Source organism: Guyanagaster necrorhizus, assembly GCF_019112545.1.
Source record: "Guyanagaster necrorhizus MCA 3950 unplaced genomic scaffold BT62scaffold_20, whole genome shotgun sequence".
Taxonomy (NCBI): Eukaryota; Fungi; Basidiomycota; class Agaricomycetes; order Agaricales; family Physalacriaceae; genus Guyanagaster; species Guyanagaster necrorhizus.
Genome location: NW_025064899.1, coordinates 61087 through 121541, shown reverse-complemented (window position 1 = coordinate 121541; position 60455 = coordinate 61087). Strand labels below are relative to the sequence as shown.

At 41.6% G+C, this 60455-nt stretch overlaps 7 protein-coding genes across 7 annotated transcripts; 2 read left to right on the top strand and 5 right to left on the bottom strand.

The window, feature by feature from the left end:
* Window positions 1-11606: 11606 nt before the first annotated feature.
* On the top strand, window positions 11607-11905 carry BT62DRAFT_1008506 (uncharacterized protein; the record flags this gene model as incomplete). The annotated part of the gene is made up of 2 exons (XM_043177450.1): window positions 11607-11829; window positions 11880-11905. 2 exons carry the CDS (start codon window positions 11607-11609, stop codon window positions 11903-11905), a joined length of 249 nt encoding a protein of 82 aa, XP_043037349.1.
* Window positions 11906-19658: 7753 nt separating this feature from the next.
* On the bottom strand, window positions 19659-23370 carry BT62DRAFT_921514 (uncharacterized protein; the record flags this gene model as incomplete). Its single annotated transcript, XM_043184310.1, has 19 exons — window positions 19659-20050; window positions 20101-20199; window positions 20293-20401; window positions 20459-20527; window positions 20587-20705; window positions 20865-20913; window positions 20996-21045; window positions 21092-21107; window positions 21150-21238; window positions 21341-21512; window positions 21576-21671; window positions 21901-21983; window positions 22044-22133; window positions 22207-22243; window positions 22307-22541; window positions 22620-22775; window positions 22854-22902; window positions 22986-23069; window positions 23259-23370. 19 exons carry the CDS (start codon window positions 23368-23370, stop codon window positions 19659-19661), a joined length of 2106 nt encoding a protein of 701 aa, XP_043037348.1.
* Window positions 23371-33544: 10174 nt separating this feature from the next.
* On the bottom strand, window positions 33545-33700 carry BT62DRAFT_901562 (uncharacterized protein; the record flags this gene model as incomplete). The annotated part of the gene is made up of 1 exon (XM_043183461.1): window positions 33545-33700. A coding segment is annotated over one exon (156 nt), but the record flags the coding sequence as incomplete, so codon positions are not given.
* A 612-nt stretch (window positions 33701-34312) lies between these two features.
* On the bottom strand, window positions 34313-34564 carry BT62DRAFT_901566 (uncharacterized protein; the record flags this gene model as incomplete). Its single annotated transcript, XM_043183462.1, has 1 exon — window positions 34313-34564. A coding segment is annotated over one exon (252 nt), but the record flags the coding sequence as incomplete, so codon positions are not given.
* A 1105-nt stretch (window positions 34565-35669) lies between these two features.
* On the top strand, window positions 35670-37398 carry BT62DRAFT_921513 (uncharacterized protein; the record flags this gene model as incomplete). Its single annotated transcript, XM_043184309.1, has 7 exons — window positions 35670-35701; window positions 35761-35823; window positions 35908-35916; window positions 36080-36116; window positions 36409-36424; window positions 36622-36692; window positions 37246-37398. 7 exons carry the CDS (start codon window positions 35670-35672, stop codon window positions 37396-37398), a joined length of 381 nt encoding a protein of 126 aa, XP_043037345.1.
* A 2480-nt stretch (window positions 37399-39878) lies between these two features.
* BT62DRAFT_1078051 (PAZ domain-containing protein) lies at window positions 39879-42131 on the bottom strand. Its single transcript, XM_043179352.1, has 8 exons — window positions 41777-42131; window positions 41594-41713; window positions 41327-41487; window positions 41198-41277; window positions 41086-41149; window positions 40522-41034; window positions 40131-40472; window positions 39879-40072 (listed from the first exon to the last, which is right to left on the bottom strand). Exons 1-7 carry the CDS (start codon window positions 41922-41924, stop codon window positions 40296-40298), a joined length of 1263 nt encoding a protein of 420 aa, XP_043037344.1. The 5' UTR covers window positions 41925-42131; the 3' UTR covers window positions 39879-40072; window positions 40131-40295.
* Window positions 42132-42939: 808 nt separating this feature from the next.
* BT62DRAFT_1078050 (uncharacterized protein) lies at window positions 42940-43987 on the bottom strand (the record flags this gene model as incomplete). The annotated part of the gene is made up of 5 exons (XM_043179351.1): window positions 42940-43336; window positions 43393-43567; window positions 43638-43717; window positions 43768-43865; window positions 43927-43987. The coding sequence occupies 5 exons, from the start codon at window positions 43985-43987 to the stop codon at window positions 43115-43117; spliced, it is 636 nt and encodes a 211-aa protein (XP_043037343.1). The 3' UTR covers window positions 42940-43114.
* Between the last annotated feature and the right edge of the window lie 16468 nt (window positions 43988-60455).

Below are 60455 nucleotides of genomic sequence, written 5' to 3'. Positions count from 1 at the left end.
TCTCCCTCTGACCATGAAGATGAGGACCTCTCAGAAGACTTCTTCTGACAGTCTCTCTCCTCTTCTTCTGCCTCCCAAACCCATGGGATTGCTGACCATGCCAGGGACTCTCTCGATGCCTCTTGAATGGCTCGGCAAACCAGCCACCGAACTTCTTGAAGCCAGTCTCACAGCCTTTGTCCCCCCACCAGAACCAGCTTGAGGGTGGGGAGAACCCCTCCAAATGATGAAGAGCAATGATGACAAGTATGGAAAGAGACTATCCATCGGTACTTCCTGACCTGAGACTTTACTGTCCCCTTCAACTATGATGACACTGTTCAACAGGAGGAGTGCAGGTGGCAGAATGAGCCGCAGCCAGTACATAATGAGCCAGAAGACCAGTCCACAGTTAAGGAGCAGCAGAGACAGGAGGCTGCACAGTATGACAAGTACCACAGAAACCAGCAGTGAGAAGTGGAGAGGGCCCAACTGGCAAGGGCTATGGCCTGAGGTTGCCAGTGTTCTTGCACCCATACAAGCTGACCTCTCACTCCCCACCCCCATCTTTAGGGAGCTCAGCACTCTGAGCAGCAGAATCCCAGAGCACTGGGCTGATGGCACCTGGACCAGATGATATAGGAGGCCTCTGACTCCCCAATATCCCCCTTCCTCATGAACCTCCAGTGCTGACTCCACTTTTGGAAGCAACGAGTCTGTCCTCAGATATTATGGATTATGAGTCCCCAGAACTGCTCACATCCCCATCTGCACTCTCTGAGGTTTTTTTGGAAGTAGGATTGTCAGGCAGCTTATCAATGATGACTACCAACACAACATCTGCCTCTATCATAAGCAAGTGGAGGTGGCAAGAGCAACTGGGGGAAACTGGTACGATTCCAGTATCAGAAGTTGACCCATCACCACCTATGAGGATGCCTCAGGCCCCACAGCCACTGGTCTGAGTATTCAGCCAAGGGAGCGAAGCAATGATACACCAAGAGGTCATAGAGAGTATTTATGACTGGCCCATCAGTTCCCTCCTTGAGGAGGACAATGAGGATGAGGAAGAAGAAATGGAGAGCAGTGAACCACTCAAGGGGCCACCATATGACTTGCAGGAGGAAACAGACCACAAAGAAGTGGAAAGGTTGACTCAGAAAGAAAGGATGCAGGAGTACCAGGAGTACTACCTGTGAGGAGTAAATTTCTTGTGGCATGATGCTGCTTGGGCAGTATCACATATGAGACAATTATACTTGCATTCAACTACTGATAAATAAACAGAAATTCTGAGGTGGGCAGCAACAGACTATGCTGCCCAACAGTATAACTGGAGACATCTGGAGTACCCAGTCAGCCAACCACTGGCCTACCAAGCAACACTCACTATACAATCAATGCCACAAACTCCCCCCCCCCCCATTACACTGAGACAGGCTGAGTACCAGGCCTCATCAGTATGAAGCACCTTTTCAACCTCTGACTACTCTACCCAGACTATGGCAGCCTGGCTAGCCAAATCCTGGCCACAGCCAATGGCAGGATTCCAAAACCCATGGACTGGCAGAGGTAGCCAACTCCTAGGGGGACAACTGCCTCCTGATCAGGCCAGAACTAGTGGATCAGAAAAGGAACCTATATGAGATAACTCCAAAGCCACCTGCCTTGGGTTCACTATTCAAGACAGGGTCATCATCCAAATCAATACCCCAAAAGGAAGCCTGGTTGCCAATGACCACTCTCTTCATTCATTCTCAGGGCCACTGGGGGAGTGGCATCAGCCACCCTTCTTGGAATGGCCCAACCCAATGGGTGCACTACCAGAAAATGCTAATGTTCTTCAGTGCTGCCCTGATCTCCTCTGGAAGCCCTGCCCTTTCAAGGGAGCATCCAATGACATAGACAGGTTCTTGGTAGACTGTGAACAATACTTTGAAGTCTACATCAGTTACCTAGGAAGCAATATAAACAAAGTAGTATTCGCTGCCTCCTATCTTGAGAAAAAAGCCAAAACATGGTGAATCCTCATTTCCCTGAATTTCCACTCCAAGATGTGAGAACACTACCGCTACCCCTCTTGGCTGGTGTTCAAACAAATGCTCAATGACAAGTTCATTGATCCAGCAGTCCAGAAAGTTCATAAGCAATGGATCAAGGAGTATAAGATGGCCAATAAGGTGGCCACTGATTACTTTGATGAGCCAGAATGACTTGCCAAACTTGCTGGCATTCAGGATGACACAGCCAACGATGGGCAAATGGTTGAAGCCCTCAAAAGGGGGGTCCCCTCTTCATACATCACAATGATATCTGCAATTGGGGTCAGGATGCTGATGCCAAATGGATATGATGAATGGAAGGAATGAATCATCAAGATGTACTGAGAGCAACAAAGGCAGAAAGCGGAAGCCACAACACTGCAGGATTACTCCAAAAGGTTGACTCCATCAACCTCAAACAAGTCAGGGCAAACTGCCAGGAAATCATCGGAAACTCCCATGGCCCCTGCATACAGCATGCAGAAAACCAGCACAGGCACTATGTACATCAGAGGAGGCAAACCAATGAACATTGACTGACTAAAGAAGGAAGAAAAGTGTTTCAACTGTGGACAGAAGGGTCACATGGTGAAGGATTGCCCAAAGAAGAAGAGGATGAGGGAGGATATTCAAGCCCAGATCACTGAATTACAAAAGGAAGATGAAGAACTCAGCAAGAAGACAAAAGTGGAGGAGGTAAAAGAAGAGGCCAGCCAGTGAGCAATTCCACTGCCCCAGCCAAAACCTCTGATGATGTGCACTCCATAGCTGCTGGATGGACTGACAGTACTTCTGTAGTTACTTCTATATCTAAACCTATCATGCATTCAAATATACCACAAGTTTATGATATGCACATCAAAGAATCACAAAAAGAGACTCAATTGCCCTTGGGCCAAACAGAGGCAGAGAGCCCCAGAACCTGACTCAAGCCATTCGATACCAAATGGACTTGGAGGGCAATACAAGAAGCCAGGAACAAAGCCATGGCCAAGGCTGTGCTTAAAAACTGGATCTATAGAACCTGTGCCAAAGAAGCAACCAATGAAGTAGTAGAGAGAATAAAGAAGGCTGAATAGCACCAAGCATTGGAGTGGCTCGATGAGCTACAAGAGCCATGAAAATTCATTTGGAGATCCAAAACAACAGGACAGGATCTGCTTATAAAGGCTCAAATCAAGATGCTGACATCCTGAACCACCCATGCTGTGACCACATTAATAGACAGTGGATGCACTGGGAGTTCCATTAATCAAGCTTTCGTCAACAAGCATAACCTTCCAACACAAGCCACTGTGGCCTCCATACCAGTCTATAATGTCGATGGAATGAAGAACCAAGCCAGTTCAATCACCAAGTTTGTAGAGTTAAGGCTCACAATCAGAGATCATTCCAAATGAATTGACCTAGCCATCACAGACCTTGGGACCAAGGAGATCTTCCTCAGCCATGACTGGCTCATATGTCATAACCCACTAATCAATTAAAAGACTGGATGAATTACATTTGCCAGATGCTGTTGCTGAAAGATTCCATTTGAGCTTCCAGATGAAGATCTGAAAGACCAGTGGGACAAGGAAATGGAGGATGGTGAAACAATCCTTGCAGTGGATGTCCAGAGGGAGCTACACATCTGCACCATGCATCATGCCAATGAATTGGCCACTAGAGCCAATGAGCAGAAAGAAGAGAAGGTATTGGAAGAAATGATACCTGAATGGGCACGAGATTTCAGGGACCTGTTTGAGAAGGAAAGTTTTGATGAGCTACCTGAGCCAAAACCCTGGAATCATGCAATCGAACTAATCCCAAATGCTAATGCCAATCTGGACTGCAAAATGTATCCACTTAGTGTCAATGAGCAGCAGAAACTTGACAAATTCCTGGAGAAGAATCTGTCCAGTGGATGCATCCAGCCCTCAAAGTCCCCCATGGCATCCCTCTTCTTCTTCATTAAAAAGAAGGATGAAAAGCTTCAGCCTGTGCAGAACTATTGGAAATTAAATGAGATGACTATAAAAAACTGATATCCCCTCCTGCTGATCTCAGAACTGATGGACAAGCTCAGGGGGGCCAAGTACTACACCAAACTTGATGTACAGTGGGGATACAATAATGTTCACATAAAAAAAGGTGACAAGTGGAAAGCAGCATTCAGAACCAATCAAGGACTGTTCAAACCCACCATCATGTTCTTTGGACTCACCAATTCTCCAGTGATCTTCCAGTGGATGATGAATGACATTTTCAAAAACCTTATTGCCACCAGAAGGGTTACCATTTATCTTGATGACATCTTGATCATGTCCAAGACAAGGGAGGAACATCAGAAGCTGGTAAGACAGGTGTTGGCCCTCATGAGGAAGCACAAATTATTCCTCAAGGTGGAGAAGTGTGAATTTGAGGTACTAGAGACAGAGTACCTCAGAGTAATCATCTCAGAAGGAAGCATTCAGATGGATCCCATCAAAGTCACAGGCATAACAGAATGGCTGGAACCAATCAAGAAAAAGGAGTTACAATCATTTTTGGGATTCACAAATTTCTATCAATGCTTCATTCAGGATTACAGTAAGATCATCTGACCCATGACTCAACTGACTGGGAATGTCTCATAGACATGGGGACCCTCACAACAAACTGCATTCAATGACTTGAAAAGGTGACTCACTGAGGACATAGTCCTTGCCATCCCCATTCAGGAAGGGAAATACAGAGTAGAAGCCAACTCAAGTGAGAGGGCCATTGGAGCAGTACTATCTCAGGAGCAGGATGGGAAATGGTGACCAGTCACCTTTCTGTCTAAGGCCCTCATGACCACTGAGCAGAACTATGAAATTTATGATAAGGAGCTCCTTGCCATCATGCTCATGCTGGAAGAATGGCAGCATTACCTTATAGGGGCAATAGAGGTATTTGAAATCTGGACTGACCACCAGAACCTACAATACTTCCATCAACCCCAAAAACTAAATTGTTGACAAGCCCAATGGGTCACTGAGCTCAGTCAATACCAGTACATGCTTCATCACAAGGCCGGTATCACCAACAAGAAGGCCGACCTTCTGAGCTGAAGGGCTGACTATGATCAAGAAAGCATGGACAATAAAGGCATAACCTTATTGTGACCCAAGTATTTTCAGGCCATGATAATGCCCACAGAGGAGGAGATTCATGAGTGAATCAAAAGTGCTATGCAAGACAGCCACAAGTGGGATCAGCAGATCACTCCTTCCCTCAATCATGAGCAAGGAATAACAAAGGAAGGAGGGCTAATTTGCTATGACAGGTGCATTTATATCCCTCAGAACAAAGGGCTACATGGAGAAATCATTGCCATCTGCCATGACCATGCAACTGCAGGACACTCTGGCATTGCCAAAACCAAGGAGCTGGTACTACAGGAATACTGGTGGCCCAAAATGGGGAATGACATCACAACATATGTTAAAGCATGTGAAGTTTGCCAGTGTGGGAAATCATCAATCCAGGCATGACCCATGCCACTTCATCTGAATGAAACTCCATCATCACCCTGGACTCATATCTCTGTTGATATGATCACTGGGCTCCCAGATTGCAATGGTTATAATGCAATCATTGTCATTGTCAATCGCTTCTCTAAAGCAATCATTCCAATAGCTTGCTCAACAGAGTTAACCTCTGAAAGATGGGCCAAAATCCTACACAACAAGGTCTATGCAAAATATAGCATGCCACAAGTTGTCATCTCTGATCGAGGGCCACAATTTGTCTCCAAATTCCTAGATGATCTGTATCGTCTGCTCTATATCAAGAGGAACACATCAATCATGTACCATCCACAGACTGATGGGCAGACAGAACATGCAAACCAGGAGATCAAAAAATATCTCCATCTCTTCATTAATTATCACCAAGATGACTGGGTCAAATGGCTAGTGCTGGCTGCCTTCCAGCACAATAACTGGGTCCATTCCATGATGAGGAAGACACCATTCTTCATCAACTATGGTCGACACCCCCACATCACCTAAACAGAATGATAACATGCCTCAACTCTGGCATTCACAGATTTTGCCACCACCATGGCAAAAATCCACAATGAAACAAAGAAAGCCCTAGAAAAGGCAGCCACAACAATGAAGGTCCAATACAACAAGCATCAATGAACAGCTCACAATTACAACATCAATGACAAGGTGTGGCTAGACACCACAAACTTTCACCTCCCTTGCCCCAAATGAAAGCTGGCCAATAAATGTACTGGCTCCTTCCTCATCTTAGCAAAGATTGGTGCCAGCACATACAAGCTGCATTTACTGACAACCTGGAAGATTCACAACATCTTTAATGAGGCATTATTGATCCCCTATATCACACCTGCATTTCCCAGCTAGACATGTCCTCCCCTGCCACCTCCAGAGCTGATCGATGATGAAGAGCACTGAGATTGAACAAGTCCTATACCACAGACTATGAAAGGTCAAAGCAAAAGGCAGTAGAATGATGACTACAGTTGACTATCTTGTCAGCTGGAAAGGATATAGTCCCAAATCAAATCAGTGGGTAAATGAGAAACACATGAATGCCACTGAAGCAATATGCAACTATGAACTATCCCTTAATTAAACCATCAGGATGATGGTCTTAAGGAGGGGGTAATGTTATGATTTTTCCTTTTTTTTTTCCTTATTTTCTGTCCTTAACCCCTATTTATGCTTAGTCAGAGTGCTTAAGGAAGACTAGCACTTGGAAATGTGGGAAGGGCTTAGTCATCACAAATGAGCCATCCACTATTCTTCCTTCACAACACTGCCTGAGGACACACAGTCACTCTTTTATGTATGGTTGCAATGCTCAAGGACAAAGAGCACAACAAGCAGAGAAACACACAATTAGCATAGGATTATTATTAGCACACCATATACAGTATTTAAAGAGCATGCTCTCACTGGTAACAACCCAGCTTTGAGCTAAAGTTTATACATCCTCATTCTACTCTCAAGCTACTTCATAAAAAGCCTTGAAGCATGAACAACTACATTGTGAACCCTAATGGAAGGCTTGAACACAAAGCCACATTAGCTTATCATGTGCTAGTCTATCACATGCTGCTTGAGCCTAACAATCCTCATCACTAGAGGCTGGCCTGGGGATGCTTCAATGGGATGACTGATAAGCATCATCCTCTTCATCCCTTTGTTCTGGATGGCAATGACATCTCTGATGATGATCCTCCTCATCACTAGTGGTGAGCTCAGGGCACCAGCTTCAACAGAATGACTGATGAGCATCATCATCTTCATCTCTCTGTTCTGGATGGTGATGACATCTCCCATGATGATTATGAATATGGGTGGACTCAGAGTGCCTGCTTTGATGAGATCTCCAATGTCCAATGGCATGAACAGAAGGAGGGGTCAAAGATGCTAGATGCCTGATTAGACCAATGGCTACTTTCCAGTAATATGCATACCATCATGACATTGATCCTCATCATTGTCCTCATCCTCTTCTTTTTCTTCTGCTCCTGCTTCTTCTGCTCCTCCTGCTTCTTCCTGATCTTCATTGTCAGTGAACAAGCTACTTGTATATCCTGATCCCTGAAAGAAACTGTCATCATTCTGGTCAGAGTTCATGCTAAAGGGGAAAAGTAGTTGGGTGATATCACTTGTGTGCATCTCCTTTATACTAAGAAAGGTACCCAACACTGGCAACATATCAATGTATATAGATAATTGAGCACTATTGCTATTCATATGGGAAGATGCTCTGAGTTCAACTACACAATCTTAACAAATGAAATAGGCATGGATAGAAAAAAAGGATGTACACTCCACCATGTCACAATAGACTGATCCTCATTCAAGTGATCCTTCATGTTTATATACTCATTGAACTGTTCTCCCCATCTTTGAGAGATAGTCACTGGGGCTTTATCATAAGAGACTGAGAGAAGGTGCTTTATCTTTTCCCTCTTTTTTGACATCCTAGGCAATTTTAGAGGAGCCTCTGTGATTCCATACATTGCATCATAGTGAGCTTTGAACTATGTGATGTCAGTCACAATAAAAACAGAACTTCACTTGGACACATGTCTTATTCCAAACAAGATTCTAGGCTTTGCTGCATGTGGTCTCATCTCATTCACTGTTGAACCAAGATATCTTCTGAGATGGATCAAGAACTGATAAAAAATGACATAAGGATATATGATGAATGAATACAGAGTGCTTCACTGACCTGAACAAATGATATAGGCATCCGAGTTTTTGACACAAGAGTAATGGTGTTCAATAGTAGCTAGGCTGACCTGAATGGCCTCAGGAAACAGGGCATATTCCAGAGCATTGAGGCATTTTCTGAGATTGTGATAGAGTTGCTTGAGTGCAGGTATAACAAGGCAGAGGGTGGGATACCCTTCAGCAGAGAATTCTTGCTGAGCATCATCAAAAAGCTGTAATAGAAAGCCCATTAGCAAAGGCCCAGTGTACATGCCACTACTCCCTCAAACTTTTGAGGCAGTGAGTCTATACCCAGCTCATGGGCCACATGCACCAAAAGAAGTGTTGTGAAGGACTGCAGTCTGTTCCATTCATCTGTTGTTATCTTCAATGACTCTAACTTCTGTGTCTCAGCCTTATTTTTTTCATCATCAATCAACTCCTTCAAAAATTGTTTTACTGCCTGTAACTATGTTAGCAACTCAAAATTATCACAATCAGACTTGGTCATGCATCTCTTTCAATAGAACCCCATGATAACACATCAAGAACATCAATGACCAGTGCACAATCATGTCAAGCTTGAGATGCTTGAGCTGTTCTATCTCAGCCTGTGGATCTTTTGACAGTATCATTTGATTTCATGCTTATAGGTAGATGATGGTACATGAATTTCTCAGAAAAACCTCAGAAGCAACCCTAAGTTAGGGTTTAAAGCAGCAGCAGTACACAGAACAGCAGTGGTGGGACTGCAAAATGCAATAGATGCCTCACTCAGTGCATGGACCATGCACAGGCTGGTACTGCAAATGCACAGTGGTCTCTCTTGTGCATGATCCATGTGCTTGGATAGGGGGCATATCTGTTTCACAGTACATGAAGTCTATGCCCATTTGCATGTGACATAGACATGAGGAGCATAATTCTTTTACAGTACATGACCAAATCTTGAAATATGCCTATTATTGCAATTTAGAATTTGTGTAGGTAGCATGTACAGTCTATGGTACATTACCAAATCTCAAAATATGTCTATTCTTGTGTTTTGGAATCTTGTAAGGCTTGCATTCAGTCCACAGTACATTACTGATTCTTGAAATATGCTCATTTTTGTGTTTTAGAAACAGTGTAGGCCTTGTATCCAGTCTGTAGTACATGACTAATTCTCAAAATATATCCATTTTTGTGTTTTAGAAACAGCATAGGGCTTGCATCCAGTCCACAGTACATGACTGAATCTTGAAATATGTCCATTCTTGTCATTGAGAATCTTATAGTGAGTGCATCCACTCTGTGGTAAATCACCAATTTTCACATGGAGAGCAGAATATGGCTCTCATTAAGAAATCTTGAGTACAAAATAACATTCAGTATGCTACAGATTTATTTTACATTTTGAGAATGATTGTATGCTAGGTATAGCAATAACTATAGTATGGTATGGAAGTCTACATTGTCAAGATATATGGTTGGCAAGTATGCTACAGGAATGTAACAATGCTAAGTACAAAATATGTATGGCAATTATCAAGAAATGAACAGCTATGGTTGTGTCATCAAAATAAAGTGTTCTGTGCTCCTGCAAAACATCAGAGATAATTTTGGTCTATAGAATGATAAAACTCATATTACAGTGTCTCATCCTCCAGCCACTGAAGTTTATACTGGATACTTATTCTTCCAGTGTTGTCCTCCTATTGTGTTTTCCCACAGAGAGAATGGTCACCAGTACTGCTGACTGTGCAGTGGATCACCCAGACTCTAATTCCTGAACTTGATCCCTAGATCATCCAATGAAGATCAGACCTGTGATCTAACTTTCTGATCTAAAATTAATCAGATCATGACAGGTGCATATAGCACTTACAGAAGTAGCCAGTCCATCAGCATATACCTCAACTGCACTCTGATCTCCTGCTCTTGCACTCTTACATATTTCATCAGATCTGACTTAAATGTTGCCAATTGTGCATTGGTTTGTCTCTGAGCAATGCTGTGGTTCATCCAAAGGTCAATCTTCATGGCATGAATTCAGCATTAAGGTTGGAGATGGTGATTGGCTGGTGGAGTGGATGGAATGGGCATAGATCATGCTAGAGAGTGAGAATAGATGTTGAGTACAAGAGGCAGAGGAGTGAATGCAGAAGTAGAGAATCACAATCAAGTGATATTAGCACCCACAGCATGTTGACATTGATGCTGCTAGCTATCAATCCATGATGAAGTTCATTGATCAGATAAAAGATAATTAAGTGGCTGTATGATATGATTGAACATTTGGCAGGGTGCATAGCACAACAGCCAAAAAGTAATTTGTGCAATCAAAGCTATAATTGCATTAAATATAGGATGGTAAAATTCTGCTTCCACTGATGATGTATTGCAGCATACAATTATTTTTTTGAATATGTTCCACCTTGATAATCACTGAACATGTCTGAATCTTTTCCCTGAATATTTTTTCAAAAAACTGCAGCAACTGCAGTTATTGATTGATTGGATTCTTGAAAAAGAAGAAGCTGCATAAGAAGCTGCATATACCAAGTAGGGTTAATTACACTTCTTATCAAATATATTTTCAGATGTCTCAATGCTGATCTTTGATATTGATACATCTAGAATCAAAGAAAAAAATTTTAATCTTTATGAGATAAATCCCACTATCAGCATCAAGCTTCATATGCCACAGTGCTATATATATAGGGCATGAGTGTCACATATATGTTATTCTTTCTTCCTTCAAAAAAGTTGATTCTCACTCTGCCATTCAGTATCACTGCTCATCTTCAAAATGCCTTGCATTGCACAGAAATCTCATGCTCTATTTGCTGCCATTTTTGCATTGTATTCTGACCTGTTTGATGAGGAAACATGGCAGCAGCAGTTTGGATTCCCTAGCTTTGATGCCAATCACATCAGAAATCTCCCTTGGGATAAGGCTATAACTTGTGTCAATATAAAGGGTGCCAACATGTTTCTCCAAGATTATATCACATACCAAAACTGGTGGTCAAAATCATGCATAATGTCAAAGCTCAGAATCACCCACAACTATGCTATTCTTCATACTAGTATCAACATCAAGGCAATGTATCAGATAGCTGCAAAGAAAGGGAATGCAAAATTTGTTACAATTACAATGTTTGGATTGAAAGAGGCAGAAATTGCAGAAAGCATATTTGGCAAAGCATTTGAGGACAGTGAGTTGGGTTGCATATGAGAGGAGTTCCAGCAACTCATCCACTCATTGATATTGGACTATATCAAATGTCAATGCAAGAATCACTGCCTGACAGAAATGTGCAGACTTGAGGTGAAGAGGGAGCTCAATGCTGCTTGGAAATATGTGTGCTCTTTATATCTATTTTGTTTCCTACTAATGTTGTCAGTGTTTGAATCTGGCAATGGCCAAATCAACCTGAAAGATGCAAAGAAGATTGCAAATGCTCTTGAGAAATATGAGAAGTACATCAGTTGGGAGGCAATGGAGCAGGATAAGGCTGCATTGGCAGAATATGAACAGAGGAAGGGCGAGTTTGAACAGGCACTTTTGAAGGTAGAGGCTCAGGAGGAATTAAAGAAAAACAAAAAGAGTTCACAGTGTAAGTCTCACATTTTATGCAGTGCTCTGCATATCTGACATATGTTGCAGACATCCTTGGATGTATAATGAACTGAAGGATTGCTGTTATAGCCACTGAAGAGGAAATAGTGATGCTCCATGAGGACCTTGCTTTATGGCTCCAGACTATTCAGAGCACATGCAACAAGGAGGAGGCTGAACAACATGACATTGACATCAATCCAGGCCTCTCTTCACACTCCAGTCTTATTAGGTGGAAGAAATGGAAGGAATGTGGAGACCTGGGTGTAGAGTCTTAGTCAAAAACTACTAATAAGGTGCTCACTGAAAGGCTTTAATAGGACAATAGCTATCCCAATGAATTTAATCTATTCATTAACACTTCTCTTATTGATTACTAGGAAAACCCTGACTATATCACCAAGATTCCTCCTAGTGGTGATGAAGACAACAAGGTGATGAACATCATGTGGCATCAAATTATTTACATAACAGTGATGGTCAACATGCTATGAATGATGAAATTGGAAGATAATAGTGTCCCAGGAATTCTCCTTGCTGATGAGGTGGGTCTAAGCAAGACCACCCAAATGATAGGATTGCTGGCATTTATAATGTTATGCTATTGGATGCAGAAGCTTGGCAAGGAACTGCCCCTGGTGCTCAGTGAGTATGATCCCAGTAGGGAGCCCCTTCTCTTCATGGTCCTATACATTTCATATTAACTATAACATTCTAGCACAATTACTATATTTCTGTAGCTGTAAACAGATTCCTGATGCACTGCATCTCATTTTGGTCCCTGGTACTATTATAGAGCAGATCATGGGCAAGTTGAGGCAGTGATTCCATCCTCATATCATCAACATTTTTGTCATGCTGATGATGGAGCAGAGATGGGATGAGTTCAACAAGACCATTGATTTATCCAAGCAGAACAAATGCCACATTGTGATTGTGGCAAGCCATAGTGTAAGCATTGGATTATTCACTTCAGTTTAGCTCACTGATAATGAATTTCAAATGGGTTTCAGAGCATCAGTCAATTAGCACATCACAATTTGTGGATTACAAAGTCTAAGACTGAATTGGTGTTGACTCTCTGCCCCCCTAAGATGAATTCATTGGGTTATGAGCCAATATGATCAAGGAGTTTCTTCAGTGTCATTGTCAATGAAGCACACAACTTCTAGACACTGAATGCTGCCTATCACAGCATGAATAGAATTATGGAAAATACCTGTGTGCACCTAATTGTGTCTGCAACTGCACTGTACCAGTCACCTCATGTGTGTCTTTTTTGCTCTTTTCATTCTGATTCTGATTCTGATTTTCTCTCATTATCATGTCAGGATCTATACAACTTCACAAGACTTATTCGTTGTCATGCCCTCTCTATATTCAGGCATGTAAAATTGCAAAAATCGAGAATACATGGACTGCATTTCAGTCCAGTAAGCATGTAACTGAGAATAGAATAAGAGCACACAGAAACCTAGCTATCATAAGGCTAAACTGAAGTAACAAGGAGCAGAGTGTATGGCCTAGTAGCAGACAAATACCAGAGGGATTAGACTGCATGTGAGGTCCTAGCACTTGGCCCTAAACACACCAATCCCATTATAAGAGAGTATGCTAAAAATAAAAAGGATATGATCAAAATATGATCAGCAATCCTGATCACATTGATCAATGATACACTGATGGAACATGCTTTAGAACAGAGAACTGAGACCCAAAGAAAGGTATCTGAATAACTGGGTGCTGAATAGAGAAATGAAATGATGGCAACAAAGGAATAGATAGAGGAATACTACCTTCAGAGATGAATAGCACTTGTACTGCTCTGAGACTTGCACACATACTTACAGTGCTTTAGCATGCTTACCATAGTGAGGGACTCTGCATCATACTGCAGTATGATACATATCATATTGGATAAATTAATTAATGTAAGTCAGGCTAGAAGCAGTGCATTTTATGAGCTGGAGAGAATGTTGAGACACTGGAAAAGAGAACATAACTATTGTGGCTGACTCCAGACATGGGAGATAACTCTGGGGGTCCAGAACAGTTTACTGCTGTCAGAGATGTGTCACTGAGGAAATAAGAAAGAAAGCAGACTGGGTTAGGCCAGCTAGTGAGGAAACATTGCACAGTCCTGGCCCAGAAGAGAATAAGCATGACAACTGCAATACATATGTGAATAATACCCATGGAATCCAGCATGGAGTCCCATGCTTTGAAGGTACCATAGTAGAATTATATTAGTAAGTACCATAGAAGAGTATTTAAATACTGCATTGTATGAGTAGAATATAAGTTTCTGACCTTCACAGTTGCAGTGTATTGGGCACAGAAAGCCTTGCACTCTAGCTCTGAGTTTGTGTTTGTAACTTTGGGCAAGAGAATAAACGTATTATTGAATATCTTTGAGAGAGCCTTGCTGCAAGTTCATGACTACAATTTCTGAGGCAGAAATTATCAGCTCAAGGCCCCATAGTTGGCACCTATCAAAACTGCACTATGACCATCTGTTAGGCCCAAGTTACACATGACTAATAACATGTGATAAATAGCTGCTACCTCATACTTGGGTACAATGACTAAGTCTATAGATATCAGGGGGTGCATCAAGGCATTTGCAGTTTGCTCAAGATGAAGTGGTAAAGATAAACTTTAGCTTGAAGCTGAGAATTACCAGTGAGAGAGAGCCTTCTTAAATACTGTACAAGTCCTGTGCTAAATATACTACTGCTAATTGTGCATTGTCAAGTCCTTTGTGCCCATTGTCCTTGGGTGTCACTACCATACATAAAAGGTCAATTGTGTGTTGTTGGGCAATGCTGCTGTGTCAAAAGACAATGATGAACTTGGCCTTGTTTGTGATGACTGAGCCTGTCTCACAGTCTTAAGCACCTGTGCTAGCATCCTGACTAAGCATAAATAGGGGTTAATCAGGAAAAAGAATAGGAAAATCATAACACCACCACTCTGGCAGATGTCTATCAGTGTTGTTTGAGCACCATGAGATCAGGCAATAGATGCTCTATATAAATGGCAGTGATGTGGCCTCCTCCTCTGTCTTTCCTGTCATATATAAGCACTGACTCAATCCCCTGTAGATGTGCCATATGCTCATTTTCAGAAATATACACAACTATGCAAGTGGTGATCACACCATTATATGCATCAACTGAGATAAGAAACTTGTCAATGCTTGAATGGACTACCAGGTAGAGCTAAGAGCAAATCACTGGATGAAGGAGCAATACAAGACCAAATGTGTGTAATTTATAGTATGTTGATGAGCACAAAGCTGTAGCTCTCTTTACTACCAAGTCGATCTGTGCATTCCTGACTTTCTTGATGAAATAGCATATATGTCACTATTACTCATCATCTCAGGAAGTATGAGGTGAGTACTTGTATTTTGTTTTCATTGTTCAAGCTTCATAGCCTAGCATTCCTAGGCAAGGCTCACACACTCTTCACTAGGTGGGCCTGTGTCCCAGCACTGTTAATTCTCAAGTCTCTCTGAAAGACTTGCTGTAGTGCTACAAGCCATTCTTGATTGAAACTGGTCAGAGTGAAATATCTATGGATGTTGCTAACCTCTTTCTCCTCCATTGTTTGTCAGTGTGAGATGAAGCAGACATAGTGAATTCATATGCTGAGGATGTGTGCTTGTCATCATAGAGAATCCTGTCAGCAGCAGAATTTCATCCTAAAATCAAAGCTGATTGAGCACTAAGAAGCTCTGGGATTGGAATACATATATGGAGGATAATTCATACACAGAGGTGCAGATCTGTGAATGTGGATTGCAAAGACAATCAGACATCATCTTCACATCTGAGGTCTCAAAATGAAAGTTATGCCACCAATAAAATGCATGTTGGCAAGTGATCAATCTGCTGACATAGGACTCAGATATTTCTGGGAGGTTTGTGGATCAGAGCTTTGCCAAAAGGAAAGACAATGGGATCATAGGAGAAAGTATTTTAGGGAAGAATATAGCTGTGCCCTAATTGAAATTGATCAGCTCTGGCTGCAATAAAGCAGGAAGGTCCTGTCTATCACTCAGATTGGCAGCATGGTATGATATCTAGCTAGTCAATAGCTTTGCAGATAATGATGGAATGTGCAAGTTCCTGGAACTGAAGCACTCAGTTGCTAATCTTCTCTGTGAATGATTGACCATGAATAGGGCAGACTCCTGCTAGTAGTGCAACCATGAAATTTAGCTATAGGATGGCCTCATCATTTGAAACATATTGATTTACCTCAAAAGCACTTGAAGAAATATCTTTAAAGAGGTCCATTTGTATGTAAAATGATTGCCTGATATTCTGTCTGAAGCTGCCAGATGGAATCAAATCATATTATGTCCTACTTTACATTAGAGAGATGTTCCACTGATCCACAGCACTTGTGTCCAATGCTGGTTATATGATAAAAAAAGTCCTTCAGCATTTGGCACTGGCATCTACTGTGCTGATGCTTGAAGTGCACTTTCTGTGCTGCTAGGCTATTGAGGATAAAACCAGGCATTTCTCAAAGGGATTCATCTCAAATGGATGTAGGTAGGGTCCACTTCCTCCTCATTGTTCAGCAGCCAGCTAACTGCAACTCTCCCTCTTGCATTTGTGACCACCAGCCTAAACATAACAGCTTCTTTGAAAAACTCAGGTATATTTGTCATGATTTGTTACTGAGTCCTTACTCTGATCTGGAAACCCCTTCACACTTTGAAGAACTCTTTTTTTAAAACACAGGACATTTGCATCATCCATGATGTAAAAAGGATATAGTGTCCACTTATAGCTGCTACACAGAATCAAACCATATTCTTCTCTATGTTGGGCCAATCTTCCCCTCATTGATGGATGACATGTCCAAAAAAGATTCAGAATTATTGTGTGCCTGTTGGAACTCTGCCACAGGCTGACTTATATTAGGATGAATCATTTTTCCAGTACTCACTCATTGATTCAACCTTTTTTCCCTCTAAGTTGTCAGGGGATGTGAACTGACATCTTCATCAGTGTTGAATGGAGCCCTGATTATGGATATAGCTTGATGGGGAAGGAACTCTATGTGCAAGCAAAGGTAATGCATGGGAAGTCAATGTTGCCCTTCATAAAGCATGATCCAAGGTAATACCTAAGAATAGTCTATAATTGAAACAGAAGGAGAGCTATGACAGAGATGCAAATGAGGGACCAAAATACATCCATTGAAAAAGTCATTGCCAGTCCTGGTAATAGTATGATCAGATCCATGGTTATTCCACTGCTGTATACTAAATGATTCACAAGTCACTACAGAAAAATATTCATAAAATTTTCTATAGCCAAAAATAAAAAACAAAAAAGAATCACAAGCATATAGAAGAAAGAAGGGGTAAAACAAACCCATGCCATGGTTCTAAAGAAGAGATAAAAATCGCAGAAAGCACATCTCTGAGTGGTTACAAGCTTATATCACAATTCCATTCAACAAAATAATATTTTGGAGGAAACAGCAGGAGATTTGGAGGTCATGAGATGGTTTCCACTTTGAGGAGCTTACATCATCATCATGGGCAAATTTGAGACAACTCTCAGATGGCAATGGATATATAATGGAGCTCTGGGGCCTCTGTTGAGTTTCTTGCCAAATGTCTCTCCAAATCACACAGTCAAGTCATTCAGCTCATTTTTGATCTTTCAAATCATACATCAGTCTGTCTCTTAGTTTCTTTATGATTATCCCATACTAACTATCTTGTTTTCTCTCTCTTTGTTCAGTGCTTTCTTGATTTCCTAGGAGCTACAAGAAGACTCAGAGCTCTGTTCACAAGGACCCTACTATCTCTCTGACCACCACTGCATCAATCTTCTCCTCTTTGGACCTTGGCAGCAATGTCATGTCCAGTGCTACTTCCTACACTCCTGATGCACACACTGTCTCCAAGGTAGAGGCTCAGTCCTATTATGCAGGCTTTCATTCTGAGCCCACATTGCTTTTCTGCATGGTAAGGAGTGGTCTCTACCTAGCAGACCTGAGGCCTAGTGCCATTTGAAGGAGCTGCATGAAGTCTTCAACTATCTAATTATGATGGTCTGGAACTATGACTTGGGCTGAATGATTGTCAAGCTTTTAGATGCTCATATGGTCAGTTAATAGGTATCCATCATATTATAGAATTTGCTAACTAGAATTTCTATGTCTGCTTTATGATGATAGACATCATTCATTTCAAGATGGTTGAGGTTGACAAAGCACCAAAGGATGAAGAAGACACTAATAAATAAATAGTAGAGGCTAAGAAACCAGTTGTTGGTCACATCACCATTTGGATTGGCATCTTCTCTGAGTCTACCTCTGCCATGGCTGCCCACAATGCAGCTCAGGACATCTTAGTCCTTCTCAAGGACTACCAGATCACCAATGTCAATGTTGACTTCTGTGAGTCCTTCTACATATATGAGGCTAGTTCTCAGCTTCTCAAACCTGTCAGTGACATGAACCCACTCATTGACATTATTAGTGCTCTCACTCCTGCTCTCATCCTCTGCATCTCTACTAAGGCCAGACCTGATGCTGAAGGAATGGTGGCCCTCTGCCTTATAGGTAAGCAGTACATGAATTGCTCAGAAAAACCTCAGAAGCAACCCAAAGTTAGGGTTAAAACCAATGACAGTACACAGAACAGCAGTGGTGGGACCATAAAATGCAACAGGTGCCTCCCTCAGTGCATGAACCATGCACAGGCCAGTATCATGAATGCACAGCAGTCCCTCTTGTGCATAGTCTGTGCACTGTGGTAGGAGGCATGTCTTTTTCATAGTACATCAAGTCTATGTCCATTTGCATGTGATATGAGCATAGAGAGTGCATTTCACTTGCAGTACATGACCAATTCTTGAAATATAGCCATTCTTATGTGTTAGATTCTACACAGAGAGCACATCCAGTCTATGGTACATGATCAATTCTCTAATTATGCCTATTCTTGTCATGTAGATTCTTGTAGGGAGCACATTCCATGTACAGTACATGACCAATTCTCTAATTATAGCTATTCTTGTGTTTTAGATTTTAGGCTGCATTCTTTTTAGTCCCAGAACATTCTCACCAATTGTTGCTTGCATTGTTAGTGACATGAAACATATACATTACAAAAATTCATTGTATGAAGTATTAAATGCAATATAAAACTATAAAATTGTTTTTTTCAAAAAGCATCTAATGGCCAATAAAGTAATGTCAAGAAAGCCACCTGTCAATGACCTCAATGCTTGAACTGACTCCATGCCCATTCTTGCATATTAGGCCTGAATGATCTATTGTATTCAATTGTAAAGTTTGCCTGTGAAACTGGTGGAGTCTGTAGGGCTGCATTAGCAGTATCCTTTGACTTTTCCACTTGAGATCACATCCTTAATCTTGCTCTTCTGTGATGACTCTAGAATTCCTGACTGAGTATTCAACTTATCTGTTAGTGCAGTCAAAATAGACTTCTTCTTTCTGCCATGCAAAGGGGTTGGCATCAAAAGAGACAAGAGGGTCTTAGAAGGTAGAGGACTAGGATCATTAAAGTCAAGGAGATTATTGTGAGGTTATGAAGCACTGCTACTAGCAGTCCTCTCATAGCTTTCTAGCTCATTGTTTCTAATTGGTTTATTAGTATCTGGTGTCAAAATAATATCTCTGGAGGGTGCAGTGATGGCAGTAATTCTAGGCTCTGACAGCAGCATAACTGCAGGTGTAGAGGGAGGGATGACAGTATGGGGACTTGGAGGAGAGAATAATGGGGCTGAGGGTTGAGATTCACTTTGAGTGGATTGTGCATTATCCTTCTCAATGGTATTCTGCAGTGTTCTGGGCACTGGGCACTGACTTCATGATAGGCTTGAGCTTAGACTTGGGTTTTGACTGAGTATTCAATGGTTCAGCCTCATTCATGGATCCTCTCTGCATTGTCTTCTCTACCTTCTTGGCAGCAGAAGCTCCCTCCTTGTTGCCATCCTCTGTCACATTCTTCAGCACTTTATGACAATAGTGGGATTCATTGATGATATCTGCTTCCTTTGTTTTCACTATTTTCTTGCTAGTCATCTCATGTTTTTTGGCAGAAGGCTCTTCAATGGTGCTTTCTTGGTGGCTGTCATCATTATTGTTGTCACTTTCTCCATCAGCTGCAGCAGGAGCATCTGCTGGTATATCATAATTGTACAGCAGCTGGAAAGCCTCTGCAAAAATATGAATAAACTATTATTATTCTAAAGTAAAAGGAACTCACTTCTGTTTTGACAGACATTAAAATCAGGCTTCTTGAAGAAGTGGTGAAGCTGCTGGGCTTTTGTACCTGAGTGTTGAGCCATTAAGACATCAATAGTGTCTATCACAATAAGGTGAAAGACATAAATAGTTTTTTTTTGCTCATGACAATAGGCATAACCAATCATCTGTTCTTTTTAGATAGCAGTCCAACCAATATCCTGTGGGATCTGAGTCAGTGAATGTGAACTAGGAATGATGCTGAAACTTATGAAGGGGATGACAACAGAAGCTCTCATCAGGTTAAGCCCAGAGTTATCTGTCTAGCTGAGCAGAAGCATGCAAACATCTGAATTGGGATGGAGGAATTTCTCAACCACCTGTTGATATGCTGTGAGCCTCATAGAGCTATTCAGTGACAATATTTTAATGCCATGCATAATGAAGACCTAAACAAAGTGAGTATACAGTTAGTATGCAATAAATAAGAAAGATTCAAATTACATACCAACATGATGAATTCATTCATCATAGGGAACTCATGAAAAATAAGGATCTTTATCTGCTGAGTCCTCTTCTTATTGCTCATCACCATTGCAGAAGGATCAGGGAAAACAAGATGACCATCTTCAAAATATGGCAGAGACACATTGTCATTGGACAAATAGTGCCTGCACAATCTCAAGGTCACCTCAAGCTTTAGTTCTGGATACTTTTTTCACTCTTCAAGACTTTCAAATGGTGGAAAAATTTTCTTGCCAGATTTCAACAGATAGTTAAGATTACATTGAGATTGAGGATATGCTATGGTCAGCCAGTAATTAGGCACAAACATCTAACAGAAAAATAAGCAAAATTGTAAATTTGATAATGTATTATGAAACAGAAATGCTCACTACTGTTATGCAATGACTTACCATGGCATCTGTGACATCAACAGCTCCATGTGCCTTCAAACTAGAAGAGTCTGCATCAGATCCATGGCCCTGATAATTTTTTATGTACTCACTCACTGCTCCATCTTGACATCTGGTTATCTATCTCATGTTTCTTAATGTCTGCCATGCTTACCATAATCTTGATCTTTTCATATGATGGGAGTTCATTCAAGAGCATGATAGGCTTGTCAGCCAGAAGGTCAGTGTACTTGATCAATGTCACTGCTCATTGAATGATGCATCTTTTGTAATGAGCCTGTATATTGATGACTCAGTTATTGTTAGCTTCATACACCCCTTTGTATAGATTTGTGCCATCAACACCTTTTAAAGCATTGGTGTTGAATATAGTGAGAGCATCATTATTACTATTGTTACTCTTGGTGACATCCCTCCATATCTTTGACAGCTCTCTGACTTTCTTTTTCTTGAGTGATTCAGCCTTCTTACCCATGAATGCCTTCAAACAAATGAGTCTGGCAAGATTGCATAGGTCCTGACATGATAATGAGAGAAAATCAGAATCAGAATCAGAATGAAAAGAGTGACAAAGGCATACATGAGATGACTGATACAGTGGAGTTGCAGACACAATTAAGCATATGCAGATATTTTTCATAATTTGATTCATGCCATAGTAGGCAGCATTCAGAGTCTGATCAAGGAGTTTCTGCAGTGTTATCATTGATAACACTGCAGAAACTCCTTGACCAGACTGGGCTCATAACCCAATGCATTGGTCTTAGCAGAGCACAGAGCAGACACTAATTCACTCTTAGACTTTGTGATCCATAAATTTTGATGTGCTAACTGACTAACACTCTGAAACCCATTTGAAATTCATCATCAGTTAGCTAAACCTGAGTGAATAACCCAATACTTACACTATGGCTTGCAACAATCACAATGTTATATTTGTCTTGCTTTGACAAATCAATGGCTTTATTGAACTCATCCCATCTCCACTCTATTGTTGGCATTACAAAGATGTTGATAACATGAGGATGTAACCACCATTTCAACTCACCCATGATCTGTTCTATAATAGTTTCAGAGACCAAAATAAGATGTAGCATATCAGAAATCTCTTTATGGTCACAGAAATAGGGCAATTGTGCTAGAGTGTTATAGTTAATATAGAATATATGGGACAATGAAGCAAAGGGGCTCCTTACTCAGGCCATACTCACCAAGCACTGGAGGCAGTTCCTTGCTGAGCTTCTGTGCCTGATAGCATGATATTATAAATGCCAGCAATCCCAACATTTGAGTGGTCTTGCCCAGACCCACCTCATCAGCGAAGAGGATTCTGGGGATATCATTGTCATCCAATTTTGTTGTCCACAGCATGTTCACCATTGCTGTTATACCAACAACTTTATGCCATATGATGTTCATCATCTTGTTATCTTTATCACCACTAGGAGGAATCTTGGCAACATAGTCAGAGTTTTTCCAATAATCAGTGAGAGAAGTGTTAATGAATGGGTTAAATTCATCAGGATGGCCATTGTTCCATTGAAGCCTTTCAGCCAGCATCTTATCAGTAGTTTTTAACTAAGACTCTGCATCCAGATCTCCACATTCCTTCCATTTCTCTCACTCAATAAGACCAGAATGCAAAGAAAAGCCTGGATTGATGTCAATGTCATGTTGTTCAGCCTCCTCCTTATTGCATAAGCTTTCAATGCTCTGGAGCCATGAAGCAAGGTCCTCATGGAGCATCACTATTTCTTCTTCAATGGCCATAACAGCAATCCTTCAATTCATCATACATCCAAAGATGTCTGCAAAATATGTCAGATATGCAGAGTGCCACATTAAATGTGGAACTTACACTGTGAACTCTTTTTGTTCTTCTTCAACTCCTCCTCCTGAGCCTCTGCCTTCAAAAGTGCCTGTTCAAACTCACTCTTCCTTTACTCATATTCTGCCAATGCAGTCTTGTCCTGCTCTGTCACCTTCTAACTAATGTACTTCTCATATTTCTCAAAAGTATTAGAGATCTTCTTTGCATCTTTTAGATTAATTTGGCCATTGCCAGATTCAAAAACTGACAAAGTTAGTAGAAAACAAAACAGATATAAAGAGCACACATGTTTCTACACAGCATCAAGCTCTCTCTTTGCCTCAAGTCTGTATGTTTCTGCATAGTGGTGATTCTTGCATTGACATTCAATGTAGTCCAATATCAAGGAGTGGATCAGTTGCTGGAACTCCTTTCATATACAACCTGACTCACTGTCCTCAAACACTCTGTCAAATATGCTTTCTGCAATTTCTGCCTCCTTCAATCCAAACATCATAAGTATAACAAATTTAGCATTCCCTTTCTTCACAGCTACATAATACATTGCCTAGATGTTGATGATTGCATAAAGAATAGCATAGTTGTATGTGATTCTGAGCATTAACACCATGCATAATTTGAACCACCAGTTGTGATATATGCTATGGCTTTAGAGAAACATATCAGAACCCTTTGTATTGACACAAGTTATAGCTTCATCCAAGAGGAGATTTCCAATGTACTTCAGAAACTCATGGATTGCAGAGAACTCTTCATTTTTTACATTTGAGATGTGATTGACATCAAATTCAGAGAAGCTAAATTGCTACTGCTATGCTTCCTTGTCAAACAGATCAGGATATGATGCAAAAATGGCAGCAAATAGAGCATGAGACTTCTGTGCAATGTGAGGCATTTTGAAGATGAGCAGCAGCACCAAATGACAGAGTGAAAATCAATTTTTTTTGAGAGGAGAAAGAAAGAGTAAAATATATGTGACATCTATGCTCTATATATATAGTGCTATAGCATACAAAGCTTGATCTTGATAGTGGGGTTTATCTCACAGATGTTAAAAAATTTGTTTTCTTCTATTTTAGATATATCAACATCAAAGATCAGTGTTGAAATGTGTAGAAACATATTTGATAAGAAGTGTAATTAACTGTACCTGAGTATATGCAGCTCCTTATACAGCTTTTTCTTTTTCAGAAACTTGATCAATCAATGACCACAGTTACTGCAGTTTTTCAAAAAATATTCAGAAAAAAGATTCAGATATGTTCACTGATTATCAAAATAGAATGTACTCAAAAAACTAATTGTAAGCTGCAATACATCAGTGGAAACTGAATTTTACTACCATATATTTAATGTAATTATAGCTTTGATTGTGCAAATTGCTTTTTGGCCATTGTGCTATGCACTCTGCCAAATGTTCAATCTTATTACACAGCCACTCAATTATCATCTTTTATCTGATTGATCAATTTCATTGTGGATTGATAGCCAGCAGTATCAATGTCAAAATGCTGTAAGCACTAATAACATTTGATCATGACTCTCTACTTCTGTGTTTGCTCCTCTGCCTCTCATGCTCAATGTGTATTCTTGCCCTCTGATGTAATCCATGCCCATTCCATCCATTCTATCAGCTGATCACAATCTCTGACTTCAGTGCTAAATCTATGCTATGAAGATTGACCTTTAGATGAACAGCAGCATGACTTAGAGATACACTAACATGCAATTAGTGATGTTTAAGTCAGATATAGTGAAATGCATAAGGGTGGAGGAGCAGGAGATCAGAGTGCAGTTAGAGGATATGCTGATAGACTGGCTACTATTGTAAGTGCCATATACAGCTGTCATGATCTGATTAATTTTAGATCAGAGAGCTAGAGCATGGGTCTGATCTTCATCAGACAATCTGAAGATTAAGTGCAGGAGTCAGAGTCTGAGACATCCACTGCATAGTCAGCAGTAGCAGTGACTATTCTTCTTGTAGGCAAATACAATGGAAGGATAACAGTGGACAAATAATTCTTAGGTATAAACTTCTGAGGCTGGAGGACAAGATGCTATAATATGAGTTCTGTCATTCTATGAAATTATCTCTCATATTTTGCAGGAGCATAGAATGCTTCATTTTGATGATACAATCCTATCTATTCATTTCTCATTTCTTGATGATCACTACTCTTTTTGTACTTAGCATTGTTATATCCCTGTAGCATACTTGCTGACCATATATCTTGACAGCATAAACTTCCATACAATATCAAACCATGGTCATTCCTATACCTAATGTACATTTATTTTAAAAATGTAAAAGAGATCTGTAGCATATGAAATCTTATTTTCTGTTCAACATTTATTAATGAAGATCATATTCTGCTCTGCATGTGAAAATTGGTGAAGTATCATGAATGGAATGCACTCTCTATATGATTTAAAAACACCAGAATGAGCATAGTTAGCCTGCTAGTGATATGCTTAGAGTCTGCCAGTGACTGGCAGATTCAATACTTGTCCAACTCAATCTCAAGCCACTGATGATCTTGCTTTTCAGTGGCACATTTCTAAATTATCTAACATATATAAGAGTGGACATACCATTATATAGGCACAGAAAACTTGGTGGCACTAGAATGATCTGATGTCACCTTAACAGCTATCACATATGAAAACAGAAACATTACCACACTATACACCATGCTTCAAGCAACTTGGGAAGGTCTGTTTTTGGACTTCAGAGTCTCTTCAATCATTGAAATGCAACAATGACCAACCCAAAGGGCATCATCTAGGCTCACTTTTTCCCAACAGACAGTGAATCTATGGCATGCTTGATATAGAATCAGATGAGGCATCCTAGTCTAATATAGAGCCCTAGTACTTTTACATAAGTTGTTACTACAATTTCTTGAGCACTGTGTGCATGCATAGTTTCTGGAACAAACAGCCTGTAAAAGAGCAAGTAAGATGAACTTGGCCTCTCTTTATGCCCAGCACTAAATTGTGTCCAAATTTAGCTTTAATTTAGTTCAATTTAGCATATTTTATGCTTATAGATAGGTGATACAAAAATTGCTCAGAAGAACCTCAGAAGCAACTCTAAGTTAGGGTTAAAACCAATGGCAGTACATAGAACAGCAGTGGTGGGACTATGAAATGCAATGGATGCCTCTCTCAGTGCATGGACCATGCACAGGCTAGTACTGCAAATGCACAGTGGTCCCTCTTGTGCATAATCAATGCACTGTAGTAGAGGGCATGTCTGTTTCATGGTACATTAAGTCTATGTCTATTTTGAATGTGACATGGGCATAGAAAGCACATTTGTTTTATGGTACATGACTGATTCTCTATTTATGATCATTCTGGTCTTTCTCAATCATGTAGAGAGCACTTCAAGTCTGCAGTACATGACTGATTCTCTAATTATGGCCATTCTGATGTTTTAGATTCTTGTAGGGATCACTTCCAGTCTGCAGTATATGATCAATTCTCTATTTATAGCTATTCTTGTCATTTAGATTCTTATACTATCTTTTTCAATCATATATGGAGTGCATTTCTTTGGTGGTACATGACAAATTTTTTATTTATAGCCATCCCTTTCTTTTTCAGTTGTCTAGAGAGCATCTTCAATCCATGGTCCATTGCCAATTTTTGACTGTATCTCTATTTTGCACATGGCATTGCTGTAGAGAGTGCATTTGTTTCATGGTCCATGACCAATTTTTTATTTGTGGGGATCCTTTTCATTCACATTCAGCATAGGTGTTATGATTTTCTTTTCTTTTACTTTTCTCTTTTAGATTAACCCCTATTTATGCTTAGTCAGAGTGCCTAAACCAGCATCTAAGACTGTGAGATCAGCTTAGTCAGCACAACAAGCTGCATCCATCATTGTCTTTTGACACAATAGTGATACCCAACAATACACAATTGCTCTTTTGTAGACAGTAACAACACTCTAAGGCAATGAGCACAATGGCACAGACTACCACAATTGACAGTAGTAGTATATTTATCTCCACAGACATGTATATAAGCAGTATGGCTCTTGCTAGTATAACTCAGCTTCAAGCTAAATTTTATCCATCTCATTCTACTCTTGAGCTATACTTGCAAAGCCTTGAAACACTCAGTCAACTAGACACAATAAGTGAACTCTAGTGCAAAGGTTCAAACATGAAACCATGCTAGTTTATCATGTGCTTAGATCACATGTAGCTTGAGTCTAATAATAGGAGCCTCTCCATTTCAGAGTATATGGCCTTCTTCTTTTCATTTTAAAATTGGTGATGCACTGCAAACCAGAGGGGCTCTCTACACCAGTAACATGTGAAAAATAGATATAGAGCTGAAAATTGGTAATCAAGTGTGAAACAAATATGCTTTCTATACCAATATTATCTGCAAAATGGAGATATACTTAAAAATTGGTCATGGGCCATGAAACAAATGCACTCTCTACAGCAATGCCATGTGCAAAATAGAGATACAGTCAAAAATTGGCAATGGACCATGGATTGAAGATGCTCTCTAGACAACTGAAAAAGAAAGGGATGGCTATAAATAAAAAATTTGTCATGTACCACCAAAGAAATGCACTCCATATATGATTGAAAAAGATAGTATAAGAATCTAAATGACAAGAATAGCTATAAATAGAGAATTGATCATATACTGCAGACTGGAAGTGATCTCTACAAGAATCTAAAACACCAGAATGGCCATAATTAGAGAATCAGTCATGTACTGCAGACTTGAAGTGCTCTCTACATGATTGAGAAAGACCAGAATGATCATAAATAGAGAATTAGTCATATACCATAGACTGGCAGTGATCTCTAGAAGAACCTAAATGACAAGAATGGTCATAATTAGAAGATTGGTCATATACCATGGACTGGATGTGCTCTCTAAACCTATGCCACATGCAAAATGGACATACACTTGAAAATTTGTCAGACTATAAAACAAATGTGCTCCTTACACCAATATCATGTGCAAAGTGGACATAAAGTCAAAAATTAGTGAGACACTGTGAATCAGAGAGGCTCTCTAGCCAAATGTGAAAGAAAAGAAGTGCTATAAATAAAAATTTCATAATATACTGCAAAACAGAGGGTTTAAAGACACTATATGTCCAAAATGCAATTAACAATGTCATATCCATCCACTAACTTGATAATGCTGGACTGAAGGCTAAATTCTTTAATGGAGAAGTCACATTCCTTCATAACAGTGGTGCAGTCCTTGCAAAGAGAAAGAAAGTAAATCCACTTTACTTCATAAAAATGCAAGTGCAAATGAATCTAGAATGGTCACATATTCCTAAATAAAGTGAAAACACTTAGGATTCATGGTATCTTCAATATGTGCACCTTAGAAAGAAGAGATTGGAGCAACTACAGAAGGATGGTATTATCTCAGTTGATCAAGACTCACCACTATTATCCCAATGTCAGGCATGCATATATATGAGCAAGCAACAATGCAAAGTTTGTTACAGCAGTGAATCTGATGAAGCATTCAAAGTACACATACAATGAGTTTCTTGAGAAATTGTATGTTGTCTTTGCAGATGCAGCATGATATAACAATGTACATGTGCAGATTGAGGCACAAGTCCCACTGGCTAATGCAGAAGATGTGTTTGCAGATATGCCAGTTGTGAGTTTCTCAGATCTGGTGTATTGTGTTCCACAACAAGACTGGTGGTGAGCCCTTTTCTAGAAGCTATGTGATGATGAGAATCACAGCTAATAGTATCCACAAGCAATTTAAATCAGCCAGAGCTCTCAGATTTGTGACATTAATCCAGTTCCAGAATGAAGAGCACAATACAGACATGTGACACTATTACTATCCAGTCATTCTAACATGTCTCATTGCATTTATGGTCAATTCACTTCATGCACACCCAGAAGAGTGATCAGGACACAAAATGTTGATGCATGCAATCTGGCTATGTATGTACTGGCAGGAAGATCACATGATCCTTTCATGCATGCAAAAGAGAGATGGGACTGATGAGCTAAGACCATATGCAGAGAGCAGACTCTGGTGGATTCCAAGTAGTGTGATTGCATGGCCAACATGGAATGGAGGTGGTACAAGAACACCACAAAGCAAGAGTGTCATCCAAGTGCCCAGTGAGAGAGGTTGAAATTTGTTGGGCATCAGAAAAACACTAAACAAGTTCTGTTCAGAAGATAGTTGCATAAAGTAGTGATAATTGGTGGAATGGGAGCCAACAGGCCAGATCACAGGGTGCACAATGAAAGCCAAGAGTTGATCTGAGAAGCCAATGCTGAAGATGGAAAGGCTAGCTTGACAGATAGAAATGCTGAAAAAATCATATGACTACAGGTCCAATCCACTACTAGAGGACCAGATATATGATGAACAATATCAAGAGCATGCTGAGAGGTTTCTGAATGAAGTACTACAGCAATCTGTGTCTAACATGCTGCAGAAGATTGGATGGATGAAATGTAGATAGGAGTATTCTCCTCTGACATAGAATGAATGGTGCATGGTTGACATCTATCATGAAAGAAAATGATCTTGGAGGAGTGTTGACACATGCATGAATGCAAGAAGAAACAGAGAGCCAGTGGAATTCATTGTTTGACAATATCTTCTGGACTACAAATAAACTAAACACAAGAAAACAATAGTCTGTACAGAGTAACTGGGGAAAGATAAAATTGATAAAGATGTAGGAAGGATTTGTGGATGATATTTCTTCTTCATGACAAGTGGAAGATATGTGAAGAGCACTGAAGAGAGCATTTGATCAATTCCTGTAGTGTGTTTGGTCTGATGGTATATGGGTGTGTGTTTATGAGAAGTCAGAAGGGAAACTGATTAAACTAGAACAAGTTCAAACAGAGGATCTACCACATTTGGCAGTCTGCCTAATCCAGAATCCATGGATTGAGAACTGGAGATACCAGTGGCCACATGCTCACATTGTGGAATATTGAGAAATGGGAGGACAGAGAGGATGAGGAGGAAATAATAGTGATAATTGAGAGAGAAAAAATGGAGAAGCAAAAAGAGATGGACATGCTGGAAAGAGAAGATCACATTCTCTGAGAGCACAGAGAAGAAGAGGAATCATCAGAGGATGAACCAGAGACAGACATCAGAAGGCAAATAATGGATGAAAGAGAACTGATCACTATGGATGGAAACAGAGGGATGCTACTGGGGAAGTCCATTCTGTCATCTACTTGGCATTGAAATTGACAAAGAGAAAAGGGGAGTAAAAAAAAGTGTTTGAATGCAATGTAAACTGAACAATTGGTCACATATTCCAATATTTCCAAAGTATATGGACAACAGATCTCATATCAAAATTAAACAGATTATTATACTGCTCTTTTCACTCTGAAAGACCAAAAATAGCCAGCAAGGAAAGTTGGTAATGTACTGTGGAGTGAATGCACTCCCTACAAGAATCTAAATGGCAAGAATGATCATAATTCAAGATTTGTTCATGTACCACAGACTGTATGCACTCTCTACACAAATTCTAAATAGCAAGAATAGGCATAATTCAATATTTGGTCATGTACTATGAAACAAATGTGCTCTCTATGCCTATGTCACATGCAAATAGTCATAGACTTGATGTACCACAAAACAGATACACCCTCTACCACTGTGCATTTACAGTATCAGCCTGTGCATGCATGGTTCATGCACTGGAGGAGGCACCCATTGCATTTCATGGTTCTACCACTTCTGTTCTGTGTACCACTATTAGTTTAAACCCTAACTTAGGGTTGCTTCTGAGGTTCTTCTGAGCAATTTATGTACCACCTATCTATAAGCATAGTAGAGTAGTGAATAACCTGGTGCAAGACATGAAGGTAATGGTCATGATCAAAGGTTGTGACAGCTGAGGAGATGAAAGTGAACATTCTGCCAAAAAAATTATTATGTGTCATGGCATATAAGAAAATAGGCTTGCCTAGAATTAGGTAGTCATAGAAGAATGGATGCAAATTTAGGCTTTTGAACAAAAGAAATGTAATAGAATAGAAGAGAGTACAAAGATAAAGATTAAATCAATGAAACAGCAGCTTAAATACTGTGTTCTTGTATTGTTCATCTAAAGAAGATAGAAGAAGAATCCAGAGCAGCATATTGACATTTTAAAATGAATGATGTGACAAATTTGAGAATTACTTGAAAGAATAACAATAGAGATCATGTCATTAGATACTTACCCTCAGTAACAGCATGCTGAGGGGGTCTGTGACTTGTACCAAGTTTCTAGAATCTGTGGCACATTCCTTAATTCTTTCTTTGTTTTTCATTTGTCCTCATTTTCAGGCAATCTAACTCATCTGACATGGCATTTCTTAACACATTGGTGCTTTCCAGAGGCTTTAAACATCTTTTCTCCTCCTATTTTTTCAACCTCAACCTCAGGTAGTTCCTCAAAGTCAGCATGCTTCATGCTTTTTATTAGTCAAATTCCAAATTCAGGAGGAGATGCCAGGTATTTTTCCAAAGGTGCCATGTTCTGGATTGGATGAATTCTATAAGAAGCTGGTAGTATGAGTTGATAGATAATCAGATTGATTTTATGGATGATCTCAAAAGGTCTGTCATATTGCATCAACAGCTTCTTCCCTCATCTCTTCACCTCTTTTAAGAGATCTAGGGAATGAGGATTCAAAATGACTTGGTCTCTCTCATTGAATTCTGAGATTAGTCAACCTTGATTGTAGTACTTCTGTTGATATGCCTGATATAATTTTAAGGCTTCCTTTACATGTATTCATTTGGTTTTGAATTGTTCTGCCATATCTACCACTTTGTCATTTTTATGAGTAAGATGTACACTATCTGCTGTTCCTCTATTTCTGTCTGTGTCATCTAGATTTTGAGGAATGTATTCTGGCATAGTTAGCAATGTAGAATCTATGGTAGGAGTGTACCCAAATAACAAGTAAGCCAGTGCATATCCAGTGGCACTATGTGGCATCAAATTGTATGACAAAGCAAGACCATCTAGATACTGATGCTAGTCATTTCTTTTGGGGACTATGTAAGCATGCAGAGCAATTTTCAATCCTTGGTTGAGAATCTCTATTTGTCTATCTACTTAAGAGTGATGTGCTGTGGTGAGGGCTCTTTTCATTCTCATGAACTTGCATAATTCTTTTCAGAAGCTGTGTCTCCATCTCAAATCCCAGTCTGTTATAACTTAGGCAGGGATTCCAAACTTTGATATAATGTTTTGAAAGAACAATTGAGCAGTGGCTTCTTCAGATATAGCCATTGCACATGGAATAAAAATACCCTATTTAGTGAGTTTGTCCACTATTATCAATATATTATCATATCCAGAGGAGTTTGGCAGTTCAGGAATGAAGTCTATTGATATGACTTTGAAGGGTCACATAGAGATTAGTATTGGTTGGAGTAGTCCAACAGGCCCATGCCACCAAGACTTTGATTTCTGGCAAATATCACAAATAGCAATGTATTTCTTCAAGTCATAAGATATACCAGACCAGTAATGCATAGCAGCAAGTTGATTATAATATTTGTGATAGCCATCATGTGCTGATTCAGTAAGAGAATTATGAATCAGATCCATAACTTGAAGCTGAAGTGACTTTGGCATATATAATCTGTTGTTTCCTGTACTATCTTTGAAGTAAAATAGTCTCTCATTTGAGTAGAAATACTAAGGAAAGACTGGAGTGAGATGAGACTTTAGATCCTGCAAAGATTTCAGAACCTCATTGAAGTGCAAGTCCTCATTGTATGCTGCCTCCTAGACAAATAGCTCATCAGAAGAGAGTCCTACTAAAAGTGAGTGAGTTTGCACTGCAAATACATGGGTAGTTGCAACAATATCTTTTCCATGGACCACAAGAATATCTCCTAAGTCAATAGTAAATTCATCCTGCTGTGGTATCTCCAATGCAATGTATTTTTACCCTACCTTGAGCAGTCATTCCTCAAAATATTCTCCTAATTCCTCAAACATATTTCAAAGTGGATCTTGTCTCTGATTTTATAAGATCTGCAGGAGTCATTGCATCCAAAGTGGGGCCTTCTTGAAGAAGAAGACAATGCTATAACTGAAATATAAGGTCAATGTTCAAATGGACTTGGCTAGCTCAATGAATGATGTGCAAATTTGGGTAAGCTGAGGATACCATTCCCCAAGTTAATAGTCTTCAGTTGATGTTCTGAAATGTTTGACTCCAGGTCAGAGCAGCATGATCAGTTATAGCAAGAATTTGTTCTCCTTTGATATATGGCTGAAACTTGATTAATGCCTTCTTCAAAGGGAGAGCTTCTCTTTCTGTGGAGGAATAATTCCTTTCAGCTGACTTCAACACACATGACCAGTAGCAAATAACATGTTCCACATATACTGTCATGTTTTCAAATTCAACATTCCAACCTTGCAGGGTAAAAATATCATTAAATTCCTTTGAAAGACATGCCACTAATTGTGAGACTGGCTTGCCTTTATCAAAGACAGTTTTCAGCCTGTCAAATAATTGTGTTCCTATCAAATCATATACCTAAATCAGTTGAATCTGTTATAGAATTCCTGCTGGCCAATGGTCACAAGCATCTATATATACTCTATAAGAAAGTCCTTGAGTTGCATAGTCTTATATGGGTTTATTGGATAAAACCTGTAGTGCAAAAGCTTCATCATGTAATTCAGTCTATTCCTATTGATTTTTCTTTTTCAGAAGTTTGAATAAAGAAGGAGCAATCCAAGCATAAAAGAGAACATATGCTGAGAAATAAACCATCATTCCCAAGAATATTGGCCACTCACTCACATTTCTTGGAGTTTCTAGCATAAGAACAGCCTCAACTTTCTCTCAGTGAGTTGACATTCCTAACTTTGATATCTTCTGTTCTAATAAGAGGAGAGATTGGTAAGCAAAATAGTATTTAGGCAATGAGAGAGTAATTCCTGAAGCTGTTATAGCCTGTAGGATCCAGTCAATATATAAGAGATCATCAAAAAATTTTTAAAAATGACAATGTTATCAATGCAGACTCATGCAAAAATCCATAGGAATGGGCCAAGGACATTTTGCATAACTCTTTGGAACACACTAGACCTGTTATGATATCCAAACAGCATTTGAGTGAATTGCCAAAAGCCTCTATAGCAACAGAAAGCTAATATTTCTTGGAAATTCTCATGTACAATTAGCTGTGTAAATCCAGAAAGCACATCAAGAGTCATTAACCACTGAGATCCACTCAGAGCTTGAATTATATCATCTTGTTTAGGCAATGAAAACTCATCAGGGATAATAAGAGCATTCAATTTTCTATAATCTATCACCATATGAGGCTTGCCATTCCTGTATACAATAAAGGCCAGTGCAGCACAGGAGCTTTCGGAGGGTTCAATAATCCATTTATTTGTCTATTACTTCTTGATTAGCAGGAGAGACTGGAAATAAAGACAAAGAGATGGATCAAGCTTCAGTCTTGAGTTTAATTTCCATCTGAGTTTTATGAGTGCCTAACTTGCCATCCAGACTGAAAGCACTCTGATTTCTAATAATCATATCTTGTAGACATTGCTGCTGACCATCTGTGAGATCTGGGAAAATGTCAAGGGTATCAAAAATATCTGATGAAGATAATGAATCAGTAGGAGAATCTGTAGTCTTAGGCCCTTCTTCCACAGGTGCTGTAGCAGCAGAATCATCAGATTCTGGTGCATTACATTATGCTTTAGATGTGATATCAGAGTTGCTTTAGATCATTCATCCTGATTTCTCTGTGGAGTTTGTGGTCTGTGCTTTAATCAATTCTCTTATCAGATATACATGTAATTCCTTTGTTTGAATGCAATCATCTTTTTCTTTATATCTATCCAGCCAGTTTCTTAGATTATGAGCATGTCCTACTTTCTGTCATTGGCTAATAATAATAGGCATATCAGAGAAGTTGGATATATAAAGATAAGGGTCTTCCTTTGAGATTAAGGAATCAGATGAGCCATAGAATTCTTGCTGGTTTGGATCCTAGCCTATATGCTATTCTATAAATAGGTTCTGAGCCTTGGCTGTAAGCAGTACTTCTACAGGAATGTGGACACTGGTTTCAGGAGAGATTATGACATATTTTGCAACTCTTACTTCCCCTTGATTTTAAAGGAGATGTTGCTGTTTTCTAATCTTCTGTGACTATCAGTGAGTTTGATGTTTAGCTAGGAGAGAGCTTGCTTCTGGAAGAACTTGAATCTTGAAGGCTCTACCCTCAGTATCAATAGTTGAAGGAGTTGTTGAACTCTCAACTTCTATCTTATGGCCAGTATCTCTGAAGGACAAATAGCTTGAACCATCTTGTCAAAGAATAGAAATAGAGTGCTGATAAGCAAAATGATTACTTAAAATGAAAGGGGCAGTCATTCCATTGACAATATGGGCATCAACATTCATTTTCACTGGTCTTTCATTTGTCAAAAAGAATAAATCTATATTGACATATCCAGAAATCATAGAGTTTTCTGTGACTTGAATAAGATTAATCTTCTGATCTATTCTGACCTTAGGGCAAGACATGAGTGTGATATCAGATCCAGAGTCAACAATCACTGGCATTATGTTCAGTCTCACTCTATTAATACCAGCATAAGTAGTAGTTGCCTTACTTTCCAAAAATGTACAATCTGAGTGTCTTGACATATGTTCCTTCAATTCCAGAAGAGTTTCCCCTGATGCTCAGAGTGTTTGAATATGAAAAACACATTGAAACTTTCATTGTAATTTATCTAAGTGATGTTGCTCTTTGCAAGTGAAGATAGAAGAAATTTGTGACTTTAACATGGTCAAGCTAGAAGCCTCTGTACCAGCCTTGTGAGTATGAGCAATGCTTGCTTTGTGATAGAAAGATAAATTACTCTGGTCATTCTTAGAGTTACCTTCATAGCTACTATTTCTACAATATTTCCATATGATGTGACAAGTCTGCAGAAACAGTCAGTAGGCTGAATGGCCTGATCAGAACTCAATTCAACTGCAAGACCATAGTATAGCTCATCATATTCATCTTGGGATTGCAGCTCAGAAAGGTCAGTTTCCACAAGTCAAGTTCTATCTATACATATACCTTTCTCATGATACTTGCACTCTGGATCCCAATGCTCTCCACTTCCAGTTACAACAAGGTTGAGCACCTATATCTTTAGGTGCCTTTTTCTGTCACATTACATTGGAGTCATTCTTTGAAAATAGAGGAGGCATGGTGTTGTTAGACAAGCTAATTAGACAGGTATGAGACTGTTGATAATGAGAATTATAGTTATCCTGAGCTATTTGTAATTCATATATGTTCAAGATACATTCTCAATAATTGGGATCAAGATGAAGGAGCTGATCCTTATGATATCAGATACTTGATTAGAATTTGACTGCTGTCTGATAAAGCTGTGTTGTCAATACTGTATTCTAGTTTAGTGAGGCACTGTCTATTATCTGAATGATTAACTCAGAATCAGTTAAGGTGACTGTGGTATTCAATAATTCAGATTTACAGATAAAATACTCATTAGGCATCTCTCTAGTATTTCCTGATTGCTGGTAAGTTGCACTTCAGGCTCTATCTTTTTGATGTTTCCACCAATGCTTGTTCATATAATAGTCTGTAATACCTTCTCAGAGTGTAGCCCAATTTTTCTCTAAGCCCAGTCTATAATGTAGCAGTAAGGAGTGATACTATTTATCAGCATCTCCTGACAATCACTTGGGAACAATATAACCTATATCTTGGATAACAGAATCACTCATGGTAGCAAGATCATTGATTTTCAAGATTCATAATACAATAGTGTCTGAGTCTCTATTCCAGGTAGGTACATCTTCCATCTTGAGCTTAGTATCAAACTGAACATGAGAGCTGTCAACTGCTTGGCTGAATGTCTTTGGTCTCTTGGAAGGTCAATGAGAAGGATGTTTATCCCTATTTCTCTCACTAGATTCTGAGTCAGGATCACTGAGAGAACCATTATCTTTGGTATTTAATTGATTGTCATCAGATTCTGTCTATCCATAGGGTTGACAAGAGGCTGCTCACAAGCTTCTGTGCCCTCACAGACTAAACCCATGTGACCTATTTGTCTTAGAGTTTACATGAAGAGAGGACTGCCTCAATATTTCAGCCACTTGAGTTAAGTACTGAGAAGTATGTCTATTGCTCAGTTTCTGTTCTTCTTCTCCCATGGCTGCACATCTCACCTCCCTCCAGTTCCAATCAGAGGCAGTATTCAGGCTTGTAAATGAGGTGTCCTTGACTTGAGGGATGATTTTGGAAGTGCAGATGTAGGAGGAATAGATATGTCATCTACTTTCTAGACATGAATGTTATCCACTTTGCATTGAGCCACTAATAACTCCTCCTGCAGAATTACTTGGGTGCACAGATTGTCCCAGTCATGAACAGCATCAAGCATGTAAAGAAATTGCTCAACACAGATTCAGTACTGCAGGAAATAAATCTTGAAGTCATTCACTGTCAGATACAACCTGAGGTTGAGTCCCCATACAGGTTCTGTTAAGTCTGAATATTCAAAGCTCTTGAGAGATTTAGTGGCTATAGCATATTTAGTAGTAAGGCAAGAATAAACCTCTTGATAGAATAATGAATTCAGTCTATAAACTTCTCCTGTTAATATGCAAGGTACATGTTCAGCTCTATAATTTGTGAATTCTGTATAACAGACTACAATATGCTAGTAACTGAGGACCATTAGCCAGTAGAGGACTATGAGTGAGGCTCCAAGCTGATAGTCATGCTAGTCACCAATACTAAGTCCAAAAGGGACTTTGTAAAATAACATGGCCTAAGGATAAAAATCCTAAGTCAGGTTTGAACTTGGAAAAGTTTGGCATCACATCTTGGAAAATACTAAGTCCAAGTTGGACTTAGAAATGGTACCTCAAATGGGGCCAATTCTACATGCCACTAAGACAAGTATATTCTAAGACAGCTAGAGGCATAATACTATAGCCAGTTGTAGAGTATTGAGTAAAAATAGCATCATCCAGGAGCAGTAAGAAGAGAGACCCAATGATCTGTGGCTAGCACTCTGAGTTTTGACTGAAATGCCTAAGTCCAAATTTTCTAGGTATCAGGTGACCTAAGGAACTTAGAATTGAGAGGAATAGAGTGGATAGGACCAGTTGACTGGGTCTGATCAATCAAACTACTAAGAATAACTCAGAGGATTAAAACTCTGGGTAGACAGAAAGGAGTTAGGTACCCACAGGCACTGTAGGCTTAAAATAAAGCTGTGCAGTGGCCAGGTGGGCCTGGAAAAGCCTAGGAGAGTCCAGGAATGCTGCCATTCCAGAATAATAGCATGATTCTGCTTTAAAACAGGAGAAATACTATTTTGAATACTTTATTTATAGATTCTATACCTGTTGTTGATGTATAAAAGAAGGGAATGGGGGGAAATAGCAGGCAAGCGACCCACCCCCATGTTCAGACCTTCTAGCCCACTGTAGCTAGTCCCTGGGACAACGGATTTTGAGTTCTGCTTCAACTTAGTGATTTATTTAAGTTGCTTTGTCACTTAGAGAGGATTGGATTGGAATAATAACTGTATTTTGAGTTTCAGATTAATTTGGGTTTCAAACTATAAGGGTTTCGGCATAAGAATACAAGTTCTTCAGTTTTAAGGACCACTAGCCAGCCAAGAGTGCAGCTAGTCAAGTCTAAGTGCTTAATAGACTTAATATTTGGGTTTCAGAGTTCATTGGGTTTTGGAATATTCTAAGTTGATTTGGAGTGCAATTGTGCATTGATTATAAGTCCTAATTATACTTAAACATTGCTATAAACTACTCTCATGAGTATTGCATCTTAGAAAGCAAGATAGAGTTGAATAACTGCCTTTGTTGACTGTTTCTTTGATTTTACTTAAGACTGCAAGAGTGCTTCTATCATACTCAAAACAACTGACCTCAACTGTATTTGGTGACTGTGTATTGAGTGGTTAGGTGTTGGCATTTGAGAGTTCATTCCTCATTTGCCTCTCTTAGTCATTTAGCTATTACTAAGCACATCACTGCATCATCTGTCAGGGCAGCAACAAAATGATGGAGCAAGTGGTCTAACATTTCTGTTTCTTCAGCAAATGTCTTTGTGTACCAGTTGTAGGAGAGGTGTTGGGTGGTATATAATCCCTTTCCAATCTTGGTACATAACTTAAGGATCTCTAGTGCATGCTCTTTCTTTTCCTTCAGATTGGAGTGCCAAGCAAATGTATGAAGAGCAACAGAGGCAGGCCATAGTCTTTTGACATTGTGACTCTCATCTTCCTCTACTTCCTCAGGTTTAATTGGTGAAACTAATAGGACCAGTGTATCAGGGAATGTAAAGAAGTTGTTGTGTAGAGGATTTGTGCTTTATGACTATTGTACCCTTATATTGTTTCTCAGTTGCCTTTGTCTCATTTACTCCCTATGCCACTCTAGATACAGTATAAATACCTAGATACTTTGTACTGAAGGATATCTACCTTCTCTACCTCTCTCTTTTCAAAAACTACTTCCTATTCTACTGCCAACAGCTACTAAGTACAGTTGAATGTGTCCTGTGTTGGAGAGTGATTATGAGAATCTGAAAAAGGAACTTCTGAGATTGATGTTGGCATGATTGCTGGTTTCTGCATGAGCAGGTGAGTGATGAAATGCTGGAATGGATTGAAAATACTGTGGTAATCGATTTCTTCAAATAGGTAACAGCAATGTGTCCACCAATGTTGAGAACAAGCATAGTATAGACAATGTATGAGCTAAGTTAAACTCAAATATAGCCTATGATACTAAGCATAGCAAAGAGAGTTGTAAGTTCAATTACCTACAAAGGAACTAGAGTAGATCTAGCAAGCACTAAGCATAACTAGAGATATCTAACAAGCACTAGGCATAGTCAGAAAAGCAGAGGGTTTGACAAGCACTAAGCATAGTCAGACTCAATCACTTAGAATCCACACAAAGTTATAAGGTTCAATAGAGTAAAAATTTGATTCTTCTTCTAGTATTTTCATACAGTTTTATATTATTGCAAAGTTCTAAAAGATACCAGGAGAAATTTAGAGAGAAACATCGAGAAATTTCTTGTACTGCATCAAAATAAAAAGAAGAGTGAAGAAAGTGAAGACTAAATATAGATATTAGTAAGTATCCATGACATTACAGGTTCCAAGCTTCATCCCTCGGTCACTGATAAGTGATGATTTAGCAAGAAGGTTTACATATTCCAAACAAGTCAAATACTCACAACCAACTTTTGCTTGAATCCTTGTCCGTATTCGAGCTCCGGCGCATTGAGGATCTGTGCTGGAATATCCATAGGTCAGGAAGCATTCTTGATGTCTAGTCCAAAGTCGCGGACATATCGGGATTGTCCAAATGCAAGAACCTGAGGGAATATGAGTAAATAACATTAGTAGAACAAAAAATGAACCTGAATCCCAGTCTTGATTGCCCTCAATTGGTCATCGGGGTTTTTGGTCGCAAACTCGACCATGGCTCGTGTAGCATCCAGAGATAGTTCAGCGCGAGAAAGCTGACCGGGTAAAATGTAACATCGCTCTAGAGGAATCACGGCATCATTCGCAGTCTAGCAGACTGTCAACATGTTTCCTGGGCTATGAGAATATAGATCATACCTGGATGCAGATAATATTGGCATGCCGTAGAGGCCGATTGGCCTGAGCGTAGTATTGCGCCACGTTGGTCTGTGCACCACCAGCCGGAGTGAAAACAGTCGAAATAGCATCTCGCTCAGACAGTTTGTGAATGGAATATTTTTTCCTTACACCTGCGGCCGATTCGGCCTCGACGTTGAGGCCAAAAAGAAATGTTTGCAAACGATGTCTCTGCATCGGAGATAACGCCTGGGGTCCAGATGTTCGTAAATACCTGTCTGGATTGTTTCCACGATTCCCGGTGAAGAATTCAAGACAGGTTTCCATTAGCGAACCAGGTTTGAACATCACGCCGGTGGAAATATCGATGTTGATGATCAGACGGTTCAAAGTGGGCCTAACTGACGGAAAGTACCCTTGCCAGGCTTCTAACCCTGTATTGGCTAGCGGCACCTTGATCTTGTCACTATAGAACGAGCCCACTTGGAATGGATAGGTGAGAGAGGGCGCCATCCGAATCACAATGTTCAAGGCCTAGAGAATTCGAAGTCACGTCACGTAGTGAACAAAAATGACGACACGTACTGTAAGAGCAGTAGAGACGTTTTTGTCCCATGACTGCTGACCAGCCACGTACCTGCTAAGCACTCTACGGACAATCAGTTCTAATCTTACTCAATAGACGAATGAGAGTTACTCCATGTTAATCTCTCTCACCTTCGTGATGGTGATCTTGAAATTGGACATGCCAGTCCCTTGCATCATAGTCACGTTGAACTGCGTTCATCAAGATAAATCATAGAATTCGATGGGCCAAGAAACGTACCTGGCGAGAATTCCCAGTACCAAAATCCAACCTATGGCTCGTATACAAATTCTTCTTCCCATCATACACAGCTGCTTTGATAAAGACATCGGGGTACTGGACTTGCAGAGCCTCGATGAACAGCATTTTCAAAGCCGCCCTGAGTGTCTTCTTAATCGCTAGAGAAATGAAAGGTCGTTCGTTCTATAGATTCGATAATAGATCTTGAAAATACGAACCCACTAGGAACATGTTAGCCACCACAACAGAAACAAAAAAAAACTTTACCGTCATAATGGTAAACGGTGATGTCAGGGACATTCATTTCGCATGCATTTACACGAACTGTACTTGCCCTACCCGCAGTACTCAATCCTGGACGACGAACACCGATGGCCTCTACAGCAGCTTAAAGAATCAAACGATAACAATAATAGATTTTTTTTTCTTTCTAAACATCGCAAAACTTACATGCAACGGGGACGCTAGGCCCGCCTTGTCGCCCAGCGGCTCCTCCACCTCGTGCGCCACCTCGCCCTCGAGGAGTTCCTCCACGCTGCTGGGTAGCAGGGTGGGGAGACCCTCCTCGTTGACCGGGTGCCATTCGTGGCGGTGTCATATCGATAGTAAATGCAGAGTAGAAAAAAGGTTAGATGACTGTTTAGGAAGGCAATCCCATGCTGAATCAAATCAAGTGTTCCCTTTATATCTCGTGGCTAGCCGCGATGCCGAGAGGAACGTTCAAAGCTACCGGGTATAGCCGGCGCTTTGTTCGCTCCGTATCAACCAATCGATAGGAACAAGGGTAAGAAGTTGTCAAGGACGACGCATGTGGTACATGACTTTAGTGACTTAACAAAGGGATCAAAAATAATATCTGTAAGTCCCTTCATGTGTTATAACTTACAATGACAGACCTTATGCTTTCTATATCCCGGATTCAAGATTCTAAAAATTTAAAGACTGAAGATACGCCGACAGAAACATGTGCGGTGTGGATGAGGAGATTGACGCAAGGAACCCACGAGAACAATGACACCACGTCCAAGGGCAGCTGATATCGGGACTGACCAATAAGCATCGGAGAACAGTATTCTATAACACATAAATGCATCACAACGAGGCAACCTCCTATATACGTAGGGAAACCGGCCAACAGCCTCGTGTAGCGTCAGGTGGAGAAATAGGAATGGTTCTGTGAAAAGGAAGGGCTGCACAAACAAAGCCAACCGCATAGAAGAGAATGCAGATGGTCTGCTCTGTGGGCCTCATGATCAGACGTAGCCCATTCGCAGGTTTCCTATCCCCCCGAGAGAGAACATCGTATGGTGCATTTAGTAGATGTAGCGGAGCACCAGGGGAGGCTATCCGGTGCACCGACAAGTCGAGCCTCGAATTCTATCAAGAACGACAGCGCTGAAAGTAACTTGAAGATGCCAGGTACCATTCATCTTCGAGTGAGAATACGACGAGCCAAGGGAGCCGATATGAACAGAAGTCAGAGAAGGCGTGACAGTTGCTGCATGAAGATACTAGAGAAAATGGATGACAAGTGTGAGAACAGCAGAGCAATAGCACTGGGTATTTTTATCCTGTTGTGTGGAGACCAGATCAATTATTAATGATAGGACGGAAGACAGTCAAGTAAGTGATGTACCTTGGTCAACATACAGTTTCAGCTTGGAGAAACGCTTACAGATTGAATAAATTTTATATTCTAAAAATGCATTCTCCATCCCTGTTCTATAACCCGACTTCAACAATAGGCCACTGGCCATTAACTACCTCGTCTCCGACCCGATCCTTACCTCATTCCTTTTCAGGATCTGACTCCCTCTCTGTAAGTCTCTCATCCGACGACGTTGACGCCCCAGAATCTTCATGGATGTCAAGACGCATGGTGGGGAACGTGCTAGTCGGGTCAAGAGTGTGGTTGAACTCTAGAATTGACCTGGGCGGTTCTTGCCATGTCGTCGCGGGCCTTGTACTGCCACATACAACTTGGACAGCTATAAGTGCAGGGGCCAATCCCTGTAGACGATCCGATCAGATTTCAATGACTCATGCACGAACGGAATTAATCTCACAGTAACGGTAGATGTAATAGATATACGAAAATTGGTGTCGAGACCTCCCTGTTTGTAGAATGCCAATGTGACAGTCATGGATACGGCGTACATAGCGGCCGACTCGATCAATGTACAGATGACCCTGCTGAACTTGTAAGACCGATAGGACTGGAGCTGGGCGAGTTTATCCGTTCTGTGATGCACATTTCAAATCCTGAAGACGATAAGCGTGGTGCAACCAACGGTTACTGCCACCGATATACACATGTACGGCAAGAGCCAGTCGATCCGAGTTGCACTCCATGCGCTCCTTGGTGGTGGCATCATCGCTTGCTGATATATACTGAAGCCAGCGAAAACTAGCATTTACAAGTCAGAAAACGACCAAAATACGGAACGTGCAACCGCATGCCTATCCCGACGATATTGCACAGTGAGGGCATCACAGCAACTATCCACTTCTATTCCCAAACGGTCCAGCAGCGCCAAACCTGACGTATTTCGACTTCAACTGTTGGAAACATTTTATAAAACGAATTGATGGTGACTTACTATGACAAAGTCGGCTATGATCGTGTTGAGAACAAATGAGACGGAGCTGATAAGCATCCATTTCGGTACACTGAACATATAATCAAATTGTGTCTCATCCGTTTGGCCATGACTGATAAATGCTCCTCGGACATAGCACCACCAAACTGTGTTTCTGATTCACAGCTAGGACTCACAGGTCAAGACAGTGAAAAAAAAAACCCAATCATGACATAGCACACCTATCATCCATAGAGTAAACATGACTATGGTAATGTAAATTCCTAAAAAATAACATCTGTTGAAGAGGTTTTGGGTATATGTAAAGTGAAAACAGTCACAGCAGAGTGTTATCCACTGATCACAACCACACCAACATAAACACAATACTCTTAGTTCATGGGGGTATTATAATGCAATAAAAGTAGTCACAGCAAATCTAACTGTCTTGTTCAATGAATCCACTGCATGCAAATAGCATGCATACAACAGTCCTATGGCTCTCTAAGTCTCAAAGCTTTTCATTTTATCAAAAACAAGAGGTGGCGATGAATGTTGCTGGGCCTCAAGGCAAAGGGATACTGCAGCTCAACACAATATGTCAAAACAATGCTGCAAAACTCTCAAAAGGTTCCAAGCACAGCTCAGATCAAATCAAAATCCCTAATACACACAATACACAACTAAAGCTTAGTGCTCTAAGCAGAAACCAATCACAAACATGTCCACAAGTGCCAAAGAGCTCAGATCTCTGTACACAAGTTTTCAAACCGATTGTAGACCCACAGGATTCAAACATATGCAATCCAGAGACACAAAACACAGTAAATGCTGTCCAACAGACCAAAGGGTTTGAACCTCTGCCATCTATAGTGCCATGTATCACAAATACCTCAAAAACTCAAGATGATGCCCTTCAGACACCGCTCTCTTATTCTCAGGTTAGAGCACAATCCAAAACCTCTTATCAATTCAGACTCAAGTCCCTTGTGAGCTTCTGTGCCTTGCTCAGTTCTCAAACCTCTCTCAATGATATCAATAATAAGTTTATTCTCTTGCCTGAAGTTACAAACACAAACCCAGAGCTAGAGTGCAAGGCTTTCTGTGCCCAATATGCCACAACTGTGGGGTCAGAAACTTATATTCTACTCATACAATGCAGTATTTAAATACTCTACTGTAGTACTTACTAATACAATCCTACTATAGTATCATCAAAGCATGAGACTCCATCCAAGATCCTGCAGGTATTATTCATGTGCATATCACAGTTGCCATGCTTATTCTGTTCTGTTCCAGAACTGTGCCTGCTGTTTCCTTGCTAGCTGACATCAGTTAGCTGGCCTAGCCAGGTCTGCTTGCTTTCTTATTTCTCTGATGATGTGTTCTGACACTGCAGAACTGTTTCAGGCTCACCCTTGTATTATCTCTCATGTCTGGAGTCAGCCACAATGACTATGTTCTCTTTCTCAGTGTCCAGATGTTTCATCTGACTCACAATATGCACCACTTCTGGTCTGGCACACATCAATTAATCCACCCAATAGTTATGTATCATATCTTGATATGATATGAGGTGTTGTGATTTTTCCTCATTTTTATCTTTTTACTTGAGGGATTGACCCCTATTTCTGCTTAGTCAGGGTGCTTAGCCAGCACTTAGGATCATGGGACCAGGGCTTAGTCAGGACAACACACCCAGTCAGTCATTGTCCTTCAATGCAATGGTAACTGCTCAACAACAGACAATATCTTTTTGTAGGTAGCTTCATGACACTGGACAAAACACTATATAATGCCAGGATTCACAATAAGATAGTTATATCTTTAGAATGGATGATGACTGGTATATAAGCAGTGTAGCTCTCACTGTAGTAACCCCAGCTTTGAGCTAAAGTTTATTCTTCTACCATCTTATCTTGAGCCAACTGCAAGGCCTTGAAATATATAAACAAACAGACACAAATAATGGACTCTGATGTGACTGCCCAAACATGAAGCAGCATCAGTTTATTATGTGTTTTAGTCACATGTTATTTGGGCTTAACAATTAGCTCAAAGCTTCTAGCTTCCCTTTCTCAAGCCCAATTGTGCTGAGAAACCAAATGCCTCCAGTGACTACTGCAAACCTTAATCATGACTTCTTTGAGTTAATAGCTTTCATTGTCAGAATGCTACTTGGACTTCTCACCATTATCACCCTCTGCTGTGGATGACAATCAATAACAGCTTGGATAGTCAGACACTATCAAGCATTCCGACAGATCCATATCATCCTCTGTAACATAACCCCAGATTTACCATTCCATGACATTCCTGCCTCAGTCAGAGCATCCTTCCAGTTGCAAGGGCAACCCATATCAGAAACCAGGAATAGCAACCTGGATTCAGGGTGCCTTTCAGAAGAAGAGGGACACTGATACTCTCTCTGATGAACTAGCAGAGACTGCAACCCTGCTCTCACAGGATTTCAGAATCCTTAGACCTTGAATGTCGCTCTGGAGCCTGCAGAGGTCTCTGGTGACATCTCTTTGGACTCCCCTGCCTCTGGCCATCTCACCTCCCCAATCATCCCAGGGATTGGAAACCATGCTCAGGATTCCCTTGATGCCACTCAGGTGACTTTGAGACCCTGCACAATCCCCAACACCCCCCATGGCTCCTCTCCTGCTACCTCCAGCTTGAGCCCATCCCTCAGCAGGTTGGAGCATGACAACCCCCACAGAAGGAGTGTCCACCCAGATTTCATGAACGTGGAGCTCACCATCACTGTGGCAGAAGACCCACACCATCACCTCCACATCAGGAGTCAGCCAGAAGACAGAACAGCCAGCACAAGGGGAAGGGCCATGAGAGACAGAATCATACAGTGAGTATTTCTGGACTGGAACCTTTGGATCCCCTTTGATTACAACACAGCAGTATGACAGCAGCAGCAGAACCAAGGCCAGCAAGAGGAGATCCAGTGAGCTCAGGAGGAGCTCACTGAGTACATCTAGGAAGAGGCATGATGAAGATTTGAAGAAGCAGAGTATGACTGACAAAGTCAACAACAACAATGACAGGAGAAGGCAGACAGGCAGAGATCAGCCTCCTCCAGCTGATATAGCCTTTGAACAGACTCTTCTGGATTCCCTTTCAGAGAGCCCAACTCAGAAACAGACCTATGGACAGGACCAGCCAGTATCATCAGCAGAGATGAGGCAGTCCAAAGGGGCTGGGCTAGCAATCACCCTCCCTCCCTTCAATATCCTGACAGGACTGATTCCATTTTCTCCAATGCTGACTCCATCCTTGGAGCCTATGGGCTCCAGGTATCAGACAATGTCCACATCTCCAACAGAGCCCTTCAGCAATTCCTGGGCAGTAGAGTCACCCACCAGTTCCTCAATCTCAGGTTCCAGCAAGACTTCAAGCTCTATAGCCAGAGACTGGCAGAAGAAAGAGCAAGAGGTGGGACATGGTACAGTCAGCTCTGAGGCCCCTCCATCCAATGAGCTAAACCTGACTCAGGAGCAGCTGGGCCCAGCACCAGGAATGACAATGGGATCTCCAACAACCCTCAGGCCAGTCATACCATCCATCTATGACCTGCCCATCAGTTTCCTCCTCAAGGAAGAGGACAGTGGAGATGAAGGGGACAAAGAGGACAGTGAGAGCCCCTTTCAGTCTGAACAATTCATGGGATATGCCGATGAAGACATTGATAAAGAAGTGTTGTGAGAAGAAATGGAACAAGAAAGGAGGAAGGAATATCAAGGACTATATGAGCAGGGAGTACATTTCTTATGGAGGGACACCCACTGGAAGGTGATACCCTTGGGACTTAAGTATAAGTATGCAGATAACACTGAAAAAAGAGACATTTTGCAGTATTCAGGAACAAAATATGCTTGGGAGGAGTATGCCCAATGGCATCCAGAAGATCCTCTCAAGCCAATACTGCCATATCAGACCAGAAACCAGCCAAAACCAATGCTGCACTCCCTGCCCATTCCACCCAAGCAGGCCATATACATGGCCCCAAGCACTTACAGCCAGGCCAAAACCTCAGATCTGTCAAACTGAAGCACAGCCACTTGGCTCACCAGAACCCAAAATAAGCCAACCTTGCTGACACCACAGCATAAAGGATTCTAAAACCCCTGGACCAATTGTGGAAGCCAACTCCTTGGAGGACAACCACCAGCTGATGAAGCAACAACAAGTGGAACAGGGAAGGAACTGATGAAAAATGACCCTGAGGCAATCCACCTCAGGTTTACAATATGAGATGGGGTGACTGTCCAGAAAGATGCTGCCCTGAAAGGAAGTCCAGTTGCCAATGACCATTTGCTTCACTCCTTCCTGGGACCTCTGCTGGAGTGGGGCTGACCTCCATTTACAGAATGGCCCAACCTGATGGATGCTCTGCCCAACAATGCCACCATCCTCCAATGCTGACCTGACTTACTTTGAAAACCTTGCCTCTTCAAAGGGGCCTCTAACAACATTGACCAGTTTCTTGTTGATTGCAAACAGTATTTCAAAGTATACATTGGGTACCTCAGCACTGACATGAACAAAGTTGTCTTTGCCACCTCCTACCTCGAGGAAAAGGTGAAGAATTGGTGGATCTTGATCTCCCCAAACTTCTGCTCCACAACTTGGGAGCATTACTGATACCCATTCTGGCCAGTGTTTAAACAAATGCTGAATGACAAGTTTATTGACCTCACAGTACAAGAAGTACATAAACAGAAGATCAAGAAGTACAAAATGGGAGACAAGGTGGCTATGGATTACTTCAACAAGCTACAATGCCTTGCTAAGCTCACCAGAATCTGGGGAGATATGGCAAACAATGGGAGGATGGTCAAGGCCCTCAAGCAAGGGGTTCCCTCTTCATACATCATGATGATTTCAGCAATCGGTGTTAAAGCATTAATGCTGGTGGGCTATGATGAGTGAAAGGAATGAATTGTTGAGATGTATAGAGAGTGACAAAGGCAGAAAGCAGAGTCTTCAACCCTCCAGAACTATATGAGGAAACCAACTCCATCAACCATGAACAAGTCAGGGCAAACTGCTGGGAAATCATTGGGACCCTTGACAGCCCCTGCCTATGGGGCACAGAGGACAGGAACCAGATCAACATACACCAGATCCAGGAAACCGATAGACATTGATCAAATGAAAAAGGAAGGGAAATGCTTTAATTGTGGACAGAAGGGACACATGAGAAAAGATTGCCCAAAGAAGAAATGAACATGAGAAGACATTAGGGCCCAGATTGCTGACTTGCAGAAAGAAGAAGAAGAACTCAGGATGGAGACTAAAGTAGAGGAAGTAAAAGACAGGGCTGGACAGTGAGCAATTCCACTGAACCAGCCAAAGAACTTTATGGTGTGCAAACCCTAGCTGCTAGTCAGACTAATAGTATCTCTGTAGCTAAATCTGTACCTACACATTTGAATACACCCTGAACTACCATGCACACCAAGGAATCACACAAAGAAAAAACTCAAGCACCCTTGGGCCAAACAAGGGCAGAGAGCCCAGAAATCTGGCTCAAGCCATTTGACACTGAATGGACCTGGAGAGTGGTCAGAAATGCCTGAACCAAAGAAGAGACAAAAGCCACCTTGAAGAATTGGGTCCACCAAACCAGGGTAGAAGAAGTCATCAACAAAATGATAGAAGGGATAAGGAAGGCAGAATGATGCCAAGCCCTGGAGTGGCTTGATGAACTTCATGGACCACAGAAGTTCATTCACAAACCAAGATGCTGGGGTGAGACCTAGTCATCAAGGCAGAAATTGAAACCCTAACATTTCAGACCATCTATGCAGTCACAGCCCTAATCAATAGTGGCTGTACTGGGAGTTTGATCAATCGTGCTTTCATCAACAACCACCAACTTCTGACAAGGGCCACAGCAGCACCAATTCCAGTGTACAATGCCGACAGAACCAAAAATCAAGCTGGTTCAATCATTGAATTCATTGAGCTCTGACTCACTATCGGAAATCACTCTGAACAAATTGATCTAGCTGTCACAGACCTAGAAACAAAAGAGATCTTCCTAGGCCATGACTGGCTGATATGTCATAATCTGCTGATCAACTGGAAGACTGGATGCATCACATTTGCAAGATGTCAATGCCAAAAGATCCCATTCAAGTTACCAGATGAGGATCTAGAGGATCAGTGGAATGAGGAGATGGAGGATGGGGAAACCATCCTTGCAATTGACCTTGAGCAAGAGATGCGCATCCATGCCATCCACCACACCAATAACCTAGCCACTAAAGCCAACAAGCAGAAGGGAGAATGAACCTTTGAAGAAATGGTGCCCAAATGGGCACACAACTTCAAGGACCTGTTTGAGAAGGAGAGCTTCAATGAGTTACCAGACCTGAAGCCCTGAGATCATGCAATTCAACTGATCCCAAATGCAAATGCCAATCTGGACTGCAAAACATACCCGCTTGGCCTTAGCAAACAGGAGGAGCTCGATAAGTTCTTGGATGAGAACTTGTCCAGTGGATGCATTCAACCCTCGAAATCCCCAATGGCATCCCCATTCTTCTTCATCAAGAAGAAAGATGGCAAGTTAAGACCAGTCCAAGATTACTGGAAACTTAACAAAATGATCATTAAGAACTGATATCCACTACCCCTAATCTCTGAATTGATGGATAAGCTCCAAGGGGCCAAATACTACATGAAACTCAATGTCCAGTGGGGGTATAATAATGTCTGCATCAAGGAAGGGAATGAATGAAAGGCTGCATTCAGGACAAACTAAGGATTATTCAAACCCACCATTATGTTCTTTGGACTCACTAACTCTCCTGCCACATTCTAGTGGATGATGAATGATATCTTCAAGGACCTCATCACCACCAGAAAGGTCACAATTTATCTCGACAACATCTTAATTATGTTGAAGACACAGGGGAAGCACCAAAGGTTAGTGTGACAAGTACTAGCCCTCATGAGGAAACACAAACTGTTCCTGAAAGCGGAGAAATGTGAGTTCAAAGTACTTGAAATAGAGTATCTCAGAGTCATCATCAGGGAAGAGAGTATTCAGATGGATCCAATCAAGATAGCAGGGGTAACAGGATGGCTGGAACCAACCAAGAAAAAGGAACTGCAATCATTCCTTGGTTTCACCAACTTCTACCGATGATTCATCCAAGACTACAGCAAGATCATTCGACCCATGACTCAACTGACTGGCAATATCCCCTGGACATGGAGACTCAACAAACAGCCTTTGATGACCTCAAGAGGTGACTTGCTGAAGATGTCGTACTTGTCATTCCTTCACAGGATGGGAAATTCTGAGTCAAAGCAGACTCAAGTGAAGGAGTGATAGAGGTGGTACTTGCCCAAGAACAGGAAGGGAAATGGTGTCCAGTTGCATTCCTGTCCAAAGCACTGACCATAACAGAATGCAACTACAAGATCTACAATAAGGAATTGCTTGCTATCATGCTTGCATTAGAGGAATGGCACTATTATCTGATAGGGGCAAGGGAGATTTTCAAGATCTGAACAGATCATCAAAATCTCTGATACTTTCGGCAACTCCAGAAACTAAATCATCAACAAGCCCAATGGGTTACAGAACTCAGCCAGTACCAGTATACACTACATCACAAGGCTGGAATGGCAAACAAGAAGGCAGATCTCCTTAGCTGAAGGGTGGACCATGATCAGGAGGGAGGAGACAATGAAGGGGTGACATTACTACAGCCTGAGCACTTCTGAGCCATGATAATGCCAACCGAAGAAGAGATCTATGAGCACATTAAGAGCACAACCCATGACCTTCACAAATGGGATCAGCGAGTAGCCCCATCTCTCAATCATGAACATGGGATGACAAACAAGGGAGGACTAATCCATTATGATGGAAGGGTTTACATTCCCCATGATATAAAACTACAAGGAGAGATTATTGCAACCTGCCATGACCAGGCAATGGCCGGTCACCCTGGTATCACTAAAACAAAGGAGCTAGTCTTGAGGAATTATTGGTGGCCAAAACTAGGAGCTGATGTAGCCACATACATCAAAGCCTGTGAAGTTTGCCAATGGGGCAAAGCTTCAACCAAAGCCCAAGCCATCCTGTTACATCTGAATGAGGTCTCATCATCACTATGGACTCACATCTCAGTGGACATGATCACTAGTCTCTCAGACTGCAATGGTTATGATGCCATCATTGTAATTATTGACTGGTTCTTGAAAGCGATCATCCCAATCACCTGCTCCATGGAACTAACCTCCAAAGAATGGGCAAAAATCCTGTGCAACAAAGTCTACTTCAAGTATGGCATACCCCAGATAGTCATTTCAGATTGGGGACTCCAATTTGTATCCAAATTCTTGGATGACCTCTATCAACTCCTAAACATCAAACGCAATATGTCCACTGCTTACCACCCTCAGACTGACAGACAAACAGAACATGTGAACCAAGAAGTGGAAAAGTACCTTCATCTCTTCATCAACTATCGACAAGACAACTGGGTAGAATGGCTGGCTCTCACTGCCTTCCAACACAACAACTAAGTCCACTCTGCAACAAGGAAGACACCATTCTTTGTCAACCATGGACACCACCCAAATGTCACACAAATAGAGTGACACTGAACAACAACACCCACTTCAACCAACTTTGCCTCTACAATGGCAAAAATCCACACTGAGACTAAGGCAGCACTTGAAAAGGCTGCTACAACAATGAAATCCCAATATGACAAACACTGCTGAGCAGCCCATGAATACTCCACAAATGACAAAGTCTGGTTGGACACCACCAATCTTCATCTGCTATGACCAAAGTGAAAACTGGCAGACAAGCATACAGGGCCCTTCTCAGTGATTTCAAAGATAGAAGCCAGTGCCTACAAATTCTGCCTACCAACAACCTGGAAAATCCATGATGTCTTTAATGAGACACTACTGACACCATATATCACACTGGCATTCCCTAACTAGGAATGCCCACCACCTCCCCTGCCTGACTTGATCAATGATGAAGAACATTACAAAGTCAACTAAGTTTTAAACCACAAACTACAGAAAGTCAAAGTGAAAGGAGATGGAACAACAATGACAGTAGACTATCTGGTCAGTTGGAAGGGTTATGGACTGGAATCTAACCAGTGGGTCAATGAAAAACTTATGTCTGCCAACAATGCCATATACGACTATAAATTATCCCTAAATTAAACCATCAGGATGATGGTCTTAAGGAGGGGGTAATGTTATGATTTCTCTATTTCCTTTCTATGATTTAACCCCTATTTATGCTTAGTCAGAGCACCAAACCCAGTGCTTAAGACCATGCAATGAGGCTTAGTCATCACAACTAGCTGAGTCTGTCATTGTCTTTTGACATAACAGCATTGTCTGATGACACACAACCCTTTTTATATGTGGTAATGATGCTCCAGTACAATGAGCACAAAGGACAGAGGAAGACACAATAAGTATGTAGTATTATTAGCAGACCTTGTACAGTATTTAAGGAGCTCACTCTCGCTGGTAAAACCCAGCTTTGAGCTAAAGTTTATTCCATATCATTCTACTCTTGAGCTAGTCACACAATGCCTTAAAGCACTGGAAACCAACATCTGTACACTTAGTGAACCCTGACAGAAGGCTCGAACATGAAGCCATGTCAGCTTATCACATGCTACAGTTGGTCATGTGCAGCTTGAGCCTAACAGTCCTAGGGAAGAAGAAGAGCATTGATATCTGCCCTGACTCCTGACAGCAATCATCAGAGATGATAGCAACTCTTGGGCTACAGGGTTTCAAAGACCAAGGCCTGACATGCCTATCATGCAAGTTGAGCATGCAGACATTGTCAGTCACATCCCTACAATAAGGGCAACTCCCTCAACTGCACCCTCTGAGCCTGGCATTGAATGCTATACCAGAGACTCTCTTGATGCCCCTGGGGTGGCTCAAGGGAATGGAAGTCCCTGGTCAAATGACAATCACAGATCCCTATATGCAACTCCAATGGAAAGCAAAGAAAGCTTTCCTGTGGAGCTATATGTTAGAAACCAGAGTGAGGACAGCAAAGAAAGAAGGACTGAGATCATCTGAACAGATGACCCTTACTTTGCCTATGACAATGAGGCCAAAGAAAGATACTGGCAGGCCACTGCCAGAGAAGCAGACTGACTGGAGCACTATGAGAGATGCTGTGAGGCTTACAGAACAAGAAGCATACCAGGCTCACCAAGCCTGATACAACCAACCAATCCCATTGACCCAGTTCTCTCTCCAGAGGACAAAGTTCAATGTGATGACTCCCTTACCAAGTATGTCCAGGAGCAGGCATGTATCAAGTATGGGGCAGCCAGAGAGAACACCCTCTTCAGATAGTATCTCTGAGCTCAGAATGCAGCAGACTGGAGAAGGGGCTCTGGATGCCCTGGAACTGGCACCCTTATCAGCACCACCATCAACAGCATTTCTGACACTCTGTTCTGGGAACCTAGCACTCCTGCCATCTCTGAGCCTGACTCATGAGCTGTACACCCCAAAGGCATTATCCACATGAACAATGTCCACCAATGAGCATTACTCAACCTTGACAATGACTGTCTGTTATCTTATGAGACCAACTCAATTGCCAAAACAGATGACATTTCAGTCTGAAGTGGAGGACTACCCAGTGAGTATGGAAGTCTCAGAGGCAATAATGAGCACATCGACCCCACCAGAGATCTCAAGTGTGTCCTGGACAGACACATTGCAGATCTCTTTCTCTGACCTCACTTCTATCAGAACTTCTGCCAATATCACAGAACAATAGCAGCAGAAGCAGCAAGAGTTAGTGTTGAGGAGCAGCAGTGAGGAGAGCATTCTCCTCCTTGCTCTGGATCCAGTGATGCCAGACCCAGCATCCAGCAGCAGCAGCAGCAGCAGCCAGTATGCCCCAGAGATCTACAACCCACTTGATGACAGTTCTCTCCTTGAGGGGACTGAGGTGGATGACAAGAGACCTGACAAGGCAGGGGCAGAGGCCCCTCTCTCTGAGTGGGGCAATACATTCATACAATGACTGATGGAAGAAGAATTGGCTAGGAAGGCATAGGAGAAGTGCCAGAGTGAGTTTTTATAGCTGTACCAGGAGGGTGCAGCCACCTTATGGTCAGATGACACCTGGTTGGTGTCATCCATAGGACTCAGATATACTGCTGCTGACAAAGTTGAGTGCACAGACATTTTACAATATCCAGCCACTGAGCAGGCCATTTTTATTTATAATAAAAAGCATTTAGGAATCCAACTAGCACCACTATTGGCATACCAGTCTAAGTTCAATATTGAATCTATGCCATAGACACTGAGTGTGGCATCCAGTTGAGCTGTCTACATAGCACTGTCCATCTGAACAACATCATCATCAAGATATTCCTTTGCAACCTCAGCTGTTTGTAGCATGGCATCTCAGCTAATGCAAAGCCAATCTCAGCTGAGGAATCTATATCAGAACCTGTGGGCCCAGCCAATGCACCACCCTTTTGCTGGGCAACCTCCACCTAATGAAGCTGAAGGCAGTGGACAAGCCTCTGCAGCACCCAGGGAAGACAGTCCCAAAGCAGTAGAACTCAGGTTCATGATCCAGAATGGGCACATCATGTGCAAGAAGGCATTGCCACTGAAGAGTCCTATCACTGATGATGGCTCTCTCCATTTCTTCCCAGGATCCCAGACTTTCTGGAATATCCCACTGTTTGGCAGGATCCTGAACCCCATGACTGTGCTTGTGGCCAACACCACAATTCTCAATTACAAGCCAGTCCTTGTATGAGAATCTTGCTCCTTTAGAGAGGCATCTGAAGATATTGACGGTTTTCTTACCAACTGTGACCAATATTTCCAAGTCTTCACCTCTTACTTTATGCTCAACATGTATAAGGTAACCTTTGCCACCATCCACATGGAAGACAAGATGAAGATGTGGTGGACACTCCTAGCTCTCATGTTTTGGTCCACCATATGACAACATCATCAACTACCCTTGTGGCTGGTAATGAAACAGCTAATCATTGACAAGTTCATGAACCCTGCTATACAGGAAATCCATAAGCAAAAGATGAAGAAATACAAGATGGGAGACAAGCTGGCCACCAAATACTTTGATGAGCTGGAATAACTCAGTAAACTTGCTGGAGTCCAGGATGACTTCACAGACACTGGCTGGATGGTCAAATTCATGAAGATGAGAGCACTGCCCTCCTATCTCAAAATAATCTCAGACCTCAGCCAAAATATTCTGAAGGAGTATGACATGTGGAAGGAGTGCATCATCACCATGTATAGAGAAAGACAGCAATAGAAGGCTGAGCAGATTACCCTTTCCTCTGGTGGGCAGAAGCACCAGAGGCAGAGAATGAAATCCACTACCTCCAGTATGAATACATCCACTAAGCCTGGCAGCTTAGTCCCAACTTTCTCCTACAGTGAGAAGAAAACTGGTATGGGCATAATATTTACCAGAACAGATAAGCCAACAGATGTAGATCAGCTCAAGAAGGAGGAGAAGTGCTCTAACTGTGGCCAAAAGTGTCATATGGCATAGGACTGTCTGCAGAAGAAGAACAAGCACACCTGAGAAGACATCCAGGTGCAAATTGTCAAGTTACAGAAGGAAGAGAAAGCCCTCAGATTGGATACCAAGGTCAAAGAGGTAAAAGATGGGGCTGAGCAGTAAGTGATTCTGCTGACTCTGCCAGCATATTGAGTGGTGTGTCACAAGCAGATGCTGGATGGACTGATATTATTTCTGTAGTATTACCTATGTCTAAATTATGCATGCATTCAAATATACCTGACACTACCACTCAAACATTGGAATCGCCTAAGGATCAGACTCAACTGCCTACAGGCTAAACAGGGGCAGAGAGCCCCATTGGCTGGCTAAAGCCATTCAATACTGAATGGACTTCACAAGCCATCAAGGACACAAGAGACAAAGCAATGGCCAAAGCAGTGCTCAAGAACTGGGTACACAAGACTTGGGCTGAAGAAGTGATTGACAAGATGATCAATGGGATAAAGAAGGTGGAGTGGTGCTGAGCCTTGGAGTGGCTCAATGAACTCCACAGACCAAAGAAGTACATCTGATGGTCCAAAACCCTGGGTCAAGACCTCTTGGCCAAGGCTCAAATCAAGACACTCACATCTCAACATGCTTGCATGGTCACTGCTCTAATTGACAGTGGTTGCACTGGTAGTTGAATCAATTGCACTTTTGTCAACAAGCATGATCTTCCCACTCAGGCAACTGCAGCCCCAATCTCAGTCTATAATGCAGATGGAACCAAGAACCAAGCCACTTCAATCACAGGATTTGTTGAGTTTAGGCTCACAATCAGAGACCATTCTGAAAGAATTGACTTAGCCATCACTGATCTAGGAACCAAGGAAATTTTTCTTGATCCTGATTGGCTAATTCATCATCAACTGGAAGACTGACTGCATAACATTCACAAGATGCCAATGTTGGAAAATTCCATTTGAATTATCCAATGAAGACTCTGAAGACCAGTGAGATGAAGAAATAGAGGACAGTGAAACTATTCTTGCCATAGATCTGCAAAAGGCCATACATATTCAAGCCATGCATCATGTCAATGACTTGGCAGTGAAGGCCAATGCAGGAAAGGAGGAAAGGATGTTTGAAGAGATACTGCCTGAATAGGTATGAGACTATTGGAACCTGTTTGACAAGAACAGTTTTGATGAGCTACTCACCCTGAAGCCTTGAGATCATGCTATTGAGCTAATCCCCAATGCAAATGCCAATCTGGACTGCAAAACATACTCACTTCACAACAATAAGCAACAAGAGCTTGACAAATTCCTAGATGAAAACCTTTTCAGTGGATGCATCTCACTATCAAAGTGTTATGATTTTTCTATTTTCTTTCTATTTTCTTTTCTCTTTCCTCAGAAATGACCCCTATCTTTGCTTAGTCAGAGTGCTTAGGCCAGTGCTTAGGACCGTGGGAACGCTTAACTCAGCACCCAAGTCGGTCACTCTCCTATTGCACTGCTGTGTGCTGTGAAGAGAGAGACAATGCTCCTTATGTCTCTAAATTGCAGTGCAGCAACAGCAGTACAACAGCTTTTGTGGAGAGCCTGGCAACAGTGGGGGAAATAGCTCCACAGCAGACAACAGCTTTTGTGAACATTTATTTATAGTATGATAACAGAACAGTATTTAAGTAGTGTAGCTCTCACTGTAATATCCCAGCTTCAAGCTAAAGTTTATTCTCTACCATCCTATCTCGAGCAATTTGCAAACACCTTGACAACACACCTCTGTTAACACATCAGTGAACTCAGTCAGTCTAAACCCAAAGTGTGAGGTTCTGAACTGTTTATCATGTGTTAATAGTCACATGGAGTTTGGGCTTAACAATTAGCTCGAAGCTTCTTGCTTCTCTTTCTCAGGCCCAACTGTGCTGAGAAACTGAATGCCCCCTGCCTTAAATCTGTCTGACCCAAACTTTACTCATGAGTTCTTTGAACTCTTGGCTTCTATCATTGGAACATTGATCAGTTTATTGGTGATCATACAGCTGTGCCATGGATGCCAATCTATTACTGCCTGGGCCATTTGACACTACCAAGAGTTCCAGCATATCCATACAATCCTCTGAAATGTCACACCAGACCTCCCCCTCCATGACATCTCTGCCTCTGTCCAAAACTCCATCCAACACCCTGAAGAAACAGAAGACGAGCCTAGGGGCTCAACTGAAGGGCATTCTAGAAAAGAGGAGCAGCAGCAGCAGCAACATGAATACCCCCCAAGACCCCCATCAGCAATTGTCTGAGACCCTGGAAACCCTTGGGCTACAGGGTTTCGATGACCCTGATCTGACACCCCCATCCCCTCCCCTGACCGAAGCATCACTATATCAAGAACAACCATCACCCAGTCTGGAATTGGGCACCAGGCTAGAGACTCCTTGGATGCCATTCGGGTGGCTCCAAGCCCCAGAAGTGCTGGAAGGCACCAACCCCGACAGGCCTCCTCAACAAGGAGTAGTAGAAGGGGAACAAGGGTCAGTAGTCCCGACTCTTACTTCGATGACACCAACAGGAATGAGGTCTAATACTGGCAAGCAGCATCAAGGGCAGCCAGTAGACTGGAGCGAGAAGGAACCACACACCTACCAAGGCATAATCCAGTGATACCAGACTCAATACGACAAACCCCCCAATCCCTTGCCCAGTTCCTCGAGGGACAGATATGGACTGACCGCCAGGCCAGTCATACCCCAATCAGCACTCCTGACTCTCCATTCTGGGAACCTGCCACTCCTGCCAGCAAGCCTGACTCCTGGACTGGGCCAGTTGCCGGAGTCATCCATGCCGATGACTACCACCAAGAGGAGCTGACACTCCTTGATGATGACCACCCGTTATCATATGGGACCGACACCATCACTGAAACTGATGATATCCCTATCAGGGGAGATAGAATACCATCAGACCAGGGATCAATCGGGGGCAGCGATGAGCATATTAACCCCACTGGGGACCTCAAAAGGGTCCTTGACAGGCCAATTGCTGCCCTCTTCCTTCATTCCCAGTTCTATAGAAACTTCTGCTGGTATCACAGAGCAGTGGCACTGCCAGCAGAAGGAGAAGAGGAGCAGCCTGACCGGGAGCCTACTCCTTGACCCGGACCCAATGATGCCAAGTCAAGTACTCAGCCCCAACCTACGAACCTTCGACCAGCAAGGCAGTTCCCTCCTCGGGGGGACCACCGACAAGAGGGTCAAAGAGGACAATGAGGCTGAGGAGGAGGACCAAGGCAGCCAGATGGTGGACCCCATCCTTGAATGGGGAAGTATCATCAGCATGACCATGCACCAAGAACAGGAGAAGAAATGTTGGGAATGAGAGGTGCAGGAAGAAGAGTTTATTCAGCTATACTAAGAGCAGGTAGCCAAATTATGGAAGGATGATGTCTGGCTACGATCATCTCTGGGACGAAGGTATACCACTGCTGACCCTGTTGAGTGGGAGGAAATTTTACAGTATGCTGCGACTGAGCATGCCATTTTTAATTTCAATCAGTGTTTTTTACATTATCAGATGATGGCAATGCCACCATACTGACCAAGATTTGGCAAACAGGAGGCACCAATGCCATGGATGCTGAGCATGATGCTGCCAAAGTCAACAGGGTGGACCACACCCTTAATTCAAACAGCGACATCAAGGTATTCACTCACTACATTGGCCATCTGCAGCATGGCATCTCAGCTGGCTCGATCTTATGGACAGCCAAGAACCCATCACCCAAACCCCTGGACCAGCAAAGAGAGCCAATTACTGGCAGGGCAACCACCACCCGATGAAGCTGAAGAGAGTGGATCAGTTCCGACTGATGTCAAGAAGGATGACCCCAAAGCAATGACACAGGGGTGGACCATCAAAGATGGGAGAATCATCCGAAAAGAAGGACCAGCAACTCCAAGAAGTCCTATCACCGATGATGAATCCCT

Coding starts and splice junctions, on each gene's coding strand:
- BT62DRAFT_1078051 (XM_043179352.1), bottom strand. CDS start 41,924: ATGACACCGCCACGAATGGCACCCGGTCAACGAGGAGGGTCTCCCCAC. Junction 41,150..41,197: donor GTGAGAGAGATTAACATGGA/GTAACTCTCATT, acceptor GATTGTCCGTAG/AGTGCTTAGCAGGTACGTGG. Junction 40,473..40,521: donor CCAATATTATCTGCATCCAG/GTATGATCTATA, acceptor ACAGTCTGCTAG/ACTGCGAATGATGCCGTGAT.